The sequence below is a fragment of the Eutrema salsugineum genome, unplaced genomic scaffold, assembly GCF_000478725.1.
Source record: "Eutrema salsugineum unplaced genomic scaffold, Eutsalg1_0 scaffold_5, whole genome shotgun sequence".
Lineage (NCBI taxonomy): Eukaryota > Viridiplantae > Streptophyta > Magnoliopsida > Brassicales > Brassicaceae > Eutrema > Eutrema salsugineum.
The window spans coordinates 1632065-1702228 of NW_006256612.1; the positions used below are offsets into that span (position 1 = coordinate 1632065).

General features: G+C 38.2%; 11 protein-coding genes across 11 annotated transcripts; 4 read left to right on the forward strand and 7 right to left on the reverse strand.

Moving 5' to 3' along the window:
- The first annotated feature begins 3030 nt into the window (after window positions 1-3030).
- Window positions 3031-5021, forward strand: LOC18991712. The gene is made up of 5 exons (XM_006415031.2): window positions 3031-3606; window positions 3685-3815; window positions 3889-3959; window positions 4056-4137; window positions 4720-5021. Exons 1-5 carry the CDS (start codon window positions 3063-3065, stop codon window positions 4738-4740), a joined length of 849 nt encoding a protein of 282 aa, XP_006415094.2. The 5' UTR covers window positions 3031-3062; the 3' UTR covers window positions 4741-5021.
- Window positions 5022-5998: 977 nt separating this feature from the next.
- Window positions 5999-7216, forward strand: LOC18991713 (putative clathrin assembly protein At1g33340). Its single transcript, XM_006415032.2, has one exon. It carries the CDS (start codon window positions 5999-6001, stop codon window positions 7181-7183), a length of 1185 nt encoding a protein of 394 aa, XP_006415095.1. The 3' UTR covers window positions 7184-7216.
- A 588-nt stretch (window positions 7217-7804) lies between these two features.
- LOC18991714 (22.0 kDa heat shock protein) lies at window positions 7805-8371 on the forward strand. The gene has a single exon (XM_006415033.2). The coding sequence runs from the start codon at window positions 7805-7807 to the stop codon at window positions 8369-8371; it is 567 nt and encodes a 188-aa protein (XP_006415096.2).
- Window positions 8372-8557: 186 nt separating this feature from the next.
- Window positions 8558-10795, reverse strand: LOC18991715 (pentatricopeptide repeat-containing protein At1g33350). The gene is given in 2 exon segments (XM_006415034.2): window positions 8558-10366; window positions 10369-10795. Coding segments are annotated over 2 exon segments (1617 nt in total). The 5' UTR covers window positions 10405-10795; the 3' UTR covers window positions 8558-8785.
- An 11-nt stretch (window positions 10796-10806) lies between these two features.
- On the forward strand, window positions 10807-14862 carry LOC18991716 (CLP protease regulatory subunit CLPX3, mitochondrial). Its single transcript, XM_006415035.2, has 15 exons — window positions 10807-11652; window positions 11755-11816; window positions 11938-12020; window positions 12127-12206; window positions 12349-12399; window positions 12486-12560; window positions 12647-12724; window positions 13004-13060; window positions 13170-13240; window positions 13325-13424; window positions 13526-13630; window positions 13790-13852; window positions 13973-14095; window positions 14169-14336; window positions 14575-14862. The coding sequence occupies exons 1-15, from the start codon at window positions 10807-10809 to the stop codon at window positions 14614-14616; spliced, it is 2004 nt and encodes a 667-aa protein (XP_006415098.1). The 3' UTR covers window positions 14617-14862.
- Window positions 14863-16010: 1148 nt separating this feature from the next.
- On the reverse strand, window positions 16011-19257 carry LOC18991717 (leucine--tRNA ligase, cytoplasmic). The gene is given in 3 exon segments (XM_024151971.1): window positions 16011-16819; window positions 16822-17764; window positions 17766-19257. Coding segments are annotated over 3 exon segments (3237 nt in total). The 5' UTR covers window positions 19251-19257.
- Window positions 19258-53867: 34610 nt separating this feature from the next.
- LOC112083905 (putative F-box protein At3g28280) lies at window positions 53868-57611 on the reverse strand. Its single transcript, XM_024152126.1, has 2 exons — window positions 56805-57611; window positions 53868-53981 (listed from the first exon to the last, which is right to left on the reverse strand). The coding sequence occupies exons 1-2, from the start codon at window positions 57609-57611 to the stop codon at window positions 53868-53870; spliced, it is 921 nt and encodes a 306-aa protein (XP_024007894.1).
- Window positions 57612-58097: 486 nt separating this feature from the next.
- Window positions 58098-59544, reverse strand: LOC18991719 (protein ENHANCED DISEASE RESISTANCE 2-like). Its single transcript, XM_006415038.2, has 2 exons — window positions 59463-59544; window positions 58098-59176 (listed from the first exon to the last, which is right to left on the reverse strand). The coding sequence occupies exons 1-2, from the start codon at window positions 59542-59544 to the stop codon at window positions 58098-58100; spliced, it is 1161 nt and encodes a 386-aa protein (XP_006415101.2).
- Window positions 59545-60735: 1191 nt separating this feature from the next.
- On the reverse strand, window positions 60736-61347 carry LOC18991720. Its single transcript, XM_006415039.2, has one exon. It carries the CDS (start codon window positions 61248-61250, stop codon window positions 60984-60986), a length of 267 nt encoding a protein of 88 aa, XP_006415102.1. The 5' UTR covers window positions 61251-61347; the 3' UTR covers window positions 60736-60983.
- A 1566-nt stretch (window positions 61348-62913) lies between these two features.
- Window positions 62914-64143, reverse strand: LOC18991721 (F-box protein At3g28330). Its single transcript, XM_024152127.1, has 2 exons — window positions 63786-64143; window positions 62914-63686 (listed from the first exon to the last, which is right to left on the reverse strand). The coding sequence occupies exons 1-2, from the start codon at window positions 64141-64143 to the stop codon at window positions 62914-62916; spliced, it is 1131 nt and encodes a 376-aa protein (XP_024007895.1).
- Window positions 64144-68245: 4102 nt separating this feature from the next.
- Window positions 68246-68884, reverse strand: LOC112083906. Its single transcript, XM_024152128.1, has one exon. The coding sequence runs from the start codon at window positions 68882-68884 to the stop codon at window positions 68246-68248; it is 639 nt and encodes a 212-aa protein (XP_024007896.1).
- Between the last annotated feature and the right edge of the window lie 1280 nt (window positions 68885-70164).

Genomic DNA, 70164 nt, shown 5'->3' on the forward strand with positions numbered 1-70164 from the left:
ACAAATTGGCTAAGGTTATATTGTTGCTAAGTTTAAAATTTTCAAAAATTTGTCTGAAAATATTTGGAATCCGAGGAAATATATTTGGTGCAAAAAAACAGAATTTTTTTTATAAAAAGGTTATTTTTTTGGCCAGAAAGTATTGTGGCCTTATATACACTATGAACAAAATCTTCAGTTATATGCCACTTTTTTTCCTTAGAATCAAAAACCCTAGATTTTGTTTGGTTGGGATTCTCTCTGCAATTTCAGCTGTTTGATTTTCTCTACCAACAATTTTGCCGGTTGGGTAAGGTCTCCTCCTCTGTGTATCCCTCTCTGTCTGTCTCTTTTTCTACGTCTCTCTCAAGTTCGCCATTTTTTAGATTTTTCTACTGGAGGATTTTCAAGCTTTCACCAATCTCGTTCAAACCTCTATTTCGAAAAAGGGTACTAGTAGTTCTTCGCTTCTAAGCTTCTCTGTAGTTCGCTTTTGTTTAAAATGACTAGTAGTTCTTTGCTTCTCTCTAGCTTGTTGATTTTCGGAATTTATTGTCTGGATTATGTGAAAAATGACTATGCTCTTTGTATATGATAGTTGGTTCTTGGCTTCTCTGTACTTTGTATATTTTTATGTGCTCGTTTGTTTTTGGTTTGTATATGCCTGGTTTGAGTGAAATTTTTGCTTGACCAATATATTTTTAGAGAGTTTGAGCAACCCAAACAAATTCTATTAAGTATTTTTTTTGTTTCCCATTTGAATAAGATTTTGTAAATCTAGAATGGATTGTTGTTTTTTTGTGGTCTTCGGTGACTGGTTTAGATTTTTATTAGTTTAGATGCATGACATTGAAGAATAGAATGATTTTCTGGTCTTTGAGTATTGGATTTTCTTTGTTTATGATCTTTCTTGTTTGTATTTGAAAAAATGCAGGTTAATATGCAAAGTCGCCTTTTCCAACAGCAGCCTGCAAGACCTCTCCGAGGTGCTGGACGAAGGACAACGACCTCTTATGGTGATGCTGGTCCTTCTGCACCTCCAGCTGTGCCATTTGCACCACCGGCTGCGCCTGTTGCACCAGCTGTGCCTCCTGTTGCACATGTTGTGTCTCCTGTTGCACCTGGTGCACCTCACCCACGACCCCGACCCCGACCCCGACGCTACCCATAAGTCAGCATTGCAGAGTTGTTAGCTTCACCATCCCGGGTGCAGATGCCTCTTATACATCCAGAGAAAGAAAACAATGGAGTAAGTTTTAATTGTTTAGTTTTCAAAAAATGGCTTTTGTTAATACTACCATGTTGTTATATTCTATTTGTTTTCTGAAATGAAGGTTTAAGATCGATAAGTGTCTAACTGATGATTGCACATCGATCTACACTTCTGAATGGAAGGGAGCATGGCACAATTTTAACATGGTCTCAGAGGAGATGAAAAGAACGTGTGGGAAAACTTTGTGGTAAAAGTTTTGTTTTATTTTTGTTATGCTTTTTACGTTTAACACTCTTTTGTCTATTGACTTGTATTATATATTTTTTCATCAGTCACCGTCTACAAACTGTCAAGCTACAAACTGTCAAGCGCAAGTCCCTCTTGCAAACAGTCTGATGAATTTGGCAGACATGGAACCTCAGTCTTTTGATGGGTATTTTGAAAATGATCTCAACCATTAGCCATCTTAGTCCTTTGAAGTTGCAATGGTTATATATTTTGATTATAGTTATTAGCGACAATATGTAGGTTGATGGAATGCTCTTTTTTGTAAATCACTAATGGTGATGTAGGTTTTAACTAATGATATTTTTGTAAGGTAGCCTGATGTAGGCTTGAAACTGATGTAGACTTTTGTATTAAAAATGTTTCGGTTAATCTAATTACAAGAATTTCAGTTATTAATTGTATTCAAATTTAATTTCTACATTTCAGCAATTAGTTTTTGTTAATTATAAATTATAGCAAAATTAGTAAATAAATATTAAATCAAATTTATTAAGTTACCACAGATTCAACGTGGTTAGATTGTGGCAGTTTTTAATGTGTGGCAAAAGAAACTAGGAAAAAAATCATGGCTATGTCATGGCAAGTTGTTAGGAAATATTAGTAGCTAATCCGTAGCAAATATTTAAAATCTGTTCAAAACGAGATCGTGACAAATAGTCACGGTCTAAAGCCACAAAATTTTTATTTGCAAAATGTCCAGGGATAGTTTTCTAGCTTTTTCGTGGCAATGTTGCTAAGGTGTGGCTACGATTATAACCAGTGGCTATGTTGTCGCATCATGCCAAGAATGGCCACATTTTGGACAATAGCAACGATTAAATACCAACAAAAATGATCTGGCCGTTTGCGGCGATTTGTAGAATACCACGTATATTGCCTTATTGCCATGATATTTTCCCTGGCTATTCAACAGATTTCTTCAATCTTAAGATGCAAAAAACAAAACAAGATAAAATCCTATTTCGTAATAACAAGGTCCAAAATCATGAAACTTGGGATTTCAAAAACAATTGTAAACCATAAAAACAACATATACGCAACACCAGCAATAATCACTCATGGCTTGAATTGTATGTAGCTTTTTTACGTTTTGAAAACATGATTCCGCCCGGGACATATCATTCACAATAATAAGCACAAAAAGCAAAAAGTGAAAATTTACAAACTATTTGCCAATTCACACACATGTTATAAAATTTATAACTAGTTTATACAAAATTATATACATTCCCAAAAGGGTTACAAGAATGTAAAATTAGGGTTTCAAAGCAAGCGGAAAAAGGGCAAAGAAAGTGAAAGTCCCTATAGAAAAACCAGCGTAATAAGAGAGAGATGATCTTACCGTTTGGATGCGACGGCTGAGAGAGATACCATCAAAGGTTTGACCGTTCGTCATAGCTTCCGAAGAGATACGAGAGAAAAAGAACAGTGTATGGTATCTAAAAATGTCTCCCTCTCTTTCTTATTTATTACGTTACATGGTAGTTATGTACTTATGGTGATCACTGGCAGTTACCTAAATGGACCAAGTTCGCTATATAGTTTATAATGGGCCGGGGCCAGGCTCACTAGATAATTCATAATGGGCCGGGCCGAGACTACGAGACATCATCTCTCTCCTCGAAACCAATCCCGTCGCGGTGGTTGTTCTGCCACGGCGATCATGGCCGTAGCCGCTCTCTTTAGGTTCCCCCTTCTCCTCCGTCGCAGCCTCCCGTCTCCGTCGTCTCCGTCTTATGTAACTTACTATCGCCGTACTGTTCTATCCGATGGATTCAGCTACCGATTACGGTCGTTTCTCCGCTATTCATCCTCCGACGGCGGCGGCGGCGGCGGTGGAAGTAGCGGTAACGATTTAGGCGGCGCGAACGATACCGGAATCGTTGTTTCGGAAGTTCAGATCCCCAATTACTTGAAGTTTAGCGATGAAGAGCTGATGAAGCAATGCAAATTCGAGACCTTTAGAGTCTCAGGGCCTGGAGGACAGCACCGGAACAAGCGAGACTCCGCCGTTAGACTTAAACATCTCCCCACCGGAATCGTCGCTCAGGCCGTCGAGGACCGTTCACAGCACAAGAACCGGGCTTCTGCTCTTAACCGGCTTCGCACGCTTCTCGCCATCAAAGGTCTCAAATTTTCCTTGTTGATTTCATTCTCTCTTCTTTACTGTTAAATTCTCTCAACTTGCTTTGCTTCTTTTCCAGTGAGGAACAAAGTGGACATTGACGCATATTCTCCTCCTCCAGAGCTTCTTCAGATTTTACCTCCCAAGTCAACCATCAGAACTTCTTCTTCTGGTTCACAGATTGGTCCCAACAATGCTAAATTTGTACCTGTATGAGTCTCTCTTGCTCGATTTAGCTCTTTACTCTCATCTTTCCTTTTACTCACGAGTACATCTTTTACAGGGGATGCAAGCTTTGCTTGACGTTATTTCTGCTTGTGACGGTTCCATCGCTGATTCTGCCAAATTGCTGGGGTTACTTTACTTAATTCCTTTTCGAACCTGTTATTCACTGATGCATTGTCTCTTGTTTATAACTTTTGAGTCATCTTTATGTCTGATTTTTTTCAGTTTGAGCACTGGTGGCTTATCTCGTTTGATACTCTCCCATGATGGTCTTCGTATGGCAGTCAATAGCATGAGGGCAGCCAAGGTACTGTTTACTCTTTATACCAAAAGCCAAATACTTTGGTATCAGGATTATGCCAATAAGCTAGTCATATAGCGCAAAGTGTTTCTCTGTTTTCATTTGAAAGGTCCTGCTTTTTAATTCCTTAGACTTTTATCTTGGGTTGAAGCAACCTGCACTTTATTTCTATGGTTCTGCCTATTGGAAACATGTCTGTGTGTAGATGTGCATGCAAATCATGCTTGTCTTCCTTCTCTGCTAAGTGTTTCTCTGTTTTCATTGAAAGGTCCTGTTTTTTAATTTCTATTAGATTTTTATCTTGGGATGAAGCAATCTGAAACTATGTTGCTATGGTTCTGCCTCTTGGAAACAAGTCTGTGTGTAGATGTGCATGAAATGCATGCTCGTCTTGCTTTCTCTGCCATCTCCCTCCTTTCTTCTACAGTTACTTAGCTATTCACAGTCGGTGGTTGCAGCATTGTTTATAGGTTTTGTTTTAGTAGCTGTTGCATATAGTCTGGTAAGACATCACTGTTATTCGAACTTTTAACATGCTAAATAGTTTCTAAAGTGAAGAACCGTTTTTTTTTTTTTCTGAGTTTTCAGGGAATGAAGCCTCTCAAATAGTTGGGATGTATCGCCATGTGAAAAACGGTGCTTGGGCCTTTGGACGTGTTGTATTGGGGTTAGCTACTGCGGCTCAGTGACTACCATTGTATGCACCTTATTTTGTATAAAAAAACAAAAGTGAAATTTTGCTTTCATTCTAACAATTGTTCTTCTAACATCACACCAAAATTAGTCACGTATTTGAGGTGATATGCGTATTTGAGGTAATATACTACTACAGGCTGTTCAAATTATTTACGGTAATTTTTCATCCCCTTTTGTTGTGAATGTGTTGGAAGCTAATACAGTTGGAACCACTTTGGATTAAGATTTCTTCCTTTTTTGTTTCGTTTTCTTGTTTTATAATCAATCTTGTTGATGGTGTAAGTGGAAGTGGCAATTTGGTATGAAAATTACTTTTTCGTAGAGCAATGTAGTAGAGCTGGCTCTCGTGGATCAAAACCACTAGGGCTTAGTATCCATCAGTTTCTATGTTAGCTACAGTGAGTGCACTTACACGTCTATTGCACGCTAAACATTTTGGTCAATGGAGCAAATGAAAAAAAAACGGTCACTGCCTGGAGGAATGTTCTCAGGTATATTGGACATTAAAAACAGCAAAAGAGTTTGAATCAGATTCTTGTAGAATGAGGTTCTCTTCTTCCCCACACAGGAAAAAGAAATAACTTTTTTTTATGGAGTTGACTCTTGAGAATAATTTGTTTATTCATTTTTATCCAGAAAATTCCAAGAGTTGAGAGCCTCGTGGGTGCATTCTGACTCACTCCTAATATATTTTAAACATGGATCTGAATTGTGTGCTTGAGATAGGTAGAGTACTTGACTTCTCACGTTGTGAACAGAGACTAATCACTTTCCCTTTTTATCTCTGGTATGAATCTTAAGATTCTAACAATGGACAAATTTCTGCAATTCTTATAGTGAATGATCAGCTTTGGTAAACAATCTCATGTTAATGCCTTAGTCATTCTGCTCTCAAAAGAGAAAGCAGATATGTTTTGTGGATGTTCTATTTTAGTCATAAAGCTCTCACAGCATCTCTCTAAAGTGACTTTGACTTTCGTTAGGCCTAACGCCCTGTTTAAATAATATTTGCAAGGATAATTCCTTACTTTTAAGTTGAAAGAAAAAGATCTGATTCCTCACCACTATTTCTTAGGAGTTTTTATTTCTTTTATTGGCAACTTTCTCCTCTTGCACATTGTGTTTATAAGACTTCCAACATCCAATAGTTTCATTTAGTCTGTAGATATCAATGAGGCTTGATTTATCTGCAAAGCTTTGGCGAGTTCTTGGCCAGGCCAAGGATCATGCATCTATTGGCAGAGCTATTGTACAAAACTACAATGAAAAAGGCCTTTTTGACATTGAAGTGGCAGTGGTTCGAGCCACTAGCCATGATGATTGTCCTGTTGATGACAAAACCATGCACGAGATACTCTTCCTTGTCTCCAATACTCCAGGATCAATTCCTTTTCTTGCTGAACAAATCTCACGCCGTCTAGCCAAGACAAGAGACTGCTTAGTCGCTGGTAAAACTCTGTTACTCATCCACCGTCTCTTGCGTGGTAGCAGTCGCTGCATCGAGCAGCAACTGCATATCGCACACACCTCTGGTCATCTCCAACTAGGTTGCTGCTGGTTCATGACGAGCCATGATCATCCATCCTTCATATTTCTGCAAAACTATGTAGGTTATCTTGAAGAGAGAGTTGGATGGATCATCAACCAAGCTGGTAAGCTCGAACCCGTAATGTCAGGTGGTACAAAGTTCAGCCGTTACAAAGAGAAATCCATGGATCTTGTGTTCCACATCTTACCAAAGTGCCAAGAGTTTATTGCAAAGGTGTTGAAGTGTTCACCTTTTGATGCCTGGCCTATCGATAACCTGGTCCAAGCAGCTACAGGCAACATCTTGAAAGAGAGTTTCCAAGTCTACATGACGTATTCTGATGGGATAGCTGCGCTGGTTAACATGCTCTTTGATCTTTCAAGACCCGCAAGAGATTTAGCTTGTGAGATGTTGAGAAAAGCTTCTCAACAGATTCAGGATCTGCACGTCTTGTATGAAAAGTGTAGAGGGTTCACTGGGATGAAGAGCTTGGATTACCCATCTGTGCAAGCCATTACCATGGATCATATAGTAGCATTAGAGGAATGCTCAAGCTATAATACCCCTGCAGGTTCTGTGCTGAAGAGCAGTGGAAGCAGAAGAGGTTTCTCTGTCTCAACCAACCTAAGAGATCCAGTCACCTGCGGTGAAGGAAAACAAGACAAGAATAGCGCCGGTTTCTCATCTACAAGTCCTTTCTCATTTCCAGTGGAGACCAAGATCAGCATGGTCTGGGTTGTTTTTGACAATAAAGATGGTGAAGCATCAGACAACTCAACAGAGAAGCATATGAATGTTGATCATTCATCTCTGATTCATTTTACATAACACTATTGTTATCAATTTTAATAATACCAATGAATACACACGGCTTCTACCGGATTTATACGATATATTTAGTGCATTTAAGAATTGGCTTTAGTTATAGGCAGTGATTTTGCATATTTACAGTGTCACAAGTTTTAAAAGAGCATTTGAAACAAATGGATACAAAATACTTCAACCCTTGTATTGATATCAATTTTTTTTTTTTTTTGCTCTTGAGTATTGTTTGGACCACACACAATGCAGAAACTTGAATCATGGGCCTATTCTTTTGTATTGGGTCTTCTACAAAATAATTACCATGCATTTAGGACATCAATAGATTGTGATGATGTGTCTGGAACATTACAGAAGACCCTTCAAAGTAGCTTATCTGAAACAAAAACCTAGAACATTCTCAATTTCTCTGTCAAGACTTTAGTAAAAATAGAAAACATATGAAACGCAAGAATGTTCAAGAAACTGTATACATTCTTCACTCCATAAATCGCGTCTATATATTCACCACAGACTTACATCTTAACCCTCATAGAGAAGAGAATTAAACAAAACAGGTCATTACTAGAAGTAATCAAGAGTAAAAACCATTACCCCTTCTGCAAGAAAGGCGAGCACTAACCAAATATGAAGCAAAACTCTCTTGCTATGTTAGGTCTTTTCTTACTAACACTTCTCCTCGGAAACATCAAAACAACTGAAGGGTCCTTCGATACTCCAGCCGGCGGTCTACTATCTGATCTCTGGAGAGATCGGTTTCCGGATCCTTTCAGAGTTTTGGAGCAAATCCCATTAGGTCTCGAGAGAGATCAGAGCTTGGCTCTGTCTCCAGCGAGAGTGGACTGGAAAGAAATTCCAGAAGAGCATGTGATCAGGCTCGATGTACCCGGGATGAAGAAGGATGAGGTGAAGATAGAAGTGGAGGAAAATCGAGTTTTGCGAATAAGTGGCGAGAGGAAAAGAGAGGAAGAGAAAGAAGGAGATCATTGGCATAGAGTGGAGAGATCTCATGGCAAGTTCTGGAGACAATTTAGGATGCCTGATAATGTGGATTTGGACACTGTCAAGGCCAAGCTTGAGAACGGTGTGCTCACCATCACAATCAAAAAGCTTTCCGCAGACAAAGTCAAGGGTCCAAGAGTTGTTGACATTGCGTTCCAAGAAGATCAAACTGGCAAACTCAGTTCTGCTTGAATCCAGATTCGAGTTTGATGTCTTGTAAAATCTCTGTAACTATTTCTAAATGCAATAAATCCTATAACAAGCGTAAAGAGCGTAAAATAATAGTTTCTCTTTGCTGGAATCACATGATGACAAGTCAGAGGAATCCCAAAGCTTACTTTCTTAACAAGCAACAAAATGTTTGCTTTTAACTCAGGCAAGAACTCTTCTTTGACTACAACGAAAGAGTACATAACACTACAGTACCAGCTTTTGGGTATAAGAAACAAAGTGTCACCTGTGGAGAGATTAACGAAATTACGGTTTCCACAACTCTTTGAAGCCATTTCCAGTGTAAATCAACAACTGTGCAAGAAACTCGCTACTAAAAAGCAGAGTCACAGCTATGTCAAGTCAATATGGAAAATCTAGGACCTCCCCACAGTGTCAGAGAGAGATCAAATTGTCAAGTACTATATATATCTCCTCAATCTTAGGATGCGTTTTGTCAAGAGAATAGAACTGATGGACCTCGCTATCGATCTCAATCCAACTACATCCTGGTGTTTTATAAGCATTTTGGTGTTTAATCATCTTCCTAGCTCTGCGTGCCTCTTCCCAATTACCCATCTCCCCATATAAATTTGCCATCATAGCGACGTAACCTCCATTGTTAGGATTCAAAGCAACCAGATTCTTAACAGCAACTTCAGCCAAATCTAGATGACCATATTTCTTACAAGCATTGAGCAACGAACCCCAAATCGCCTCATCTGCTTTCATCTTCATCCTGGCCATAACTTCCAATGCTTCATCAAAACGACCTGCCCTGCCTAGAAGATCTATTAGGCAGCCATAGTGCTCAATCCTCGGCTCAATACAGAATCTGTTTGTCATGAGGTCGAAATAAAGACGGCCTTTTGATACCAAACCCCCATGTGTACACGCATTGAGAAGACCGATAAAGGTAATGTGATCCGGTTTGATATTCAACTTCATCATATCCTCAAACACTGCTATGGCTTCTTCGCTTCTACCATGTAGAGCAAAGCAATTGATCATCGAATTCCAAGCTGTTAAGCTTTTCTTGTTCGTCATCTTAAAAACAGAGCTTGCTTCCTCCAAGTTGCCACATTTACCATACAAGTCGACCAAAGAATTCGAAACAAACACATCAGAAGAAAGAGCACGACGGTATGCAAATGCGTGAATCCCTTTGCCCAGCTGAAGCGTACCAGTTTGAGCACAAGCGGATAAGACACAAACTAAAGTCACCTCGTTAGGAAGAACACGAGGCTCATTGATGATCATCCTCCTAAACAGAGAAATCGCTTCGACGAAAAGACCGTTCTGTGTACAAGCAGCAAGAATCGCGTTCCAGGAGGGAACATCACGCTCAGGCATTTCTTCAAACAGAACAATAGCATTGGAGATATCACCGGACCTCGCGTACCCAGAAAGCAGAGCAGTCCAGGAGACAACGTTTCTCTCAGACATTTCATCGAACAGTTGTCTGGCAAGAGTGATGTGAGAAACAGAGGAGGCGTATGAGTGAAGGAGAGCAGTTTGCACGACGACGTAGAGACCAAACCCGGACTTGAACAAGTGGGAATGCACCAAAAGAGTGGAGAAAGCAGAAGAGAGATGTGGCGTTGATTTGAGGACGAGTGGGTAGATGAAGTGATTAGGACGAGGAAAAGACCGGTTTACCATTAACCGGAAGAAGGAGAAAGCAGAGGAAGCATGGAGAGGGAGAGAGGAAGAGTAAGCAGTCAAAACAGCGGCGTAAAGATGCGTATTGGGGTAAGAGAATCGATCAAAGATAAAGCGAGCGTAGGAGAGATTACAGAGACGAAGAGTGCAGAAGCGGAGGAGCTTGAAACAGAGGAAAGGCGAGTGACTTAGACCAGCGACGATGAGAAAGGACTGAACTTGCTTCAAATGATTCAAATGTGTCGACTTTGAAATCGCTTCGGAGACGAATTGACCGGTTTCAGCTAATTCCTCCGCCATGCGTGACGGCGCGTGGTGGGTAGTCTCAGTCATTGGGTTACACGTGTCCCCATGTGCTCTTTCACCAAACGTGATGAGAGAGAGAGAGAGAAGAGAGAGATGGATAATGTGTGTGCTTCGTCTTTTTTCTCTCCGAGTCTATCGTTTTCTTTCACTTTGCGTTTTTCTCGTCTCTCTTCTTCTCCAAATTGACGGATTTAAGGTTCCCCACTCGATCTGATCTCTAACCTAACGCTCTTTCATTAATTCTCAAGAATCGCAAATTTGACAGAGACATAAACGTATATATATATAGAGACACACAACATCATCGAAGCTGATGCAGACATATCTCTTTGGTTCGGATCTCGAGTTTCTTCTCTTGTCTATGTCTGGCTTTTTTTGTCCTGCTTCTGTATCTGTTTGATTTTGTTATACACACACCCACAAAATTGTATTCTGTTTTCAATCATCAAATGTCTGGAATTTGGAGATGGAGGAATCTAAAGTCCTTAGCTTTCCATGCTCGTTCCGTTTCACCTGTTCCCTCTCATCTCTATTCACTGGAATTGGGATCGTCTCTGCATCGCCGCCGTCTTCAGGAACGATTCAAATCGGAGCAAGGCGGTGTTGGTGGCGGAGGAGGAGGAGGAGGAGATGATTTTCCGGTCCCCGTCACTCGCCGGAAACTAAGAGCTGAGCCTAATTGCCCTCGTTGCTCAAAACAAATGGATCTTCTCTTCTCCAATCGTCAATTCCCTTCTTCTAATCTTCTCCACCGTCCAAATGATTCCGATTCCGATCCCGCCGGAGACAAAACCAATTTCCAGTCCGTTAATTTCTGTCCGACTTGCAAAACAGCTTACGGATTCAACCCTCACGGCGTGTCTCCTCTTCAGGGCACATTCATCGAGATCGGTCGTGTTCAATCCCCAACCACCACCACCACCAATACTTCCAGATCATCCACCAGGAGACATTCAAAGGACACGAATCAAGGATTCGGCTGCAGCAACAATCTCGGCTCCGGTTACAGAAACAAGCTCAGATCTTCCTTCTGGGATACGCTCAGATCTTACGGCGCTGAGCCACCTGAGGATTGGTCTCCACCGCCTCCTCCTCCTCCTTTGAACGATTCTCCTCCGAATAACATCGCTCCAGCCTCTAACGGCGCCGTCAAAATGGAAACTTCTCCGTTACCCGATGCAGCTAACGACGTTAAACAATGGGGCGGAGCTAGCTTGGGCAGAGACTTTCCTACTCCAAAGGAGATTTGCCAATGGCTTGACAAGTTCGTCATTGGCCAATGCCGCGCCAAAAAGGTTTTGCCTTTTTCACTTTGCATTTTTAGTTCTCATTTCTGATCATGTCCTGCCATCAGTTTTTTACTTTAAGACATTGTTTGGTCTTGGCTTTGATCGTAGGTGCTCTCTGTCGCTGTGTATAACCATTACAAGAGAATATATCATACCTCTATGAAGAAAGGGTTGGTTCTCTCTCATCCATTTTTTATTCTCCTGGCTTAGTCTCATCCTTGTACATGATCGATCACCTTATGATATAAGGCTTGTGTTGGAAGTTGACATTGTGGACGTTTTGAATACTAGGTCAGCAGCACAACCAATTGATGATGACGATAACGTAGAATTAGATAAGAGCAATGTTCTTTTGATGGGGCCTACTGGCTCTGGTATGAGTTTTGTGTGTTTCTGATCATATATAGTATTAGTTACTGCCCATTCTCACTCTCGCTGCTGATTCTGACATGGTTTATTCATTCGGTTCTTGAACAATAGGGAAGACATTACTCGCAAAGACTTTAGCTCGGCTTGTAAATGTTCCTTTTGTCATTGCTGATGCAACTACACTGACTCAGGTAAGATTGTGGTTTCCTATATTCTCATAAGTTCATGATTCTCAGCACTTCAACCATTGAGTTAGAGATCTTTCCATGGCTACTTTGAATTCAGATGAAAATTTATGCTCTTTGACCCAGCTTTTGTTTGGTATCTTTACAGGCTGGCTATGTTGGTGATGATGTTGAATCAATCCTTCATAAGCTACTAACGGTACCACTTCTTATTTAGTCACGAATAACATTCCGAGCACACTTTCCGTCTTACTTCGTTTCAGAAGACTCCCTTATGACTTGTAGGTCGCTAAGTTCAACGTACAAGCAGCACAGCAGGGAATAGTCTACATCGACGAAGTTGATAAGATAACGAAGAAGGTCAGTATCCAAGACAATGGTAACTCCTGAACTCGATCAGAACAAGATAATTGGGCTTTATGCTTCCTGGATTCTGCCTTCTGCAGGCTGAGAGTTTAAACATTAGCCGGGATGTTTCTGGGGAAGGTGTTCAACAGGCACTTTTGAAATTACTGGAAGGCAGTGTAAGTTGATTGCTTTCTTACCCTTTTGATGCATCTACTGGAATCATTGTTCACTAGACATTAGGAATTTGCTTAGCGAGTTATAGTGTAGTCTCTTGAAGTGATCCTCATTGAAAGGTCTTTGTAATATACCAAATTGATATGACATTTGATGTATGCGACTATCAACATCACATATAGACATCTGTGTTACTTCTGAGGCTCTTTCCCGAAGAGAATGGTTCTGGATTCATGCTTTGCTTCTGTATTGATCGTTGGATCTTCTTCCTTTTGTTCCAGATCGTAAATGTTCCAGGGAAGGGAGCAAGGAAGCATCCACGGGGTGACCATATACAGGTTTCGAGCTAGAACTTTACCATTGGCCTATAATCGTTTAGTTTAATGACGCATCTATAGGAATTGTTTAATCATATTATTCCATTGCTTGATGTTCAATGATGTACAGATTGACACAAAAGATATCCTCTTTATCTGTGGAGGAGCATTTGTTGACCTTGAGAAGACCATTGTGGATAGGTAGTTCACTATGCTTCCTTTTGTTGTAATATACCAATGATTCTGTTTTGACTTTGATCATCATTATCTCTAATGTTTTGCCAGACGACAAGATTCATCAATTGGTTTTGGAGCTCCTGTCCGTGCCAATATGGCTACCAGTGGAGTAACCAGTGGTGCAATAACTTCATCTTTACTAGAATCGGTAAATACTAAAATAGATTCTCTTAAGTCTCTGTTTCCTTATGTATGCACTTCTCATTCCTTGAAAGAGAACTTAGTTTTGAAATGGCGGCTCCATTTCAGGTCGAGGGTGCCGATCTGACAGCATATGGCCTTATACCTGAGTTTGTAGGACGCTTTCCCATATTAGTTAGCTTGTCAGCTTTAACAGAGGACCAGCTTATTCGGGTAATTGAACTTTTGTCATAGCTTGTATCTAATCATGTTGCTGCTTTATGGCACCTACTGAATTAAAAGCGAGAGTAGTGCTTGCCATCAACAAGACCTTGATTTTACCCTTCTCATGTGTAAGGGTAGCTAATATTGCCTATGCTTTTTGCCCTGCAGGTGCTTGTAGAACCCAAAAATGCACTTGGGAAACAGTACAAGAAACTATTTAGCATGAACAATGTAAGCTCCCATGAAATAGTAATACACTTGCCAAGACTTAAATCTAAAAAGTATTCATATTTAAGTGTAAACTTGGACTTTTGGTTCATAAACCTGCATAATCCTGTTGCAAAATTTCAGGTAAAGCTGCATTTTACTGAGAAAGCGCTCGGGATGATTTCGAAGTTAGCTATGGTGAAGAATACAGGTGCAAGGGGACTAAGAGCCTTACTTGAAAGCATTCTTACCGAAGCCATGTTTGAGGTATTTCAGCTACCGCAAAGATTGTTTAGCTTGTTCAGCTACTACTTTACTAACTCTTTATTTTGTTATTCAGATTCCAGATGCTAAGAAAGGAGAGGAAAGAATTGATGCCGTTATTGTAGATGAGGAATCAACAGGCCCAGAAGCTTCTCGTGGATGCACAGCAAAAATACTTAGAGGAGACGGTGCTTTTGAGCGCTACCTCAACGAGAACAAGTCGAAAGATGGTACAGAATCAACGGTATGACTGTAAAGATAATTTATTGGCTGCTCCTTGAGTCAAAATAGACTCATTATGATTCTCTGTGATAACATTAGTCTCACTCATGGACACTCTTTTTCTGAGAGTCTGTTGAATAAGAGCAAGTAGTTATGTGTCTTACCAACACAAGTCTCTCATCTGTTTCTTTACTAGTTGCTAATTGTATCTTCACTTTGGCTATGATTATGATCTCTGACACCTGATGGGTGTTTTGCAGGTTGACGAAAGAATAGGTTCAGCAAGAGCAATGAGCTTGTAAAGAGAATGAGGAGACGAACGGTTTTTTTCTTTTAACATGTGGAGTTTCTTGATTTTTTGTAAAGAACAGCATTCATAAAGGTGCAAGAGGGATTTATTCACTTTGTACAATAAAATTGTTAGCTTACAGATTCGAAAGTTGAATTTGTTACATAGAAGAAAGAAGAATAGGAGTGTATCTCACTGTGTAAACACAACATTTGTAACTCTTTGCTTCAAATAACAAAAGTGTTTTTTTTTATTAAAAGTTTGTTACAGTTCATGTTATTCTCTATTGTCTCATTTTCACCTCTGCGTGGAACTAAGAAGAGCTTATTCATATCTACAAGATCCTGAATATCTAACAGAGCACTCTGTTTCATCAACCAATTTAACTGATGAAAAAAACTTTTAACGAAGCAGGACAATGTGTAAGAGAAGGCACGTAAAGGTGGGATTAACATTAGCAGAATCCCTACGATACAATAAACTCACGAGTTATTTTAAGCCTTTTCGATCTTAATCTTTTCTTTACCTTATCTATTATTCTTTGTATCAAAACATGAGATTCGTCAACTGATATATCATATTTCAATGTTCTTTCGTGTGAAAATGCTGCCGACTTTTTAGAGGAAAGTACTCGTATGCACTATCAGAGAGTGAACTTGTATGTCATTGAGATGTAGTACATGGGTTTATATACACGGGTGCATGATTACATTTCATAATCAAAGGGATTGCAGACATGAATGTTGGAGTATTTAAATGGTGAGTGATATGGGTTTCTTTAACGACACATGATTGACAATTTTGAGCCATAGGTGCTGAAATAATTATCGGGAGTGATGACTAGATATTGTATGACCATAACCTACTAAATGTAATCAACGGCCTTCAGAAGGTCAAAAGTTTTAGATGAAACATGGAATCAACGGCTTAAATCGAGCTAAAAGTTCCAACGTTTTAAAAGAATTTTAAAGAAGAAAGACACAATAACATGTGCTAAGGAAACTCATCATCGTCTTTTGATTTTTGAACAGAAACAAACTTGGATCCGTTTACAAAAACCAGACTCTCTTACTGCATCAAGCCAAGTTACTGTAAATAAACATCGACAGACGCGGCCTGTAAATCTCCAGCAGTATTAAAAAACTTAGAAAGCTGATCAGGAGCCGAGAAAAAGCAATACGAATACAAACTGTACCAAGAAAATTGTATTATTGATAAGAAAGAACAGACGAGACGATGATGATTTGTAGTTGAAACATGTCCCACGCTTTTCTTTCGAACTACCTGTGATGCAGGGAGAACTTCTTAGGTCAGAGGGCAGACAATTGTGCCAGAGCGGTAAGTAGTATCCATGACGGTTGTAATAAAAAACAGATATAATGAAGATTTATCATATTTAACTAGCTTTTACCTGTTAACAAAGATGGCGGTTGGACAGCCCGGAGATGGAGGATTCTGCTTAAGGAGCGAAGCATGTTGACCAGCTTTAGCAACATCATTAGGGTCACTTGCAGAATATATTTCAACCTCTTCAAGACCAAGTTGCCGCTTGATTAAGTCCATTTTACTCTTAAGGACTTCCATCTCTCCAAAAGGCAACCTCTAATTTAAAGCCTGAGTGCCAAGAGTTATTGCCTCGTCCATCTTGAATTCAAGGAAAGGCATGCAGAGCTCCTGAATTTGCTTCAAGTTTTTTGTTGGTCCATCCCTCTGCATTCTCTCCCTTAGTTCTGCGAGTATCTCAGCATCAGGGGCAAAAGAACGCGTTTGTTGGTCAAATTTGCTTTGCAGAATCTCGAGGCAGTGAGCTCTCCATCCATCAAATTGCTCATTCACATATACAAGGCCTTTCAGCTTCTCCTCTGCCACTGCGGTTACTTCCGCACCTTTCTTAGCAGTCTTCTTGGAACCTAGAAGCTTTCTCATTAAGACGGTATTATCTTGCAAATATTTGTTAGCACCCTTGAGAACCAAATCTGGCTCATTTGATGTTGGCCAGCCTGCTGTTACGACAGAGCCTTCTTTCTTCAGAAGCTTCCTCCAAACATATTCTGCAAACTGGGGACAGATTGGAGCAATAAGGCGTGTTTGCACATCTATAAATCTCAGTACCAAATTATGGTTCATGCTGCCACTGCCGCAAGAGTGCCTATACTCATTTCGAGCAGCTTGCAAGTCGTAAAATCCATGCTTAAGTGCCTCTCTAAACAAACAATTTTGTAGGCCTTTTCGGTAAATCTGATAGCAACGTCCATAGCATTTTCAAACACTTTATCAGCATATGTAGATGGAGGGCCCGTTCTCAAAGAGGATTCAGCAGCCAGAACTTCTTCCATCCATGTGAGCTCTTTTGTCAGACGCAAAATTGCAGCATCTGCGGTTTTAAATACAAAATTAGCATCGTCAACGCCATCACCAGCATCAGCCAAAGAAAACCTTGTAGCAGTGGCAGAGAATTCTTCAATAGCCTGTCGCAGGGTTCTGAAATTGCCAGTTGACTTTGACATTTTTTCAGAATTCAGCATAATATGACCATTACACCTGATTCCACGTGGCCATTTACTACGATTCGCCATAAGTGCAGTGTGGTTGTAGATGAAAAATGTCAAATGATTCTGAATAAGATCCTTTCCTGAAACTCGAAGATCTAGCGGGTACCAGTAGTCAAATTCCTGCTTCATCTTACTTAAAACATCCGACGGAATGTCAGATGATTTTGGGTACTGACCATCACAGAAGAGATACTCCCAAACTTCATCATTCATCTGCTGAGGGCGAATCAGAGACTTGCTGCCTTTATACATGTCTCCATCGTGAAAGATATGGGCAACTGTATAATAGGCCATATAAAGAGAAGAATCAGATAAGGATTCCACAAGGAACTGTTCGTCCCAGGGAATACGAGTTCCAAGACCAAAAGACCGTGAGCAAGCCCACTGATTGAGCCAGCTCAAAGTGTGCTCAAAGCCATGCCTTGTCTCTTTAGAATAGAGATTCATGTTTGATAAGCAATCCTCAGCCATTTTCCGCCATTCTGATTCGCCGTACGTTATGTACCACTGATCTGTAAGAGCCACAACACATTCATCACCAGATCTTGACATCACCGGCCTCTCGGGTTCACTGTATATAATTGCCTCACGAGAATCTATAAGCTTTCCCCTTGATAATGGGCTTGACTTCTTGAACTTTCCTACCAACAAACTCTCCAATAAGCATGGTTCCTTCGGTGAATCCTTTCAGGTAAGTCAACCTCTTTGCCTCTGCAAGCTTTTCCTTATCATTTTGACTTATGATTTTCAGATCCAAGCAGACCTTTTCGGCAGCCTTATCCCCAAACTCCGGAATGTTGATAATTGGTACAATCTCAGAGGGTACCCACTCATCTTTCACACCATACTTTGCTCGAAGTGCAGGTTTTGCATTTAGATCATGTAAAGCCATGTAATCATCCGGGGCATCACTAGGCACGCTGGTGACAATGCCAGTACCTTTGTTGGTCAGAATGGTTAACATGGGCAGAGCATAGATGATCTCGTTCACTGCCAGAGGAGACCTCAAAGGGAGTCCAATCAGATCATACCCGGTCAACTCAACCAAGCATGAAGGCTTCTGAGGGGTCTTCGAGAAGTTCTGGTAAGCAAGATTGAGTGCGGCTCTCTCAGTAAGGATAAAGACATCACCAGATTCATTGATTTCATAAGCTCCATATTTCCCATCAGGCAAAACCCATGCGTTTGTTTGTCCATACATGGTCTCAGGCCTCAAAGTAGCTGCAGCCAAAAATACTCTCCTTCCTTCCAAAGGACCCAGTTTCAGAGGATATGGCTTCAGTACTTCCATTTTTATAAGAGTGTACTCTTGAGGCTGAACACCTTCACCGGTAGCACGGTCGTGATCAGCACAAGGTTGGCCATCTAAAGGTGAGAAAATCGTGTACCTCCGGTCTTTGACAATCTTTCCCATAGATTTCAGCTTCCTCATCTGCCACCTCACGAAGGCATCGAAAAAGGGATTAATATCAGTGGTCACGAATGACCGTCTCCAATCACAACCCAATCCATATGCCCTGAGATCTTCAACAGCCAATGGGGGAAAGTAGTAAAACCATTCGTACGGATCTTGGAACTTTGCTATCTCACTGTCAGTGAGTCCAAAGCTGCGCATAATCTCCCACTGATAAACCTGTCCACCAGATTTCGCAGCCACCTTTGACTTCCGTCCCCTGAACTAATCAGGTAACGCTGGTGCCTCCTCCTCGGCTTGCGAAGCTTGTGTGGTGTTGTCTTCGGCAGTGAACACAGGCGGGTTTCCAAACCGCTGGATCTCACGAGACAGCTTATCCGCAGAAGCTTTAATTGGCATACCAGTGCAGTGGAAGCCAAATGGAAGAAGAACATTAGCACCTCTCAGTCTATGATAAGCAGAAGCAAAATCAACCTTGGAGAGTGAGAAGGCATGCCCAATATGTAGATAACCATTCATATACGGGAAAGGGAAGGTTGAGAAGAACTTTTCTCCTGGTTTTGGAAGATCCTTACGAGATTCAGCCCTGAATACCTCCTCATCTTCCCACCATTTACGAGCCGCCACCTCAATCTCCAGAAGACGATCTCTCCTCGCGTGGCTTTTCGTTTCAGATGCCATTGCGTGAAAGTGCCTGCCAAAAAAAATCACTTAAAATCAAACAAAGAAACACAATGTGCCTGACTCGATTTATATTACCAACCATATTTTTCAACCGATTTCACTCAATTTCTAAAAGAGAGAGAAAAATTAGGGCGTAGATTTTTCTTCCCCAAATCGATTTGAAGATTTTCTAAGGGTAACAATGATATCAATCTTAGAGTAGTTAGCACGTGTTACGAAAAACTAACATAACGACCGTGAAACTTGAAGAGGAAAAATGAAACTTTAAAAAGTTTGGATATTTTTATAGATTAAAAAATAGCCTGTGTGGATTTCTGGCAATACAAAAGGTTTGCGTGGGTTTCTAGCAAAATTAAATAGTTGGGGTATTTTTTAGCATTTTTTCCTACAAAAAATTAACGTTGTTTATTGATTACATTATGTCCGTTAACGGCCGTGATATCAGAAGGGAGCAAATGGAATTTTAAAAAACTTATTTATTTTTATACATCAAAAAAAAAAATTTGTGTGGGTTTCTAGCAACGCTAAAAGTTCGTGTGTGATTCTTCCAAAAATTAAATAAATGAGGTATTTTTTGGTATTTTTCCCCAGAAAAAAATAATCGAAAATCACCTTAATATATATATATATATATGTATATTTTTTAAGGAATTTTCAGTTATTTTGTGTGGGTAAGTCTCCTGCAAAACAGAAAAACGGTAAAGGGCCCGAAAAACATGGTGGGGATGTGTTTTCTGAAGGCACTCCGACACTCAAATCAGAAAACAACTAAAAAAAAAACCACAAAGAGAAAGTCGGAGAGCGGACAGATATCTGAAAATTATGATGATGGATGGTGGACCGAAAGTCTCTGAGAAATGTGAGACTTACTCGGGCCTTGAAGTGAAGTGGGCTTTTTGAGTGGAAAGAGAATAAAGAAGAAAAGTTTAGGGAGTGAACTCCATGGTTTAAGAACCGTCGTAGAGGAGAGCAAAAGTGAAAGTGAGATGACCGGAAATATGGTTGGAAGTCTGGAGAACGCCTCAGCTCAAGAACCACAAGTATCTAGAGAGATATCGTGAGACTTGAGATTGCTGAAATAGTGAACCCCTTTCCTATTGGAAAAGATAAAGTATTTATAGGGAATTACCTGATCTAAGCTAATATATCGGGTTGGCCCATTACTCATGGATCGGGTGGGTCGGCCCACAACCCAACTTGACTGAGTCCAAATCTTGCGATTGTGTCATGCTCAGAGGGTCTCACCAGCTTTTCTTCGCGTATTTTGCCTGTAACGAGACCATCTCTTGGCGCGTCTCTTTCATTTTCAGTGTACGAGTTGAGTCGGCGGCTCAGACGCGGTATGCCTCTTCGCTGAACCTCTGCATTCCCCTTGGCTCCTATGAATGACACCTAACACGCATAAAAAAAATACATTAAATGTCATTCACGTAGCTTGTAAAAAGATGGGTAATCAGATCAGACAATGGCATATTCCTATTATTGTATGGAGGGAAATTTGAATAGTGGTATTTTTCTTTGTTGTTTTCTGATTTAAGCATCAGAGAGCCTTCAGAAAACACATCTCCATCGTATTTTACAAGTCTTCATGCAGCTATATATTCTATAGGAGACTTGCCTCCATAAGAAGCCTAAAAATCCCCTTAACAAATATGATGCAAAAACTCCACTGTCAGGGATGAACGAGGTAGTGGACCTAGCAGAGGATTTTGAAAAACTAGGGATTGGTTACACGGTGCACAGGGATAAGGATCTAACGCCCTTAGAAGAATTTGTGGAGTTTGTAGCTGCCAGCCAGAATTTGGAGCGGCCAGGCCCCACCGTCGGACCAGGCACCGAAGATGCCCTCCGATAAACCACTTGAACCTTAATTTCTTGTTTAGCGTTTATTGTTATTTAAATTACAGCTAGTTTTCCTTTTGGTAAAGTCTATGGCCAAAAGATACTTTGTATCCCGGAGGTTCAGATTTACCCGGAAAAGTTAGAATTGGGAGTTTAATAAATGTTTTCTATGTTTGTTTTGGAGTGTGAAGGGAATACGAAAGGACATGTACAAGAGGGTGAATATGGAGGAAATGAACGGAAACAAGGAAGGCTGTTGTAATAGATAAGGAGGTGCGCAAAACAGTATAGAACTAAGACCGCATTTGGTGACTACGACACACCTGATTTTGGTGAGTCTTATGATTCTCTCTCAACGAACCAAAAATCTCTAAGGGATTGGTCATGAAATCACACTGACCAGGTGGAACGTCATCCTGAGTGGGGAACAGTTTATTGGACCAGGCCCTGTGTATCCATGTTACGAGTCCACGGCTCCAGGTCACTTTGTCCATGGCAGGTGACTCAGGCATTGCGTCCTTCGTGGCCCTTGGTCCCAAGTTAATTTATCCATGGTGTCTGACTTATGCAACGCGTCCTTCATTCGGGCTTCTGTTCCCAGGTCATACTGTCCACGACGGATGATTCAGGCATTGTGTTTTTCATCGAAAAAGTGTCTCGCGCCTCAGGTCAAAAGGTTGACTTAGACAACGAGTTCTTCATCGAAAAAGCATTACGCGCTTCAGGCATATTGAGGGGGAAAAGCGTTTGTTCTCAACAAAGATTAACTTCCACATCACAGGCTAAATTTGCTAACCCGCAAAGTAGGTGGCAAATTGTTGGGGATAAATTTGATCTTTTCTACATAGATGAATTGCGTGCTTGCACATAGCGTCCATGGCTTCGAATCCTTTCTACATGGTACATACCCTCTGTGCCAAATTAGGACGCGTATTGGGCCTAAACATATAGCAGCAGGCCTCAAATCTATTCGGATATGGGAGATCTGGCACGATAAGCCACATGTTCTTGATTTCGTCGTATTTAACAGCGCAAACCACACTGTTAGGAACAAGAAAGTCGAAAACTAAGTGGTTAGGAGGAGGAAATGTCACATTCTCTACATCCTAGACCTAAGCTCGATAATCCAGAAAGGTCGGGATGTAAAGAAGTGTGATCCGTACAGATACTCAAAGAGCGAAGTCATTCAACCACGACAGTCTGGTCCCAGTATCGAGGGATCCAGACCAAGTATGAATAATCCAATAAAGCGGGAATACTATTCAAATTTCCTCCATTTGACAATAGGAATATACTTAGTTTGATTAGATTGCACATACCATTACAAACCCACGAGATTAGCATTTAATGATTTTTTCTTACACGTGCCAGGTGGGGCTGGAATTATTATTCGGTATCCAAGATTCGATCCGGGATCCACTCCGATCCACTCCAAAAAATCTGAATATCCGAGAGGATCGGATCCGAATAGTAAAATTCAGTATCTGTCAAAACTGGATCCGGATCTGGATAGTTAAATTATAAGGTCTGGATATCCGTATCTGAATCTCTAATCATTAAATATATTAAAAATTATATTTGATTGATAATTTTGTAATATATTAAGATTTTTTATATATAAAACTAAATAAAATTAAATTAAAATATATGTTTCTAATAAAAATATAATTCTATACAAAATATTAAATAAAAATTAATTTTATTATTATTTTAATATTTAATAATTTTTTATTCGGATCTGGATATCCATGAATACCTTAATATTTAGGCGAATATCTGAAGTTCGGATATCCGGACATCCCGGATAAGGATAAGGATAATTAAAACTCTTCACATGAACCAAAGAGAAAAGCAGAGGTTGAGCAAGAGCTATACCGCGTCTGAACCGCTGACCTAACTCGTACACTGAGAACAAACGAGATGTGCCAAGGGACAGTCTCACAGTGGATAGAACATGCCAAAGAAAGTTGGTGAGGCCATCAGAAATGTGATGAAAGCACAAGATTCGAGCCCGTCAAGTCGGATTGTGGGCCAATCCGCCCGATCTACTATTCATGGACCGACTTGGTATACTAACCCGTGTCAGCTAACATTCTATAAATAGTTTACTCTTTGCCACAATAAAGGGGCTCACATTTTTACCCATCTCAAATCTCACGATATTTCTCTAGATACATGTGGTTCTTGAGCTCAGGCATACTACACTTTTCCGACCATATTTACAGTCATCTATTTTCTCTCCACAGTGGTCCCTAGATCGTGGAGCACTTCCACCCCTAAACTTTTTTTTCCTCTCTTTTCCACCTCAAGAAACTCATCACCACTCAAAGCCCGAGGAGATTCCCTCCTTCCTCAGGAACTCTCGGTCCACTTTCTTCCATCTGTTTCTCAATCTCTTTCCGCTTTCCGATTGGCCATTTAGTGGTCTTTTTCTTGGTTGTTATCTAACTTGAGCATTGGAGACCTTTTGGAAAACACATCCCCATTGTGTTTTCTGCGCTGTGTTTTCCGGGCTTTCATGCAGCTATATGTTTTGCAGGAGACTTACCTCCACAAGAGGACTAAAAATCCCCTAAATAAATATGATTTAAAAATTTTAGTTGGTTTGGGTATATTCACTTATAAGTATCTAACCAAATAATACGTTTTTGAAATTTACATATAAAAATTCAAAACAAACCGTTAAAACCTCATAATTTACATAAAAATTAGTAGATTAACATTATAATATTTGTCATATATTATTAAAACACTAACATATTATTAAAATATAAATCTTAATAAATATAAATGTTTGTATAAAAGTTTTATCAACAAAATATTCACAAATAGCATATGCAGAATATCCACGATGCTACACGTGAATGCAAAATCTAGTATACAAAATATTTAAAGCATATGGTGGTGGTGAGAGCTTAAGTCAGTAAAGTATGGATAATCATTATCCATTTTCTAACAACCATAATGTTTGTGGGAACTAGATTTTGCACAATTAGGCCCGATCCACGAAGCCTAAATAAAAATATGATTTAATAAAATTTTATTTAAATATTCAAATATTCGGAGTTAGGTTAGAATAATATTTGGCCCAGAATACAGGATTTAGCCCAACAAGCTACTCGCGGACCAGATAAGTGTCACTACGCACGTGCAACCTGACGAGCTCCGAACTCCGAGATATCCGGTCAAAGTCAAAGATATTTTACACACAGTTCGGAGTCGTTACGAAGATCACAGAAACGGTGTTACACGAAGTGGCCCGAGATATGCGGCGGCAGTTCGAATCTCGAAGAGGAGTATAGAAGAAGCTCGAGACATACCAAGAAAGACACTTCTGATCCCAGAAAAAACCCTAGAAATTCAGTTATCTTTTGTACTTTACTCTTCGAGAAATCCCATATTCATCTCTAATAAATTTAATACAAATCTAATTTCTTCAATACTTTTCAATATTCGATTGATTCAAAGATAAATCTGGCCCATCGTATTAAATCTTCTCCCTAAACCTATATACAAATTTCGAGTGTGGAATTTAGCAACCACATTGTTGTTGGACTTAATGTCTCCCGTTTTTAAATTCAGCCCAGTAGATCTTTTTTGGCCCAGTTGAAATAGGGTTGGTTCATTAAACCTAAGTGCTTGGATATAAATTACACTTTGTCTCCCTGTTCCTCTTTTTTTTTTTTTTTTTTTTCTTCAGTGGCTGGCTTCTTTTCAGTAGCCGAACTTCTTACCCTTTTTGTGTGCTGTACTCAATTCAGTGAGTTCGTATCATCGTTATCTTTGGATCGAGATCGGAGTCTTCTAAAATAAAGGAAAGAGCGGAACTGAGCTTGATTCGTATGAGAAGAAGGGGAGTCTAGGGGGTCGATTCACGGTGCGAACAGAGGAACAGAGGCGCGCTTGAATTGTAAGTAGTGGGCTGGTAGAGAAGAGAACATGGTGCACTTGGCAAGAGTAAAAAGGACAAGGCGAGCTAGATTTCAAGGGGCGACCTCAGAATAAGAAGACGCGCTCAGTGGGGTGAATCAGAGGCGGCGACACCGTCGAACACCTTTGCTAAGGTGAGTGCGGTACTCAATCAAGCGAGTTTCCTTTATTGAATTCAACTATCGACGCCGTTAAATCAAGAACCTGTTTTTCACTCTTGTTTGCTCTCTCTAGTTGAAAGGTAACTCTACTTTCTCTCTCTAAGTTATTTTTTTTTATTTGTTAGACAGAGTGATGTGATCCTGGTATGGATCTGCCCTTGATCGACACTCTAATGACTGGAACTTGATGAATTAGGCTTTGAAACAATCAGAGATTGTTCAAGGACTTGGGAAACGATAGGACACACACAAGAGTCGCGGAACACTCTTGATACGCCTACTTGAATCTTCTAAGTGATATAACACACACAAAGTCGATTCAAGGTGTTTGAAGGATATGACACACCAACAAACGTGATCTTAATCTTTACAGAAAGAGTTTGAGGATAAAAGATAAGATGATTTGATACAAAGGAGTTCAAGCGAATATAAAGAAGAAAGAAAGAAGAGATGAGTCTCACAAACATTAACTCAATCTCGGAAATAAACAAAGAACAAGCTGTCAAGTTTGAATTCGATTTTAGACGCTCCTCTTGATGAAACAGCTTGGGCTTAGGCTTTGTGGACTTAGGCGAAATAGAGATCCATTCTTGCCTCATTAAAAACCTATCTCAAGAAAACCCAATGGGACAAAACTTGAGATAAGGAAAAAGAGTACAAGCCTGGATCTCAAGCCCACTTAGCCATCTTGGACTTGGATCACAATCAGGGTGCTTGTGATCGGCTCTTTTCCCTCCTGAATCGAGTGAAGGCCTTTGATGATAGCTCCAATGATTTGCTTGAGCTTCTTAGTCCTTGATCGAGTCATTGGACCACTTGGAACGCTTAAATGATCTTCTTGATCAGCTACAAGCTCTTGTTCCTCAGCTACTTGCTCTTCATCTTCTAGTTCCATCTCCAAGTCTTTGTTGTTGCTTTCCAGAATCACATCATCCCCCTCTTCTTGAAAAAGATTTGACCTCAAATCTGGATCATCTGCACAAAAAGGAGCTAAGTCAGCAACATTAAAGCTATGACTAATATTACTAACCTCGGAGATCTAGTTGATAAGCATTGTTATGAATCCTCTTGATGATCTTGAACGGTCCATCAACCCTTGGCATAAGTTTTGATCTCCTTTCGGCTGGGAACCTTTCTTTCCTTAGGTGAACCCAGACTTGGTCACCAACTTCAAAGATCATCTCTCGTCGTTTCTTGTTAGCTTGTTCCGCATAGAGCTTAGTCTTTTCCTCTATATTTTTTCTTGGCTTTCTCATGGATCTGCTTCAATAGCTCGGCCTTCTTTTGCCCATCAATACTAGCTCTTTCACTCAAAGGAATGGGGGTTAGATCCAAAGGAGTTATAGGATTAAAGCCACAGACAATCTCAAATGGTGAAAATTTAGAAGCAGTGTGCATCGCATGATTATATGCGAATTCAACCTGAGGCAAACATTCTTCCCATGACTTAAGATTTTTCTTAACTAATGCACGTAGTAAAGTAGACAGAGTTCTATTTACTACTTCAGTTTGTCCATCAGTTTGCGGATGACATGTAGTAGAGAACAGATGCTTAGTTCCTAGCTTAGACCATAATTTTTTCCAAAAATAACTAAGAAACTTAGTGTCACGATCAGAGACAATGGTCCTAGGCATGCCATGCAAACGAACTACTTCCTTGAAGAACAGATTGGCTACATGAGATGCATCATCGGTTTTATTTCATGCAATGAAATGAGCCATCTTTGAGAATCTATCCACAACAACGAATATGGAATCCTTTCCTGTTCTAGTCCTAGGCAAGCCAAGTAAAAAATCCATAGAGATATCAACCCAGGAGTGAGAAGGAATAGGCAATGGAGAGTACAAACTGTGGGGCTTAACCTTAGACTTAGCCTGTTTACAAGTTGCACATCTCACGCAGATTCTCTCGACATTCCTCTTCATATGAGGCCAGTAAAAGTGATCTTGCATCACTTTCAAAGTCTTGGTAATACCAAAATGACCCATTAGACCTCCTCTGTGTGCTTCCCTGACTAAAAGATCTCGAATAGAACAGTTAGGAATGCATAGACAATTATCATAAAAGAGGAAACCATCTTGCCTGAAGTAATGATCTTTAGCAAACTTTTCACATGATTGGTATTTCTCTCTAAAGTCAGAATCTGATGCGTACATATGTTTGAGCTGTTCAAATCCTATGAGCTTAGCATCAAGAGTAGAGATCAAGGCATACCTTCGAGACAATGCATCGGCAACTACATTGTCTTTACCTTGTTTGTACTTGATCACATAGGGAAATGTTTCTATGAATTCTACCCACCTTGCGTGACTCTTGTTGAGCTTTTGCTGCCCTTTTAGATGCTTAAGAGACTCATGATCCGTGTGTATGACGAACTCCTTGGGCCAAAGATAGTGTTGCCATGTTTGCAAGGCTCGGACTAGGGCATAGAGTTCTTTGTCATATGTAGGGTAGTTAAGTGTGGCGCCTCCAAGTTTCTCACTGAAGAAGGCTATAGGCTTCCGATCCTGCATCAAAACAGCACCAATACCTATTCCAGAGGCATCACATTCGATTTCAAATGTTTTAAGGAAATCAGGTAAAATTAAGAGAGGAGCATTAGTAAGTTTATCCTTTAAGGCTTGGAATGCATCTTCTTGCGCTTGTTCCCACTTGAATCCAACTTCTTTTTTGATTATCTCAGTAAGTGGAGCAGCAATGGTGCTAAAGTCCTTCACAAACCTTCTATAAAACCCGGCTAAGCCATGGAAACTTCTTACTTCACTCACGATCTTAGGACTCGGCCATTCCTTTATTGCTTTCACCTTCTCTTCATCGACCTTGATTCCATCTGCGCTTACAACAAAGCCTAAAAATACCAAGTTATCTGTGCAGAATGTGCATTTCTTAAGATTGGCATACAATTTTTCCTTCCTAAGCACATCTAAGACAGATTTCAAATGCAAGACATGATCGCTTAGACTCTTACTATAGACCAATATGTCATCAAAGTAAACGATCACAAATACACCTATAAACGCCCTAAGAACATGATTCATCAATCTCATAAAGGTGCTAGGTGCGTTTGTCAAGCCAAAAGGCATGACTAACCACTCGTATAGGCCATGCTTGGTCTTAAAAGCAGTTTTCCACTCATCTCCCTCTTTCATCCTAATTTGATGATATCCACTCTTAAGATCAATTTTAGAGAAGATGCTAGACCCATGCAACTCATCTAACATATCGTCTAACCTAGGAATTGGATGCCTATACTTAACCGTTATATTGTTAATTGCTCGGCAATCAACACACATGCGCCAGCTACCATCCTTTTTAGGCACAAGTAACACGGGCACAGCACAAGGGCTCATGCTCTCTCTGATGTGGCCTTTCTCCATGAGCTCGTTCACTTGTCTTTGTGGCTCCTTAGTTTCTACCGGGTTGGTTCTGTAGGCAGGTCGATTGGGTAATGAAGCTCCAGTAATGAAATCTATTTGATGTTCAATGCCTCTAATTGGTGGCAACTCCTTGGGATTATCCTCCGGAAACACGTCCTTATAAGCCTGCAATAGATCATCCATTTCACTCGGTAGCACCGGTGTAATGTTAGTGAGACTAGCAAGAGATTCTTTAAAGACAAATAGTAAAACCGGTTGCTTGGATATCAAGGCTCTTCCTACATCACCAGCTTTTAAGAAAAAGTTCGATGATTTGTTCACGAGTTTCTCCTTTTGTTTGAGTTGGAGCTGATCTTGATACACTTCTTGAGGTGTTAGAGGCACCAGAGTTGTTTTTCTGCCATTGAAAACAAACGAATGCTTATTAGTGAAACCATCGTGTATTACTCGTCTATCGGATTGCCATGGTCGGCCTAAAAGGATATGTCCAGCCTCCATAGGTAGCACGTCACAAAGGATCTCATCTTGGTATCGTCCGATGGTTATAGGGACTGAGACTTGGCTATTCACTTTAAGTTCTCCATTCTCGTTTAACCATTGAAGCTTGTATGGCCTCGGATGCTTCTTAACGCTTAAACCTAGCTTCTTAACCATAGCCTCACTTGCGATGTTAGTACAACTACCCCCATCGATGATAAGACTACATACTTTCCCTTGAACAAGGCATCGAGTGTGGAATAGGTTCTCTCTTTGTTCTTGCTCTTCTGATTTTGACTGAACACTTAGAGATCTTCGGGCAACTAGTAGGGAACCCTGAGCCGGCATCTCCTCATACTCGGTCATAAGTTCATGTTCTAGACTTTCTTCCTCAGACTCGATCTCTCCATCATCTTTGAGAATCATGACTCTTTTATTAGAGCACTCATTGGCGTAATGACCTCGACCTTGGCACTTGAAACATTTCACATCTCTAGATTGGCTTGTGGAGGCTTCGGTTTTGCCTTTGCCTTCTTGTTGATTCACGAACGGCTTGTTCTCAGGTTTTGGCACCGCGATTTGCTTCCCATCTCTCTGATAAGGATTGATCTTTTCTTCCTTTACGTAACTTGGCCTAGAAGTTGTAGATACGGCTCCATAGTTTGGTTTTGTCACAGGTTTCCTCTTAAGCTGTTGCTCGATAAGGATGGCCTTATGTAACATTTCCTCAATCTCCACGTAATGCTGCATCTCAAGCCGGTCCTGTATTTCTCGGTTTAAACCCCCTAGAAATCTTGACATTGTGGCCTCTCTATCTTCGGTAATATCAGCTCTCAACATAAGGGTTTCCATTTCTTGATAGTATTCTTCCACTGATCGGTTGCCTTGAGCCAATCTTCTGATCCTCTGATGCAATTCTCTATGATAATGGCTCGGCACAAACCTCTTCCTCATGATAGTTTTCATTTCTTGCCAACTCTCAACAGGATATTCTCCATTGCGTCTTCTAGAAGTAACCAATTGATCCCACCAGCTTAAGGCGTAGTCGTAGAACTCGGTGGCCGCGACCCTTACTCGGTTAATCTCGGTGTAATGTTGACAGTTAAAGACCAATTCGATCTTCTTTTCCCACTCTAAGTAAGCGTCCGGATCATTTTTCCCATGAAACGAGGGAATTCGCAACTTAATTCCTCCTAGTCCATCTTGGAGAGGTATAGAATCGTCTCGGGCTCGTCTTTGGCATTGGTGATGGCTCCTAGAAGAGCTGCTGTCTCGGCTGTAGTACGATTCAGCCACTTCATCTCTTGGTGGTCTAAGTTTTTCTCTGGTTCTCTCAGGTGAATGCACATGATTCCTTCTCCTTGTTTCTCGATCAGTTTTCGCATCGGATTGGTGTTGCATCTCTTGCCTAAACACTTCGAATTGAGCAGCCATTAACTCTTTCATTTTTGCGGTCATGGCCTCCATAAGAAGCTTGTTGTCTCGTTGTTGGTTGGACTCTTCTTCTTCAGTCATGGTTTTCCTGAAAAAATTCACAAGTAAAGTCACTAGCGATCGGTTCTTCTTACGGAATCTCGATAGTCACTTTAGGCGTCTATAACTCAGATCAATGAGAGAATTTTAAAAGACGATCTCAAACGGATGCAAGTATGAAGTTGATCGGTCAGTTTATAGTAAGACTAGTATGATCTAGATGTCTTGTGATGCAAACAATCAAGTTCTCAACAGATCTAGCACAAGTGATCATATACAGATTAAAACTCGAAAAGAACTTAGATTTGAATTGGTACAACCTGATACACGACGATCCAGTGATTAGAATGGTGCTCTGATACCACTTGATGTGATCCTGGTATGGAGCTGCCCTTGATCGACACTCTAATGACTGGAACTTGATGAATTAGGCTTTGAAACAATCGGAGATTGTTCAAGGACTTGGGAAACGATAGGACACACACAAGAGTCGCGGAACACTCTTGATACGCCTACTTGAATCTTCTAAGTGATATAACACACACAAAGTCGATTCAAGGTGTTTGAAGGATATGACACACCAACAAACGTGATCTTAATCTTTAAAGAAAGAGTTTGAGAATAAAAGATAAGATGATTTGATACAAAGGAGTTCAAGCGAATATAAAGAAGAAAGAAAGAAGAGATGAGTCTTACAAACATTAACTCAATCTCGGAAATAAACAAAGAACAAGCTGTCAAGTTTGAATTCGATTTTTGACGCTCCTCTTGATGAAACAGCTTGGACTTAGGCTTTGTGGACTTAGGCGAAATAGAGATCTATTCTTGCCTCATTAAAAACCTATCTCAATAAAACCCAATGGGACAAAACTTGAGATAGGGAAAAAGAGTACAAGCCTGGATCTCAAGCCCACTTAGCCATCTTGGACCTTGATCACAATCAGGGTGCTTGTGATCGGCTCTTTTCCCTCCTGAATTGAGTCAAGGTCTTTGATCATAGCTCCAATGATTTGCTTGAGCTTCTTAGTCCTTGATCGAGTCATTGGACCACTTGGAACGCTTAAAAGATCTTCTTGATCAGCTACAAGCTCTTGTTCCTCAGCTACTTGCTCTTTATCTTCTAGTTCCATCTCCAAGTCTTTGTTGTTTCTTTCCACAATCATATCACAGAGCTGAGTTCAGAAACATGAATTCGGAAAGTGGTTCATCTGGTGAGGGGAGCTCGGTTTCCGGAAGTAGTTTGGGCTCTGAGATTGAGGCCGACTATGATGGAAGTTCGGACCATACTTCCAGATCTTGTGATTATCGCGACATTGCTTCCACCTGTGCGAGTCACCCAGAGGTTCTTGATCCTGAAGCGGAGGAGTTCGGTGAGATGACCAGACCTCGCAAGAATAAAAGAAGGGTAAATGAGTGTGAAGAGAAGTTTCTCCAAACTCGTCACCATCGAATCTACCTTGTATGAAGCCAGAGCAGCGGATGTACTCTATTACCTTGAACTGGCGGAGGAAGGGCGGCCCTAGGATGCTCCTGAAGGTCATATTTGCGTCTGCGAACCGCACTTCACTGAATGTGGTTTATAGCTTCGGCTGCCGTACTTCTTGCTAGCATGTTGCGAGCGTCGTAGTGTTGCTCTTTCCCAACTTAACTGGGCTTCCGTTTGCAACATGGCCGGACTACTCATTCCTGCGACCAAAAGTGGAGTTGACATGAGATTGAATTTTTTCGAGCATCTGACATCAGTGAATATTGATGCGCGACGGCCTGGTTATATTTTGCCAACATGTGAGTATGTTTCGATATTTTTTCTGGTAGCAAGACAAGCAACTTGAAAAAGTGGTAGCAATGCTACTTCTTTCTGGAGATTAATGTGTTATCGGTCGGCAACTTTAGTGGGAATATTTATACTGAGTGGAATGAAAATATTGGTAGATACGCGTTAGTCTTCAACTCTATTGAGTTTGTCTCTTTCAATTTTTTCTGATCTGTTTTTGTTTGCTGTTTTTTTTTTTTAGCAGGCCGCCATATTGACAGTAAAGACAACTTGAAAAAATATTTGTTGGATCTGAATCGACTTAAAGCTGTAAAAAATTGTTCGTGGCCGGAACACATTTGCCAGAAGAGGATCAGGAGGTGCTTTGCGCGTATTCACCCAGGTTAGTATTACATTTATTTTTTAATTTGATCGTTCCTTGTTCCATACGTGTACGATTTTATAAGCTTTTCTTTTGTTTGCTTGCACATCTTATTCAGAGCCAGTTTCGCAGAAGAAGACCGGTAAAGAGATGGGAAAGCTTGTCTTGACAAATTTCCTGGATTTCTCAGCTGAGCTCGAAAAGGATCTTACGCCATCTTCAAGCAACGCAAGACAAGCTGAATCCAACATGCCGAATCAACCGGAGGTTGAAAACGAAGCAGCTAGGGGCGATGTTTGTGTAGGACGGATTGAAGGTGAGATTGAAGTCGGGAAATCAGCCGCAGAGTCCACGCAGAAGGCGGCTCGAGATTCGGCATGCCAACAGAGGGGTGCAGCTAGGGAAAGCAATGTCGGGAAACATAAGCCAGCTGAGAAGGAGGTTGTAGCTGCACTATGAGCTTTGGAGAAGAATAAATCTAATAGTGCTCATGATTCGAACCTATACGAGAGTTTGTTCAAACCTCCTAAAAAGGATGGAGATTCTTCCGTTAAGAACCCGGTTCTGCCTTCTTCAGCGCCTGCATCTAAGGACCGCAGATCAAAAAAAAGATATGGTGGTCCGCAAGTTGATTTTAATCGTCAGGCAAAGAAGGTGCAAACCAATCGCGACACTGTTGATCACAGGTGGTCTTATGAATATCCGAAGAAGGACGTGCCATTTGTGAATGATAAAGTGTCTTGCGCTGATCTTTTCTCGGAGATCCAAACTTCTTACATCGATCAGCCTCCTTTTGATGATGCAGTGGATGATGATCTATTCCAAGACATCGCCAGCTTTGCTACGCTGGAATGTGTTCTTATTCTTGTTACTTTGGTTATTTTTTATTGTAACTTCTATTCCATTATCGTTTTATCATTATTATTGTTGTCATAATAATTTTTTTTTAGGGTGCTGCGATGACTAACCAGTTGCTGGAAAGGTTATGCCACCGAGTTGACAGACAAATAACAGAAAAAGATGAGTTGAAAATGCAGAGCTCGGCTGTTAAGGACTTGAAGAAGGAACTAGTAGAAGTTCGGAGATCTCTTACGGAGATGACCGAGAGAAACGCCACGTCGGAAGCCGAAAGAGATGAGTTGTTAGCCCAGAAGAAAATACTTGAGAAAAATTATGAGAATTTGAAGACTGAAAGCACAGCGACATTGAAGAAATAGCAAAATCAACTGAGGGACAGTCAGATGAGAAGGTTCACGAAGCGAGGGTCGAAACATCGCAGATTTTTAGGGACAAGTTTCAGAAGCTGAAAGCCTATATTGCTGATCAGGAAAGGACTCGGGAAACCCTCCTGATGCTTTTTCTAGCTGAGGTTAGTAGTTCATTATTTACACAAGAAGGAGAATATTATTCTTTTCCTTTTTAGTGTTTTTTTTCAAAGAAAGCATTAGTTTGTTATCTTTGTTACTGCATGAAACGTTACGTTTGAGAGGGTGTGCCTATTCCCCCCCCCCCCAAGAAGATTTCGCAGCTGGAATCTGAGGTGGCTACATGGACTTCAAAGGCGGAAGCATTTGACGTTGACATGTTAGAGGATGGTGATCTGGATGTGCCAGAGTTCGGTATGTATGGGATGAACGTTGGTCTCGTCACTCGGACTATTGCTGCTGGTCTGAGGTGTTCTTCATCTTCTCAAGGGACCTAAGATCTTGGAGTTTGATTTCTGACTCATACCAAATCACTTCTTTAACTTAGTTTCGTTTAGGGAATTCATCTCCCCCTTTTTTTGGTGAAAATGTTATGGGTATCTTTTGTGTTTAAGAACATGTATTCGCTTCTTCATTTTTTGTTTCCTTGATGGAAATCTCGTAGATTCCATTTACTTTCGAAGACATAATTGATCCCTTTTGCTTATGTTTTTGGCATCGAAAAATGAATGGCTGCCGGTGGTTAGTTGAGTACTGCTTTATAATTGGATCTAGTTCATTGAGCGAAATGTCGACTTTTTCACGTTTAGATTTTTCATCTAATTGGATCTGTCGTATTACCAAATTTTTTGGTGCATCAAGCGCATGTTCGGTTAATTTGATGGTAGGTGCGACACTGGGTTCGGCTTATTGTAGCACCCCGATCTAGATTTTCTACTAGAAAGACACGCCAAACTATTCACGGTCGATGGATTACCTGTCTGGTCATACCCGCGGTCGATGGAATCCCATTTTACTAGCAATTTTCCTTTACGAGGTTCATTTTGCCTACCAAATACACGATAACAAGAGGTGTTACAAATCGAGTGGAGATTACAGTGCAACGGCCTACGAAGAGAGGAACAGGGGACACAAGGCGGAGCTCCCTTCCTCGGCGCTGGGCCTACAAATCGTGTGAGAAGCTTGTTCACTTGGATTCCCTTCCTTTCCTGGAGAGACTGATGAAATCATTTTGTTTGTATAAACATTGAAGATATTGAGGGAAATGTTCTCCTTATTGTCTAATGGAAAGTACTCGTATGCACTATAAGAGTGTGAACTTGTATGTCATTGAGATGTAGTACATGGGTTTATATACACGGGTGCATGATTACATAGCATACTCAAAGGGATTGCAGACATGAATGTTGGAGCATTAATAGGGGTATGATATGATTAATAATCGTTTGAATGATATTAGTTTCTTTAACACACTCCCTCAAGATGGAGGGGCTCTTGTAACTCCAATCTTGAAACATATTTGTTGGAAAGCAGTACGAGGAAGCAGCCAACTGGCCTTTTGTTGAGAGCAGTGCAACACGAAGAATGCCTGATTTTACTTGTTGATAGCTTTGATGGTTGTCAAAGCTTGAGAAAACAGTGATACGTCAACAATAAGACAAGAGATTTTTGTTGGCAATTGAGATTGTGTATTTTTGGATTTTCCATTAGCTTAAATAGATAAAGATTACAAGAAGCAAATGGTGGAGCCGTGGCTCCAGCAAACAAGGAAATAATGGGAAATGGATAAGATGGTTTCCTCAACACAAGGAAGACACAGTCTCCTCTTATTTTGCAACTGAACTCTGAAAAGAAATACTGAAATAATTAAAAATACCCCATGAATGAACTCATCAAAAGTATCTCCGGTTTGGTACGTTTCTCCGGTTTGATACGCTGCATCTTGGTTCTTCAATCCCATCATTACTCCCCCGTCCAAATGAAGCTTGTCCTCAAGCTTCAGTGTCTACCGGAGTTGAACGCAATCCCCCATGTAAGGTTTTTATTCTCAATAAACCACTATAGCATGTCAGTCTGATTAATAAAAACATAAGCGGAAACGTACCTTTTGGATCCATGGTTTATTCTCTGAAATTTGAGAATGATTCTTCCACAACAGACTATGAATAGTTTGAGGTCTCTGTCGATGTGATGCAGAGAGCTTTTGGATTTCTTGTTAAGATTCTCATGGGGACCATAACCTCTCTATTTATATAGAGAAATAATTTTTAATTTGGCCCATCATCAAATTAGAAATTACTGAATGTATCCTCACAATAATTTTTCATAACACTTATGCCCCTTAGTTTTTTATTTAATACCAAAATGACCACATAAATTTTGACTACTTTAAATAATGACCTTAACACACGTATGATCCCAAATAATTCTTATAATCTCCCACTGGATCATATATGTATCCAAAAATGTGATATAATTTATGAACTCAAAAATATCATTATATGTCAGACCATAAATAATCCCGTCCATTAACTATAGCAACATAAGATCATAGCGGTTTTCGTTATAACAATCATAATTAAATCTTACACGGTCACTGAAATCAATATAGTTAAATGACATAGATCAATTATGAAAAAGGTGGCATGAAAATCACATGAAAAAGTGATCAATACATGTCGATTTTCAATTGGTCCTACTTTATTGAGATCCTTTAACTCTATTGCACAAAATGTAAATCGAAAAATACTTTATTTCTGATCAGAAAAATGTGCATAAACACAACTAAAACATAGAACCAAAAATCAAATGACAAACTTCCGTTAAACCTTAAATGATCATCAAACACTGAAACATCCATTCAAGTACTATGCTAATGAAAAACCTTCGGTGGAATATCTTTTGTAAGAGGATCACCTATTATGGAGTTTGTTCTAAGTGTTCTATAGAAATCTCTCCACTTTGTACTCTCTGCTGAAAAACAATGAACTTAATTTCAATAAACTTGGACTTTGTTGCACTCTTATTTTTATTGGAGTACAAAACAGCTAATTTATTGTGACAATATATCTTTAATGGTCTTTCAATTCCTTAAGGAATTCGCAGCCTCGTGACAAAATTCTTCAGCCAAAGTCCCTGATTGGATGCCTCAAAAACTGCTACAAATTCTACTACCATCGTGGAAGAAGCTACGAGTGATTGTTTCGCACTACACCATGCAATAGCCCATCAGCTAACAGAAACACATAGCCTGAAGTGGATTTTTTACTATCTTGACATACAGCAAAATCAGAATCAGAATATCCTATGATCTCCAAATGATCTGATCTCTGATATTTGAGCATACAGTCTTTTGTTCTTTGCAGGCACCTCATGACCCTTTTGGCTGCTTTCCAATGGTTCAAACCTGGATTACTTAAATATCTGCCCAAAACTCCAACAATGTACGCTAAATCTGGACGCATACAAACTTGAGCATACATTAAACTTCATACAGCCGACGCATAAGGAATCTTTTGCATCTCCTGAATTTCCAGTTTTGCTTTAGGGCACTGACTAAGACATTAAACTTGCTTTTGTCTCCTTTTGCGACTGGGGTATCACTTGGTTTGCAATCCTGCATACCAAATTTCTTGAGTACTTTATCGATATAGCTATTTTGTGGTAATCTTATAATACCTCGAGTTCTATCTCGATGAATATGGATCCCTAATACAAAAGATGCTTCACCAAGATCTTTAATCTCAAAATTGACCTTAAGAAATTTCTAGATCTAATGCAATATGTCTATATCGTTGGTGGCCAATAGTATATCATCAACATACAACACCAGAAAAATACACTTACTCCCATTGAACTTTTGATACACACAATCTTCGACCAAATTCACTTCAAAACCAAAAGAAGTGATTACCTCATGAAACTTATAGTACCATTGACGAGAAGCTTATTTTAGCCCATAAATGGATTTCTTTAATTTGTAAATCATTTTCTTTGAGACATTTTGACATAGGAGGCGAACGAGCTCACTCATGACTTCCACTTTTAAATCCGCTCCGATGCGCTCTAGATTGTTTTCGTCAATATTGACTTGGACGACAAGCTCGCGTTTTGGCAGTTCTTGAGGTAGGAAATCGACTTGTATTGTAGGTTTGACTGCTAAGCATGCTTTCGTCGTGATTCGTAACTTGTGCTCGACCGCAAAGCAGAGTCTCACCATCTCCTGACAGCCCCTCATTATTTTTATCCCGAACGCTGTTAGGAATTTGAGACATTGATGGTAGGCTGATAGGACTGTCTTCATCGAGTGCAACCAAGGTGTTCCCAGGATCACATTATAAATGGCGGGCTTGTCAATGACAATGAATTTGACAAGTCTGGTTGTTTGATTTCCTGGAGGCTGGTGGTGTGTTGCCTCTACTTTGATTACACCGGTCCCTTTTGGTGGAGTCATCGTTTACATGTTGATCTGTCAGGGCGGTGCCGTAATCGTTCGACAGGTGATGTTTGACAGCCCGTGTTTCCGCGCTGGTCATTGCTCTGGGATTGATTTGCTCCGACGATCTCACCTTTGTGATATTTTGCGTGTGCGGGAGGTCTACCGAAATGCTCTGTGGGTCGAGAATTCTCTTCGATCTGGAGGCCCCATCTTCATCGACTCGGACAGCGAGAGTGAAGTCAAAGAAGACCCTTTCGAGGATTCTGCTAGCGAGTAGGAAAATGGTTTTCTTAGGAGTAGAATTACTATTCTTTATTCTATTTATTATTCTATTTGATTTATTGGTTGCCTAGGATTTCCTTACTTAGCAGTTATCTATGATCTATGCTGGTGTTTCTTTTAACTATATTTATTTTTGAAACAGTATGTTCTACTCCTCTTTCAAATTTAATAAAGAAATGGTTTTGATTTTTATTAGAAAGTGTTCATTTCTGTGTCATTCTTTAAAAATCCTTCTTCTTCCCTGTTCTTGCAATCATCCCATGATCTTAAAATCCGAGCCTTTATCTTCTTTTGGCGCCATGAGTCTTATGACCCCATCTCTAATTCTTTCCTCTTCTTCTTCGACCAAGTTCCCTCTTGTCTCTAGTGCTTTTTATTTCCCTTGGTCTTGAATTCTTCGAATTTCTTTCTAGGAACTTCTCTCTCCGGATTCAGGGACAAATCCTGTTAAAAGGGGAGAAGATTGTAACAACCCGACCTCCTAATATCAGTTGTTACCAGCTCTTAACCTGGTCTAATTCAACTAAACAATCTCTCTTTAAATTAAACCCATCCTAATCTCTTTTTATTTCTCTGCAGGCCCATTAAGCCCAGCCCTTCTAAACTAGCCCAAATATAAATACCTAATATTTACCCTAATCCCTCATTAAGCCTCCTAAACCTAAATTAGAGAAAACCCTAACCATTTTTTCTTCCTCTTCCTCATTCCCTGCGCCGAGCCTCCCTCCTCCTCTCTGCTTCCTCTCTTCTCATCTTTGATCTAATTCCGTCTCTCTCATCTCCTTCTTCTCTTTCTCTTGCTGCGGCCACCATCCTCCTCCTCTCCCTCTCAGCCGATGCTCTTCCACCAAGCCGAGATGTCTGCATTTCCTTCACCATCTTCCTTCGAGTTTGGGACCAGCGATGAGGGCTCACCTCTTCGTTCTCCATCTCCTATGCCTTCTCCTCCTTCTGTCTCTCAGCCCTCAGTGCCAAGGTGAGGACCTATGGCTTCATCCTCTCTTTCATCTGCATACTTTTCTTTTAATTAGTCTTTTCTTAAATCAGAATAGATTTGTGTGTTAGGGTAGCTAGATCTGATTAGGACCTGGATCCATGTTGCCTGTGTGTTGATGATTGCTGGTTGATGGTGGAATATTAAACAACGAATTTGAATATGGATCTGGGAGTTATGAAACCCTAAAATATGGTTTTGTGAGATATAACTTGTTTAATGTTATTTTTGTGTACGAAACTGGACAACAATGAATGTGCATTTTTAAACTGGAAGGACCCTAATTAAAAAGAATGAGTTGATTGTTTGGGTGGATAATGTGTATTGAGTAGAACTTGCTAGGTTCTTGGCTCCTGGATTTGAGGGTCAGTGTTGTTTGTTGGCTGGGCTGATGTCTGTGTGACCATACAGCAGCCATCGTTGGCAGTGGATAGAGCAATCGACCAAGGTGATTTAACAGTCTGTCTGCGTAACCGCTGGAACAGCCTGTGTGACTGGGTGGAATGGACCTGACTAATGGGCCGGTAGTAGACTAGTCATTAGTTGGGACTGTTCTGGTTTTGCCTTTTCGGGGAGGCATGGGGTCTGAGGGCCTGCACACTAGAACTGATTTTGACCAGGGTCTGCTGCTTTGTAGTTGCATGTAGGGTTACCCCTATTTGGCTGTGTGATTGATTGTTAGAAACGACTTGAGTGTTTTTACTTTTTGCTGTGTGGGCTTGTTTTAGAACTAGACTTTTTAAAGAACATCTTATGCTTGTTAGATGATGTTGTGGCCTCCTCAAGGTCCATTCTCGCTGAGTAATCCAAAATTACTCACCCTCCTTCTTTTTATTTTTATTTCAGGTATAGTAGATCATCTAAGTTTATGTTGTTGATTGTTACCTGGACGTTTTCGTGGCGATCCTGTGTGCTCACCAATCGGACCAAACCAGGCATCTTACCGGACGTGGTTTGATGGTCAACCTAACATACGCAATTTCCCCGCCTCTTAGAAGCCCATGATAAGGATGTTACAATCTCTGTCTTCATTATTGAGGACAATATTCATGACATCCTCATTCCGTGATCTCGTGTATCCATTACTGTGATTTAGTTCATCAATCATGGTTTCAGTGGTGATACCTCTTGTTGCCGCAGGTCTAGAAGGATCTGTTGGTAGCCAGTTGTCATGAAAGATTCTTGTTAAATTACCGTCTCCAATTATGTGCCGATGAAAGTTAATGAGAATCAATGGTTCTAATATATAAGAAGAGAGAAACAGACAAAAACTGTCTCGTTAGCAAAGAAAAAAAAACAGACAAAACTGCCGCAAATCTGCAAGTAAAACCAGATGCCTTAAGCCACTGGTTTTGTCGGGTTTTGGTGTCAATGACCTTATGAAATGACCTTTTTACTCCGCTAAAACTACTTGTTATCTGAGTGGTCGGGACAAAATTGGATAAAGGGCAAGATTGGGTTTTTTGAATATTCTAGGATTGCCACGGCTTAAGCTTCGGCACAACTGGTGTTGGAGACAAATTTGGACCACGAGTTCCACCCACCATCTTTAAGACTTCAACTGGTTTATTTCTTTTTAATGAAACTAGATTTTGCGTCCACGCTACGCGTCGATATTTTGTTGATAAAAATTATATGCAATCAATTATATTTATTAAGATATAAATTTTATATATTAATGTTTTAATAATATATTTAAAATATTATGATGTTAATCTAATAATTATTATGTAAATTATGAGGTCGTAACAGTAATGTTTTTTTATAATATGTTATATTTTAAAAACGTATTATTTAGTCAAAACTTATAAGTTAAGATACCCAAACCAACTAAAAATTTTACATATTAATCAAATGCTACTTTTTCAACATAGTATTGATAAGATAATCAAATATTATACATTCATTTCTTTAATTCAAGAAGATTTTTTTTTCAATTTCACGATGTATTATTTAAAAATAATTAAAACAATAATATTTAATATTTAATATTTAATATTTAATATTTTTCTTCTCTTGTTTAATCAATACAAATTTTTATTTTGATATATTCATTAAAAAACCAACTAAGAAATAAAATGTTTGCTTTAAGATTAATAAAACCTTTAAATTTGAAACCAAAACATTTATTGAATATAAAATGAATAAACTCACACAAAATTTGTGAATTAAATATATTTTAGTCAATTGGTTGTGTAAACTTTTAAATAATTTTTCAATGATTATACGTCATCTCTTCTAATGAGAATGAAATTTATTTTCATCATGTCCATTTTTATTCTTGTTATATATGTTTTTTCAATGAATATATCATATTTATTTTTTTGAATGATTTTTGTATGATTATATTCAGTTTCATCATATTCATTCTTACTTCTTATAATTATAATTAAGTAGGCAAAACCAGTATAATTTAATACATACAAATTTGTTTTTTAAAAAATAAACAAATTGAACAATTCAAAACTAAGAACTTCTACATTAATCTATTATAATTCCAAGTCGAATATACAAAATGTAATTTTTTGATCATTTTCACATAATATATAACATGAATTATGTGGATATATTTTTGCATATGTGAAAAAATTAGATAAATATAAATCATAATTATTAGTTATTTAAATTTCTACGAGAAAATCCTTAAAATAAAATAACTTAAACTTGTATAAGTAGCATATATTTTTTATAGATAATAGATTAAATTTGTAACTTAAACAGTGATAATAGAGATTTAAAGATCATGTTGGTTTTTTTGTTGTTAATAGAGATTTTTTATTTTTTGAATTTATCTTCTTAACCATGATATTAGAAGTAAGAAACATTTTTTTTTTAATTTACAGTTTTGATATATATGAATAAAATTAAATTTTTAATACTGTTGTTGATGCCTTGAAAATAATAGAGCTTTTACTGTTATTAATAATAGAATAATTTTAATTAATAATTTTTTCTATATTTTTTGTATTAACAATGTAATTTTACATTGATGTGGACTAATAAAATTATTCTTTGAAAAAATCTTATGTAGATGTCCTTAGAGGCATATAGCTTCAATTTTTGTTTTTCTATATATTTTTTTTGTTAACAATATAATTTTAAAATTTGGTTTTTTTAATTTGAAATATTAATGTGTACTAATAGAATTGAACTTTTAAATCATATGTGGATATTCTTAGAGACATAAAGCTTTAATTTTTATTAGTAATATATTTTGAAATCAAAGCTCGAAGGTCCATTGCAGCAAGTGATTTTGGTCACTTTCCTTGTTTTGATGCTAACCGAATGTATTCGGATTCTGTTTGGTCAGCTATTTGTTACCTTTGTGGTTCAGATTGGGTTATTAAAACTCCATCAAATGCCATGTTATTTCAAAAATCTTCCTCTGATACCTTAGTCTCCTTCGTCTTAACGATGAAACTTTTTTCTCAATATTTAGTCTTCGTTTATCAAAAGTGTCGAGTATCAATCACTTGACATGTTTCTCGGATTGCTTGGAGTTTATCATTCTTCTCAAATTCGGTGGCCAAACTTTACAGATTTTATGGTCTCTTTTTCAATATCAAAGTGGCATGTAGTGGCTTTGTTTATATCCCCTTTCATTATATTCTTTGTAATTTAGCTAATAGTTAAACATATAGTTTAGTCAAGTTAGCGCTTTTACGTTGTAATGTCTCATTCTTTAGTGAAACCTAGCTCTATTTATTTATTTTTTTTTATTTAAAATGGTTGCACACACAGAAAAGAAAAAAACTTATAATTTATTATAGTTATGTGATAAAAATTTGGATGCTAATGTAAGAGTCTCAAAATATGTGTGTAGACATCTAATTTAAATTTAAAATTTTCTATTTCAATATTATTTATTTTAGTTTTTGTTATTAATATAAATTTTATATATAATTACTTTATCTTTAGTAATATTTAAAAACAATAATAGAATTTGAAAACTTTGTAATTTTCAATGTTGAGGTGTACCAATAAAAACTTTATACAAAATTTTTTTTATTAAATCATATTAAAATTTGTAAACTTTTTTAATTTCCTTATTCAACAATAATATTAGTATTTTTAATTTTTCTTAATTTGTAATTTTTATATGGACAAATAAAATTACTTTTTTAAATCCTATGTGTACACCCTAAAAAATATTTAGCTTTAATTTTTATTAGTATAAGATTATTTTTTTCTTTTCTTTCTTTTCTTTCTCAACCTCAACTTTTCACTGATCTTTATATACGGTAAATGTTAATTATTATATTCAACACGCATCTTTAAACCCTGCACACAATAAAATAGATCTTATACCATCTCCATTAGTGAACCCCATATTAGGGTTCTTAAGATTTTTTTGTTTTGTTTTGAGTTAGTAATAGTTAAGAACTTCTTCTATTATTCTCCTTCATTAGTGAACTCCATTTAGGTTCTTATCTTAAATAATTTAGAGAAAATTGAATAAATAAAAAAAATTAATACGCCCAATCACCGTCCTCCAGGTATCTTAAGAGACTGTCTCTTGTGATCCAAGGATCGATCCTTAGCTTATTTGGGGTTTTTTATTTATTTTTAAATCAAATTGCCTATGATTCTGGGCCAAAAATACCTAAGACTCGGTCTGGGCATATAAACGGTACCGAAATACCCGGATCAGAACCGACCCAAAATCACCGGTTCAGTTCGGTTTTGGTTCTCCATAAAATATCTATTGGATCTTGGTTTAATGATCCACGGATACCGGTTCGGTTTTTGGTAATACCTGAGAACCGAAATATCCGAACCGAATAACTGAAATTATTTGAAGAGATTTTGATTTTGTTGAACAAACCGAATAGAACCAATTTATTGACTAAACCGAGTACATTTTGAATTTGAATCAGAGTTGACCCAATAAAAAGTGTTCTGCGACATATAATAAATGTTATACAATAAAGTTTTCACAAAAATAGACATACACATTATATAGCCTCTAAAGTTAGTCATTTTTTCTCCCAAACAAGCCCTAATTTCTCTAAGTCTATTTTCTCGTTAAAGCAAGTTAGTTTAGAGAGTCTTAGACCATGTTTATCAAAGAAACTTGGGTTTCTCTTAATAAAAAAGTCCAGTTTAATCCAAAAAGCAGATTTTTAACCGAGGATCGATCCCTATATAGGGATTGGAAGGAGCGATCCTTCGGGATGACGTGGCATCCTGTTATTGGCTAAAGGTAAAATTGGGTCTTCGATGGTTTTCTTCTCCAATCTTTTTTTTTTCTTCTTCTTCTCTGATCGCCTTCTTCTCTGATCGCCGCTCAATTCCAGGACTTCTCTAATAATCTCTCGCACCCATCGACGCTTGCCCACCCAGGAGTCGTCGGATCTCCCAATCCATTATAAACGGTGCCCACCTGAACCGACGACGTGTGATTTGAGTGAGGAGGAGATGAAGGCGGAGCGAACGTAGGCGGCAACCTCGGATTTGGTCTCTCTCTTTCTCTGCTGCTTCTGTGTTTGACTAAGAGTAATGGTTTTCTAGAGTGGCTTTGGTCTTCTGCAATTATTGATCTTCGCATGGGTTTCTCCATTAAAGCTCATTTTACACAAATTTCATAAACAAAATTCTTAACTAAAATTTAGTATTAAAATATTCTTCAAGAAACCCAAGCTTGTTTCTCTGATAAACATGCTCTTAACACTTTCAAAACTGGGATAAAAAAACTCTCCAGCCGTCGCTTGTCGCCGGCTCCAGTGTCTGCAACATCACGAAATCAATCAGAGGTTAGACTTAGTTCATTTCCATTACAGATGCCATCTATCTCTGACTCTAAGTACAAAAAATCAATTTGGGGATTTAGGGTTCTTAAAAAATTCAAAATCGATTTGGGGATTTTAGTTTTTAGTTGCTTAGATGTGAAATTGAGTTCATATCTTCAATGTTTTCTTTGTTTCTATTTCGAATTTCTCTTGATTTCAGGTTTCATTTACGAAATAGATTTGGGGATTTAGGGTTTCAAAAAAAAAAATTAAAATCGATTTAGGGATTTTGGTTTTTAGTTGCTTAGATGTGAAATTAAGTTCATATCTTCTATATTTTCTTTGTGTTTATAGTTCGAATTTCTTTTGATTTGGGGGTTTAATTTAAAAATCAAAATCAATTTTGGGATTTTGGTTATTGAGTTTCAGGGTTTCGAATTTGTCTAGAATTAGATATTTTGTTAATTTCTCCATACTGTTTTTGTTGTATTCGATTACTTTATTTGGTGTGTAGCTAAGTTTTTCTTATTTTCTCTTTCCCAACACAGTTTTCTTTTTTTTTGTGCATCGGTTTTGTTACTTGTGCACTAGTGCTTTGGGATATCGACATGTGTGATATGAATTGTTTATATGTGTTGTTTATCACTTCATTAGTCACACGATGTTGACATGGGATTAGAAACTCATGTGTTGTACGTGCTTGTAAACTAGTGCTTATATATGTGATATGAATTCTTTTGGATTTGTTACTTTGTTTATATATGTGAAATGTAATTGATGTCTTGTTTTTACAGATGGCTTCTAATCAAAATCCTCCAAACATGGAAGAATACGAAGATGTTGATATGGATGAGCAGCTAGAGGAAACAGAAGATGAAGTTGAGACTCCCACTCCAAAAAAGGGAAACGTAAAGCTACTGCACCTATGAAGGGAAAGAAAAGAACAAGGTCGTTGGTATGGAACCACTTCACAAGATCAAAGACTAACTATGACAAGTGCAACTGTTATTACTGTCACAAGTCCATGGGTTGTGCATCATCATCTGGGACTTCAAATCTGAAGAAGCATCTCCAATTCTGTAAGCAGCATATTGCCTGGGTTGCAACAAAAAAAGAAGGTCAACAACAGCTAGATGTGGACGGTGATGAAGGTGTTGTGCTGTGTAAGGTTTCTGAAGCTGTGTTCAGAGAAGCTTGCAATGAGATGTTAGTTTTAGGTGAGGTACCTTTGTCTTTCATAGAGAGTTTGGCGTGGAGGTGGTTCTGCAGTAGGGTTAAGCTATACAAGCCTCACTCTAGGAGAACAGCAACTCGGGATATTTTTCAGATGTTTGTGAAGAGGAAAGCTGAAATGAAAAAGGTTCTTGGCGCCAACAAGCAGAGAATTTCTTGACCACAGATATATGGACAGCTCCCACAACCAATGCTAGTTACATGGTCATTACTAGGATTCAAGCACATTTGTGATCACAAGGGAGCTACAATCGCTGCTGTACTTCTAGAGTGTTAGCTGAGTGGGACATCAAGAAGATCTTTACTATTACAGTGGATAATGCTACAGCAAACTCATCAGCTATGAGGAGGTTTAAGGAGAAATTCAGCCAAGTAGCAAATGGTTCATTAGTGCTCAACGGTGAGTTTTTGCATATAAGGTGTGCCACTCATATTCTGAATCTCGTGGTTAAGGAAGGACTGCATGAGATCGACAAGAATATTGCTGCCATTCGGAATGGAGTATAATTTGTGAGGTCTTCTACACCGAGATTGATGTCATTTGAGCTTCGGGTGACACAGGGAAAATGACAAGAGGGAGTTTGTCTTTAGATTGCAAGACCAGGTGGAATTCAACATATCTGATGTTGAATAGGGCAATGGATTTCCAGTTGGCATTTGACAAAATGCAGGCTGAAGATAAGCTGTATAATGATTACTTCAAAGAAAGAGTGGATGGAACAAAAAGGATTGGCCCACCTCTTGAAGAAGATTAGCTGGCAGTTGACAGGTTACTTAACTTCCTTGTCATTTTTTACAACTCTACACTTGTCCTCTCTGCTACTAATTCACCTCGTTCACATAAATGTTACAATGAAATAGTAACAATTGAACGTAACCTGATATCATTGAGTCTAGATGCTGATGATGATCTGAGAAAGAAAGCGGATTCTATGCTTTCCAAGTTAGGTAAATATTGGGATCCATTTGGTTTTGAAACCGAAATGAATAGGATGCTATAGTAGCTAGTGTCTTTGACCCGAGGAACAAGATGAAATTTGCTAAGTTGTGTTTTGAGAAGCTGTATGGAGTAGATAGCTTGATTCCAAATCAGATGTATGATTCAATCATGGGATATTCTGAAACAGTTGTTTGAGGAGTATAGTGTTTGGTTTGGTGGTTCCGTGAACCGGTCAAATACTGCATCTAGTAGTGGTACTTCTTCTCAGTCACAAGCGAGTGGATCAGAAACTTAGGCTGATACTGGAGCTCAAGACTTAGGCAGAACTAGAAACCGTAGGCTAAACTTGGTTGGTCGTGCTCGTTATGAAAGGATGGACGTAGTGTACAAAGAACTGGTACAAGAATCAGTATTTCAGGAAGTAACCACCGAGCTTGAGTTATATTTGGCAGAAAATGTGGAGAATCCACATATTTTTGTAGGATCTGAGTATGATGTTCTCTCTTGGTGGAAGGTTAATAACCAAAAGTTTACAGTTCTATCACAAGTTGCTAAGGATATACTAGCAATGCAAGTTTCATCAGTTGCCTCAGAGTCTGCTTTTAGTACCAGCGGTCGCATTTTGGATCCATTCAGGAGTTGCTTGACACATTACACTATTGAAGTGTTGATGTGTACTGAGCAGTGGTTGAAGTCTGAGATAAGGATGGATAGTAGAGGAACTATAACCATCGAGCAACTACTTGATGAGATTGAAGACCAAGATGATCTTCAGAGAGGTTAGTTACTTTTGTCCTTGTCAAATTCCAGTTTAATTTTCTAAGTTATACACTACTATGATCATATTTTTTTCACTTTACAGAATTTGGAGAAATGAATCTGCATGAGTAAGGACTCAATGAAGAGCTAAGGGTCGTTATTGAGGTAAGAGACATCATTTTTTGCAATTTCATGTGTGCTAAAGTTGTATTTGGTAATGAGATATCTTGACTAATGTTGTACTCGTTTTTTGTTACAGTTTCTCAAGACAAGATGGTGTTGCATTTTTCATGTTTCACAAGTTACAACATTGGCGACTACTAGCTTATCTCTTTAAACTTGTTTTATTTTGGCATCTCTTTTAGACTCTAATCTGATGTTTCTGCACCTTATTTGTTTTTGTACTCGATGCTTGTTGTTTTTTTTTTGGTATTTGATGTTTTTGCACGTTGATGCCTTTTGGTACTTGATGGATGATGCTTGTTGAACATTTGAAACTCTTTTTAAAATTTCGGATCTTTTAAATTTTTGGGTACTTTTCATAACTTTATGTACTTTTTAAGTTATTTCGGGTATAATTTAGAGATTTCGGGTATCAGGATCCGAACCGGATCCGAACCAAATAAGAACCGAATTATTTCGGGTATTTTTTGGTTCTTAGGTCATCAGATTCGAACCGATCCGGAACCAAGAGGAACCGAACCGGAACCGAACTGAATCAATTTTGGTACCATTTTGGATCCTGATTGTCAAGAACCGAAATACCCAGAACCGATTGGATCCGATCCGGAACCGATCCGAATACCCAAAAGCCCAGGCTGACCTAAGACCATTTGTAATGGAGGTTTTAAAGGGGTTCAAGGCTGGGGTTCATGGATTTCTGACAATAAAAATAAATGAATAAAACTCATTTTTCTTAAAGACAGGTCTTAAATTAGAGCTTTTAGAGTTGATTTTAAGAGAGGTTCACGAGTGAGGTGGTATAATATGATTGGTTGGGCTTTGGTAAAAACTTTTTTCTCTACTTTCTCTCTTTTTTTCTCTCTTCTTTTACTCTCTTTTTCGACTTTTTCTCTTTTTCTACTTTCTCTTTCTTCTTAAAATTTGTATTAATAAAAAATTTGACATGAACCTCTGATGGAGTTCACCATTACTCATGCCCTAAAACCATGTACATCAAAGGTTCATAAGAATTTAATATTATAATTTTTGGATTTAAAAAAAGTGAAGAAATTGTGCTCATTTTGGGGTTCACCAAGAATAAATTTTTTTTTTTTAAATTCGAAATTATTTTATTTTACTAATAAATTTAAACACATATTTATTATAAAAAAAAATACAATTCATTATATGAAATTAAAATTAAAAACATACAACATATAGATTTTAGAAATTGTAAAACCTTTAGTTCTACTATTGAGAAGTACCAAATTTATTCCAAATATTCTCTATTAAATCTGCTTTCAATCGTTCGTGTATCCGTCTATCACAGACTTGATTTCGAACCTCCATTATATTTCTGATATTTGTAGGAATATCTGTATAATACGTTATATCGACTTGCGAATTTCTGCTTCCTTCTCCTTATTCGAAATCTGATATATCATACTGAGTGTAGCTATTTTGTTCGTTTTCTACTATCATATTGTGCAATATGATAGATGCTCACATAATCTTGTCAATTTTTTTTATCCAAAAAAATAGCTGGATTTTTGATAATTGCAAATTGAGATTGCGGAACTCCAAAAGCATGCTCGACATCTTTTCGGACGGATTCTTGACATGTAGCAAATAATGTTGCTTTGGAACTTTGAGGAAGTTGAATAGATTGTATAAAAGTTGCTCATTTGGGATAAATACCGTCTGTGAGGTAGTACGGCAAACGATACTCGTTACCGTTGACCCAGTATCTCACTTTTGGAGCTCGACCTTGTAATAAGTCATCAAAAACTGGTGAACGATCAAGAACATTAATATCATTTAATGTACCTGGAGGTCCAAAAAACGCATGCTATATCTAAAAATCTTGTGATGCTACTGCCTCTAAGACGATTGTCGGTTTTCCAGAACCACGTGAATATTGCCCTTTCCAAGCGGTAAGACAATTCGTCCACTCCCAATACATACAATCGATGCTTCCTATCATACCGGGAAATCCCCGTATCTCTCTAATATCGAGTAGTCGTTGAAGATCTTCTGGTGTGGGTCTTCTGAGGTACTCATCTCCGAGCAAGTGTATTATGCCTTCAGTGAAATTTTCCAAGCATAACAGTGTCGTACTTGCACCGAGCCGGAGATATTCATCAACCGCGTCAGCCGCTGAACCATATGCCATCATACGAATTGCAGTTGTACACTTTTGTAGTCCGGATAGACCAAACCTTCTGGCAGAATTTCTTCTTTGTTCAAAATATGGAACTTCATTGGAGAGGCGGTCAACAATACGCATGAACAAGTCCTTGTTCATTCTAAAACGGCATAAAAATAGATTTGGCGGGTGGTTGCATCATCACTGAAGTATTTGTTCTATAACCGGTTGTGGCCTTGTTCCCGCTCTCTTTCAATGTATGCTCATTTCTTCTTCTTTTTTTCTGCATGCCGATTAAGAACTGCATCGAACATAGTATCAAATTTTTGAACGAAACTTTCATCAAATTAATCATCAAATGATTCAGCCAATCCATCACTTGAAGATACTGCCATAATGTTTGTGTAAACAGATAAAGAGTTTGGTATAAAGTGATATTATTAGGATTTGATAAAGGGATTATGATTTTAGAAATGAGGAAACTAGTGGAGATAGATACTTGGTTTATAAAACAAGATGTGGTATTCGATATTGGGAAACAAAATGTGGTAGAATGAACTTAAGAAATTATGAATGGAGATACAAATGTTTGATCATTTCACACAACACATTTATACACCGCTGAAACTAAAAATATGTGGCTTACAAACACGTTAGAGAACATATGGTATACATTACACTAGAAAAAATTTGTGGTTTACTAGACTATAAAGCAAAAAAAATAGACCCTTCATTTTGTTTGCATCTGATCACAGACTTGTCTGCCAAATTTTAGTGGCCAAGTGCATCTGATCACGCACTTACTGCAAAAACATAAAGAAACATCACTAAATGACAATGACAAAATCAGACTATAAATCATAGACATTAAAAGGAACAAGTAAGAGAACCTGGACATATGGTGTTTTATCTTGCAAAATTACTATATTGCATTCTTGAAAATGGACTCAACATTAAGCAATCTACTAAAAACAAAAGAAAAACACAAAGTTAATACATTAAGCTACTAAGTCATCATCAAACAAAAGAAAAACACAAAGTTGACTACATAACACATCACAACAACATATCACTAATTAACTTGTTTTTAAGTGCCATTTCATTCTCAGAAAGTAGCTCAGTCTTAGCTAAAAGGCTCTCAAGAATCCTTTTGTTAGTAATCTTTTCTTTCATTTCTAAATCTTTTTGTTTGATTTCCCACATACTTTGCAACTCCTTCAGCTCCATTCCTTCGGCTTTCACTCCGGCTGACCTTTTAGCATTCGCCTTCGAAGCCTTCACACCAGGCGGCCGAGCCTCTAACACATCATCGGCTACGCTTGCAGGAATCGAGCTTGAGGACTGAGCCGAGTCTACAACCTTCCTTTTTTAGCCTTTTCACCATCCTTCACAGAAGACCTCGAGCACCATTTTTGGTCATGCCTGAGCTCTCTCCAGTCATGCTCGAGGCCGAACTTGATGAGATAGTTATTGAAGAAGATGTCATGGGCTGCCTTCATTATGTCGTTTCCATTCTGACCGCTTCTCTTCTCCTTCTGTGCAGCCTTGTACAAACCCACGAATTTTGCAGACCTGGTCATTGATCTTTCCCCAGCGTTGCTTACACTGAGAGGCTTCTCTTCTTGGTAGTCCTTCTATTTGAGGGCTTGCGTTGTAATATGCCTGAATCCGCTTCTAAAAGGCATCAGCTCTTTGTTCATTGCCGACTATAGGGTCATTGCTTGTATTGAGCCATGCACTTATCAACACCAAATCTTCCTTCGGAGTCCACTGCCTTCTCACTTTACGGTCATCACTTGGATCATCAGATCCTTGTGTACTAAACATAGGAATGTCTGATGATCCTAGTTCTATACATGGCAAGTAACTGTCATTAACTAGCTGACTAGTTAATAGATTGACAAAGCCTTCAGACTGAGTAAATGAGTTATGAGAATCCATAGGAAGTAGTAGTGTTTTGTGGTTGGTTATGTTTCAGATTGAAAGAATTATAGAGACGGAAAACATGGAAGAAAGTAGAAGAAGATAGTTAAAGAGGATGAAATGAGTGGAATAAAGTAGAACAAGATAGTTAAAAATGATGAAACGAGTTGAATAAAGTATAAGAAGCTAGTTAAAAACAATGGAACGAGTGGAAGAAAGTAGAAGAAGCTAGTTAAAGACGATAGAACAAGTGGAAGGAAGTAGAAGAAGATAGTTAAAGAACAAGTGTTTGGAAGGAGACGGTTGAGTGTAGTTAAAGAAGAAGATGTTTTTTAAGAAGAATATGGTTGAGTGTCTTTTAAGAAGAGTATGGTTGTTTTAGTGTTTTCGAATTAGTGGATGAGTGATTTAGTATTTTACTTTAGTGTTTTTTAAGATGAATATGGTTGATTGTTTTTAAGTGTTTTAATAATAACACCTAACTAGCAGTTATCACACCACCTAATCCTAACAATTCATATCAAGCATTGATCAAATGTCATAAACCTAACAAAAGCAACCTAGATATTTACCACAAGCATTTAACACAAAGAATTTCTAACTGTTTACTAACATTTTCCTGCTAACTCTAAACCCTAACCGAAAAGTTTCAAGAGGACGGATCTGTAATCGTTGAGACATAACTACTCGGTGGAGCTTTCAGAAGCATGTATCCGTAGTTCCACCATATTACCTCACAAAAAAAAGAATGAAAACGGATCATTAAAACTACTAATACTATGACCGTATATAATATAACTTAGACGGTAGATAATAGCATCAAATGAAATAGAAATTTCCACAACCATAAGTACCATCCATTGCATAACTTAGACGGTAGATAATATTACAAGACTTGAAATCATGAGCTTAAAAAAGAGTACTAAAATTGTACTTATGTCTTACTACATAACTTCAAAATGGATGCAACCCATTTCTAATACTTTAACGCATATGCAATGGCTGCAATAACACAAATAAAAATCAACATCGTAAAACCGTCACTTTGGTTAGCAATGTGGTCCTTCAATCTTGTAACTTCACCTTGAAGCCGTGTTAGCTCTTCACAAACTTCTCCTATGGTTGGATTAGATGTGTTATTTCTATGCCGGTCAACACTGAGGATCAGCTCCTTCTGCTCTTTAAGCTTTAACTCGAGGATGGAGAACTGCTCGGTTACCGCATCATCCCACCACTGCCACATGTGCTCACCATTGGCCTACAAACATTAAACAGTTTCAGCAAGCTGTTTATAAACATAGCTAAACCAAACAAACAAAGGAAGACATAATAAAGAAAGAGAACTAACCTCTTTGAACCTATCAGGACAAGCATTATACTTGCGATCAGCTGTGTTTGATTCAAGCTTCATATTACGACCACAGAAGCTTCAGGTATTCCATAAGTAGCATCCGAATATGCCCAGCCCATGTCTATCTCTAGACCTTCAGATGATGTATCACTGTAGCTTATAGGCATTCTCTGTACAAAAAAAAAATTCATCAAACTAAGCCAACCAAAACATTGATCATTAAAATGCCAACATAAACAATCTAAGCAATGACGCTTATAGCAACATAAAATACATAAACAATCTAAGCAACATAAACAATCATTCATACATCTTAGCATACGCTAAGACATTATCACTACCGATCATGGATATAGCAAAGAGAAATCATATCATCTCCGATAATGGTTATGACAAGATAAATCATATCATAATCTCTGTCATATCAGACAGGAAAGACAACATAATAATCAATAGAATTAATTACATAAACATACCGAGTAATACATCATCAACAACCTAAACACGTAATCATCTTCGATAATGAATTTTAACATACGGTTGTAAATGAATGTAATAAACCTCAATTTCAACCCCACAAAAAACCCCCAAATTTTCCCCCAAATTGGAAAACCCTAATTTGATCGAACAAATTTCCACTCATAAATTCGAACAACTGAACTCGTATTCAATATAGGGTAACAACAAACAGACAGATACTTCTAATCGATCGTATATCTCTAATTAAAACACCAGGAAAGAACCCTCAAATTTTTCCCCAAATTCGAAAACCCTAATTTCCCCTAAAACTTTACAAGTTTACCAAATTAGAAAGGCAGAAGGCTTACCTTGATGATTGGAATGGATACTCGATGCTCGGATTAGAACTCCACCGGTAAATTTCACGGAAGCTCCGATCGATTTAATATTGTCATGGAAGAGAAAGAGAGAAGAGAGTCGGGATGAGATGAAAATGCCCAAGGAAAAAAAAAATTTGTCCCACAAAATTAACACACGATTTTCAGCCAATCACACGCTTCCACGTGGTGAAGAGCCGGTCTCTTTAGGCTCTTCGGGAAGAGCCGGTTCGTCGAAAATGAGCTTTTTTCCTTTTAAAAGAAAAATCATTTTTGCCTATGAAACTAGGCCATAAACCCCATCTAAACCTCTGATGGACATGCTCTAAGAAACTCTGATGGAGATGCTCTTAGGTCCACTAACGATTCATCAAGTTATATAAAAAAAATTTTTTGGATCATTAGGAGGTTCTGGGCCAAATCCCGTAATCACCACAAGCCCAAAACCACAACATGTAATATTAGTTTCGTCACCACAGCATATAAAATTAGTTTTGTCCCAAAAGTCACTTGAACCAACGACTTTTAGGCTTTGCCTGAGATCTTTACCAATTGAGCTATTGGCTCTTGGTCAAGCAATCAAAAATTATCAATAGCAAAAGATATTTCCAAAAAGAGACATCAGAATATGAAGTATAGAATGTTTCTCTCTAATGATTGAGGGAATTCTATTTTGCCTATAGTCTTTACATTTTAGCATTATTAGTTAAAAGCATTAAATCTTATATAAAAAATATCACAAACAGCATTACATAAGTAAGAGAGAAATCTTTGAAAAGTTGTCCAAACTCTAGCAAAATCCTCCAAGTATTCTACATCTGGGAAAGTTATAACCTTGCATTGATCAGACTCTGTGCCAGTAACGTAGAAATCATGGGAAACAAGAGCGTCTTTATAGTCAGAGGTCGAGCTGAGCCAATGCAGGTTTCTACTCAAGCTAAAAAGATTGAGTTTTAAAAACTCCACAAAAATGGAGAGCTTAAAATTTGATAAAATAAATAAGATAATAATTTTTTAAAACATATATATATATATATGGTTCTAATAATATCATAATAATAATTATTTATACTTATGCATATATAATTAATATATTTCAGTAAAACATATATATTGGTAGAAGCCGAAGCTAAAGCATTTCTTATTGCTATGAAACAATTTTGGAGTATGGGTATACAAAGGTATACTTCGAAGGAGATTACAAATGCTTATAGACATTTCGATATTGAAAATGTGGGCTCGAACATTTACCATTAGAAGAAGAAATGAACGAAATGGATTTTTTTTTTTTCTTTTTTAACGAAATGTAATTTTCAATATACATGCAAAGAGAACAAACAATTCCGGTGGATTCTTTAGCAAAGCCTGGGCCTCCAAATTTTTTTTAATCTAAATTGTATCCACCATGGTGGTTAGTGAATTCCGTTTTTACGGATTGTATAAATTAATTCTTTCAGATATATAATAAAATGTTACTTTGACGGGAAAAAACAGACTTTTAAGCCAACTACAAATAATGAAGCAAATTACCAATACCTAAAAACCACAACCACTTTCCCCCACTCTTAATTGGACCAAAATACTCAAAACAAACCAAACACCATCATTCGTTAAAAAAGCAAAAAAAAAAAAACAAACAAACAAACAAACAAACACTCTCCTATAATTAATTAAGGAAAAACAATCAGAAGAAAGTCAAGTCAATCCTCTCACAATGCTCAGGACGGCGAGGAAGGAATTCGATACAGCCAGCCAGGGAGAGCAAACGTGAACATATAAATTTCTTCCTTCAGGACCGAACTTGCCTTATTAATACTCAGAGTGAGACCTTCGATGGTACGTTCCAAGTTTTTATGAAGACCAAACTTTCCTTCGTTGTACAAGTTAGTAGATACCAAACCTCTTTTATGGTCTTTTCTCTGCAGGTACAGCGTTTCACCATCAAAAGGGTTCATCGCCAGCGGAAAAATGTTATCGAAATAACAAGCGGAAGATATTTGAGATACGTGTTCCCATTCCCCACTCTTTAGCCTCCATACTTTTAGCTTATCCTCTTTGTTTTTTTCTGAAAATGTTCATATGCATGAGATATCCTTGAGAAGTTGTCCACATTCTTTTGAAGTTCTTCGAATGTTCTTCATCAGGGTTAATTATAACCATGCATCGATCAGACTCCGTTCCAGTAGCGTAGAAATCATGGGATACAACAGCGACTTTATAGTCTGAGGTCAAGCCATACCAGTGTAGGTTTCCGCTCAAGCTAACAGGATGGAACCAATCAACATAGCACAAAGGGCCATAAGAATTAAGAGTTTTAAAACTCCACAAGCATGTCTCAGATGAATATATCAGTAACCTTAAGAAACCTCCTTCAGATTTACTTCTATCCATTAGGACAACTTTGTAACGTAAAAGGTCACCATTTTCAATCCATGTGACGAGTCCAGAAGGTCTGGAAAATCTAGCTCTCAAGTGAAAAGGGCCACGAGGCACAGGAGGGATTTTGACATATTGCCGTGAAATCGGATTAGCCACGTAGTAGGAGGCTTGATCATCACCGGATACAGATTTTGAACTGATCAGAATAAATCCAACGTCGGTGTAAGCCAAGACTTTAACATTTTGTGTTTCCTTCGTAGTCATGCCGTTTATGAAAGAGGAAACGTAAGAGTCAAGGGATCTTGGAAGCCCCCAAACCTTGCATCCGTAATGAGCCATGACTTCTTTAGGTTTGTTTCTGAACCCCGCTTTGTCTGGCCACATGACCGACCACGAAGAGTGCGAGTTCTGATGGTGAGAGAAGAAAAGCTCGCGAAGAAACTGAGATTCCGCGATTGATTTCCATTGCTTGCATACCAATTTGAAAGTGGCGATGCACTTCAGAGGTAATCTCGCTAGTATAAGTGTCCATAGATCTTCCGTTAAGGAATAGGTCATCAAATTCATCTTCTTCATCATCTTCATCTTCTCCTTCATCTTCTTCATCTTCTGCTTCTTCTTCTTCCCTGTCTCCATTAGAATGAGGGAGAGGGGCGCAGCTGTTAGGGTTTAGATCGGATTAGGGTTTACTCTATTTCAAAGTTTGACCCTCGGTTATTAATATTTATACTAGGTTTTCCTTATACTGGCACTAAGCTGCTAAAGTTATTTTGGAATTATTTTTTTTTTTTTGGTTTTTTTTTGGTTTTTTTTTGGTTTTTTTTTTTTTTAAAGGAATAAACCAATAGTAGAATCCAAAAGCACAGAATCTAAGTATTGAGGTCAACAAACCAAGTTGGAAAATCAATAAATAAAAGTGATATGTATATACAAAGAACTTGGGCAGTATCACCACCTAGATATAAAAAATCGAGTTGCAGAAGCAACTAACCAATAAACCTACTGTGTCTTTGACATTCAATAGATTTCAAAGAATACTTTATCTGAATTTTTGTGATCTTTATTTGGACTCTATGGAATAAGTGAAACTGATTTGCAAGCGTCTAGATGGTTTAACCGACAAGTTCCAAGAAGATATTCCGGGAGCTCCTCTTCGGTATTCGCCTGTACCAAGAATGCCATTTCAATCACGAGTTTGTTGAGGTAACCAAGAACAAGACTCACAACTCCTCTTGCAACAGTTGATGAGCCAATATCAACGCCCAGCTCAATATAGTTCTTTCCCCTGAAGTAATTGATCTCCAGGGCCTGACCAATAAGGCACGCTTTCTTTCCCACACTCTGCTTAACTATCCAAGATCCCTTGGATATGTAAGGAATGAGCTTGAACCGTGAATTCCTATATGCGTCATCACCATTAACAAAGCTAACTAGCAAAGGATGCTCTTCAATGGGTGTGCTCATCATGTAATAAAGCACAAGGCTGTACGTTGTTGATCCTGGAACCTGTATATTCACGATGAAAAAGAACTCTGGTCCACCTTTTGCTGCATATTTCTGAACGATGCCTCCAGGACGGGACCCCAAATCATCCTCCCGCTTATCAGATTTTAGCCAGTCTGCAGCTACCATTTCCATCAGTGTACCCTTTGCCTTGACCTTCTTCTGGTCTGAAAGATAAGTCTTTCCTCGGATGAGAAAAGTAGAGGGATCGGTCGTTGTCCAACTACAAGGCAAAGCACAAGTAGGATCAGTTGGAAGAGTGGTTCCATAGCAGCAAGGCGTGCTACTCTCTTCCCTCGCCTTCTCATGCAGGTCAACATAGCCCCTCTTTTGAACTGCAAGATCGTGTAATTTTTTCACTAAGCTCGTAGCGCTATTTAGTTTTGGCTGGCGGGATTCCTGAGAGTATGTATCCGAATCATAATCTGAGGTCCAGCTTTCATCCAACGGGTCATTATCTGACGGTTCTGGAACGTCGAAAAACTCATCCACTCCATCGTTCAAGTCTACAAGGCTAGACCGCTCTGAGGGAAATTTGTCTCTCTCGTCATTAGCAGTCTCCTTGAACATTTCGCTTTCTCTCAGAGAAGAATCACCAAACACACCATCTTCGTTTTGATTCAGTAGTGCACTTCTTGACGACTCCCCTCTATTTTTATTGGTTTAATATATTGTTTAATATAATAACATTATTATTTAGTCTTTAAAAAAAAAATTAATATCATAAACAGATAGACCATAAAATACGTACTAAGTTTGTCAATACTAAATTTACGACACGCTTCTTTGTGGTCTTTTGACAATAGTCTCTTCAGAAATAGGATGCTTCTTTGTTTTTCTAAATTATTGTCACCATTCCCAAGTTTCGTAGCATTGTTTATAGATCCAAAAGTAGGAAGCAGCTTTTACCTTCCGCTTTGATCTTCTACTCACTTCCAACTTGGGTATCTTGCTTCTCAGGCGACGATTTTCCAGTTATGGAAACAGAGGAATAATGTTCTCCAAAACCAGACATCTCTCACCACCCTTTTTGTCTTCAAAGGAATTGACCGAGAAGTTAGAAATATTATCTCGGCAAGGAGGCATAGGAAACGGTTTAAAATTTGATGTGCTTGTGGATTAGATTATCTGTTAGCATCTGTCTGTTCTCACTTGTAGTGCTCCCTTGTTTTTTATTTCTTTTTTGCCAAGGTAGTACAAATTTTAGATTTGCTTTTTGTAAAATCTATCTTTCATTTTTAATGATATTTACAGTTGTAGCAAAAAAAACAAAAAAAAAACTTTGGTATCTTTACTTCTTGTATATGCTGTATAAAAAAAATGTGTTTAACATAATACAATAGTAGTATCAACGGTTCTGTTCATTTGGCTTTCTTGTTACTTGTGTCTACACTTTGGCTATGATGATGATCACTCAAACCTGATGGGTGTTTTGCAGATTGACGAGAGAATAGGCTCAGCAAGAGCAATGAGCTTGTAAAGAGAATGATGAGAAGAACGGTTTTTTTTTTTTTCTTTTAACATGTGGAGTTTCTTGATTATTTGTAGAGAACATTATTCATAAAAGTGCAAGAGGGATTTATCCACTTTGTACATTAAAAATTGTTAGCTTACAGATTTGAAAGTTGAATTTGTTACATAGAAGAAAGAAGAATAGGAGTGTATCTCACTGTGTAAACGCAACATTTGTAACTCTCAGCTTCAAATAACAAGTCTTTTTTTTTTTTTTGGTTACAGTTCATGTTATTCTCAATTCTCTCATTCTCAACTCTTGCGTGGAAGTTGGAACTAAGAAGAGCTTATTCATCATATCTACAAGATCCTGAATATGTACACTCTTGGTTTCATGGCATGCTTGTAAACATTCTTCTTCAGTATGTTCACAAACATGCCTCCAAACTGAAAACAGAGCACCTCTGTTTCATCGACTAATTTAGCTGCTGAAAATGTGTAAGAGAAAGCTAGTAAAGATGAGATTAATATAATCACTACGATGCAGTAGTCTCATGAGTAAATTTAAGCCATCGATCTCAATATTCTTTTATTTTTTTACCTTATCTAGTAGTCTTTGGATCAAAACAAGAGATTCATGAACTGATACTGATATATCATAAAATCAAATGTTCTTTTGTAAACTGAATCAGAGGACTTTTTAGTCACATGTTTTGATTAGTTACCGTAACTAGAATGGCTATGAATCAGTTCCATAATCTCGAATTGATTTGAGTTTAATCAATTGATTAAATAGCCATTTAAGGGCTTAAGCACAATGTTACATACAATTATATACACAAGTACATTCACCATCCTACTTTTTGCCTCTCTCTACTCTTTGACTCTTGACCTCAATCGAGCCATATGCAGACTTCCAAATTCATGGCGACCAATAAAGTTTCCAAATTTCTCCGATTCGGCGACCTGATTTGGAATTTGCTGCGGAAAATCCATGGAAACCTAATTTGGACCCCAACAACTCAAGTACATGACCGTACGGAGCGATTCCTCAGCCTGCTTCGCCTTATCGGAGGAGACGCCGGATGCTGCGGCGGAAGAGGAGGAGGAGAGCTTCTTGGTCTGAGAAATGGGTCTAACGTTATTCCGGAGATGATGATTAATCGACCGGAGAACGTAGTTCCACCGGCAAACGCCTAATTGGTCTTTCAGTGTCTCAACGACACCGATGCTCGCCGCCACAGCCCATGCCTTGCTCGTAGAACTCATCTCAAAATTAATACTCTTTTTAATTGCTTTGTTTGATTTCTTTTTTGGATTTAGATTGGAAAGTTAGTGAATTTGCCGATGAAAGTGAATGAAAATCGACGGGTTTATTATATAAGAACAAGAAACAGACAAAAGTGTCGCAAAGCTGCAAGTAAAACCAGATGCCTCAAGCCGTTAGTTTTCTCGGTTTCGGTGTCTATAACCTTGGGAAATGACCTTTTTGCCCATCTCAGACTAACTTGCTATTTGACAGTTAGGGACAGATTGGATAAGGGGCAAAATTGGGTTTTCGTATATCCTGGATTGCATGGTTTTAAGCTTTTGCGCAACTGGTTTTGGAGTTTGGACACGAGTTCTGCCAACCACCTTGTCCTTTTCAACTATTTTTTTAAAGGAAATTGTCTTTTTTTCTTTCTCGACATCAACTTTTCAAGAATCCAGCTCTTTGGTATAACAAATGTATATTATTAGATTGGACACACATCTTTAATCATCCTGGCACATGATAAATACAGCGCTTAGGTCTTGATTACGGGCGTGGTGGACTTGATTAAAAAAATTATAGTACATCTTAATGGTGATGGAGACACAACTGCGGTTCTTAAGGATAATTAGATCTGAACTTTCTATACCCAGCCCGGTTCAACAAAATGGCTCCGGACAAGAAAAAAATGTGGTCCTGAGAAAAAAATAGAACCCTCTAATTTATTAATCTAAAACTGATTTAATGGTCAACAAAAAAGTAAATTAAGCGGATCCTAAACAGTCGTCTAGCCTACCCTAGTCTCTAAGCCGGCCTATCTATACTATACCAAAACCATTAGACCAGCAACATACGGGAGTGATAGATGAGGATGACCTTTTAAGTTGAGGAGTTAATTACTACCAACCAATAATAGACGCTTTTGGAACATAGAGAAGAAACTTGATGCATTACTTAAGGAAGAAGACGTGATGTTAGTTATACTTCACCTCAAACTTCAAAACCAGTTCGCATTGTTTGTAATCATGAAATATCGGATGAAATATTCGGTTAAAATTAAGTGGATATCAACAACAATGTTAGAAGTCGAAGCTAAAGCACTTCTTATGGCTATGCAACAATCGTGGAACATGGGTATACAAAAGGTATACTTCGAAGGAGATTGCAAGATGCTTATAGCCCACTTTAAATGGAAAATCTACAATTTTCCATATTGAAAATGTGTTCGGACATTCACCATTGGAAGAAGAAATTTAAGAAATTTATTTTTCATTATATAAAGAGAACAAGAACAAACAACATTCTCGCGGATTCTTTAGCAAAGCATGTGCCTCCATATACTATTTTTTTTTTTTAAGTCGAATTCCGTTCTTAGGGATTGTATAAATTTTAAGCATGTGCCTCCATATACTAATAACCATTTGACGAAAAAAGAACAGAGCTTAGGTCCACTAAAAATAATGAAGCAATCAATATTACCAATACCTAAAAAACACAACTACTTTCCCCCTCTTAATTAGACCAAAATACTCAAAACAAGTCAACCCCATTCAAAAATTGAAACAAAACCAAACACCATCATTCGATCAAAAGGGGGAAAAAAAAAAAAACCAAACACCATCCGAGAATAATTAAAGGAAAAACAATCAAAAGCAAGTGGAGTCAGTCCTCTCACCGTGCTCAGGACGGCGAGGAAGGGATTCGATAAAGCCAACGCGGGAGAACAAACGTGCAAAGCTCTGAATCATAGATACTTCTTTCCATTATCGAACTTGCCATTGTAAAACTCAAAGTGAGACCGTCGCTGGTACGTTCCAACTTGTTATGAAGTCCAAGCTTGCCTTTGTTGTATAAGTTAGTAGATACCAAACGTTTACGCTTCTGACGTTTATGATTCTCGCTCGACAGGTACAATGTTTCACCATCAAAACGGTTCATCGCCAGCGGAAAAATGTCATTGAAATCGGGCTTAAAACAAACCGAAGATATCTGAGATACGTGTTCCCATTCCCCACTTTTTAGCCTCCATACTTTTAGCTTATCCTCTTCCAATATGTTCATAAGCATGAGAAATCCTTGAGAACTTGTCCAAACTCCTCCTTTGTAATCATCCTTAAAATTTTCTACATCAGGGTTAATTGTAACCCTGCATCGATCAGACTCCGTGCCAGTAGCGTAGAAATCATGGGATACAATAGCGTATTTCTTGTCTGCGGTCGTGCCGGCCCAGTGTAGGTTTCCGCTCATGCTAACAGATTGTTGCCAATAAACAAGGCTCAAAGGGAGAGAAGAACGGAGAGTTTTAAAACTCCACTTGCATGTCTCAGATGAATATATCAGTAAACTTAAGACACCTTTTCCACATTTACTTGAATCCATCAGGACAACCTTGTAACCTAAAAGTTCACCGTTTTCAATCCTTGTGACGAGTCCTGTGGGATTGAAATAATAAACTTTTCGATGAACAGGCAGAGGAGGGATTTCGACATATTTCCTTGATATGGGATTAGCCACGTAGTAGGTGGGATTATAATTCACCGGTTCTTTCGAACTGATCAGAATCAATCCGACTTCCGTGTAAGCCAAGACTCTAACCTCTTGTGTTTTCGTCGTTGTCATGCTGTTTATGAAAGAGGAGACGTAAGAGCCAAGGGACCGTGGAAGCCCCCAAACGTCGCATCCGTAGTGAGCAACGACTTCTTCAGGTGCGTTTTTGTTCCGTCCGTCTCTCCACATGACCGACCACGAAGAGTGCGAGTTTTGATGGTGAGAGAGGAAATGCTTACGAAGAAACTGAGATTCAGCGATTGATTTCCAGTGCTTGCATACCAATTTGCTAGTGGCTATGCTCTTTAGCGGTAGTCTCGATAGTATAAGTGTCCATAGATCTTCCGTTAAGGAAATCGTCATCATATTCATCTTCTTGTTCTTCTTCATCATCTTCTTCTTCATCTTCTGCTTCTTCTTCCCTGTTTCCATTAGAATGAGGGAGGAGGGCGCGGCGTTTAGGGTTTAAGTTGGATTAGGGTTTACTCTATTTCAAAGTTTGACCCTCGGTTATTTATATTTATACTAGGTTTGGGAACAAAATAGCTACTATGTTATATAGCTGCGCTACGCCGCCAAGTTTTTTTGGAATTATTATTAATTTTACTTTTATATTGTAATTTTATTATTTAGTCTTTGCAAGAAAAATAATTTTTTGTAGACAAAAAAATATTTTAACGATAGAGAGTGATAGAGCTTAAAATACTGAATTTGTAAATATTCTTTTTGGTCTTTTTCAATCGTCTTATTTGTAGAAATAGGATGCTTCTCCCCATTGTTTTTCTAAAATATTGTCACCATTCCGAAGTTTGGTAGCATTGTTTATAGATCCAGAAGTAGAAAGCGTCTCTTCATTCATCTAATTCCGTTTTGATTTTCTCCTCACTTCCAACTTTTGTATCTTTACTTTGTTTTAACGATGTATATTAACATATTACAATAGAAATGAACATTATGGATGATGAATTTGAAGTGAACATAATCTTTGTTGCTATGTTGGTGACATGTTAAATCATCAAGCGGGTTTTCTCTGACAGTACGAGAACTTGTGGAAGTCTGAATAGAGACTTCAAAGTTGTACTCAGAGATCTTGGCTTGAAAATTCATTGCTTTTCCAAAGACATTTTGGTATTGTTTTATTATTGGGGCTGTCTTCTCCTTCTGTTACCTGTTTTTATTCCATTATTTTAGACGCATTGAATTGTAGTACGTATGTTTATGGAACGTGTCTTAAACTATTTTGCTACCTCTGATGTACTAATATCTTTAGTTGTGGTGTGTTATGTGTAATATAGTTTTCCTATCACCACCACCCAACTACTAATTCCACTATAAACCTGATTATATGTAATAGATTAAAGAATAATATCAAATTATGGTCCGCTCACGATCATCAGATATAGCCACCACGGACTTCCTTAAGAACAATATAATTAAAGACTCAAGATTTGATTCATATGTTACATTTTGAAAAGCAGACAACCTTTCTCTCCATCAGTGTCTATTACAAGCAGCTTCCTATTTTTCCATTGGTTAGAAATGCAACCTCATCATCACTTTACCTTAATGGAAAATCTTGGCTTGCTTGATGAGGTCCTTGTTGGGCTCAGACTCCTTCATGAACTCAAGCAGCATATATATGTGTACCTAACGTTCCTGTAAAACATAATCTCTCTCCACTCCCGCCCGCTGTTCGCCATAGCGTCAAAGCAAACCCTTTTGATGTTCACGTCAGTATGTTCACAAGCATATCTCCAAACTCATCATTACGAAACATAAAACAGTGCACTCTGTTTCATCAACCAATTCAGCTGATGAAACGACTCTCTTTATTTCAATGCTCAAGTAACAGAAGGCATGTAAAGAGGGACTAACATTAACATACATTCCCACAATGCAGTAAAAATCAGTCCAATACGACTATACGAGCCAACGAATAAATCTTGTCTTTTGGATCAAAACATGAGATTCATCAACTAATAGTCTAATACTAATTGGAAAAATCATATTTTAACTATTAAAGTAGAAATTATAGGCACTATTGAGAATTTTATTGACACTATAAATCTTTAAACCAAACAAACTCACATATAAACAATCAAAACAGTTTTTGAATTATGTCGCCAAAAGTTTTAACAGAACATTTAACTCTTCATTAACAAGCGATACATAACTTATAAAATTCTCTTATAAAGTAGTAATGAAGGTTCACAAAAAAAGAGAGGATAAAGCACTAATGGTTTTTGTTATACACTATCTCCTTTATATGAAAGGGATTGAATTCCAAGCTTCTCAGGCAGTACTCCACTTAAGCAAAAATATTCAGAGAAATAATGAGGCAATCACACCATTTGAAAGCTACACATCATCAGAAGTTTGTCACGTGGCATAGATCAAACCTAGATTATTGTACATTCATCTTCTCCCGACTTCTTCAAATTCTTCATTGCTATTTGTAACAACAATTTGTTTCTTCTTCCAAATTTAATGTCGACCTCTTTGTATTCCTTTCACTTTCTAAAGTGCCATTGTTCTTCTTATTTTTTTCACACTAAAGCAACCTCAATGGTGAACTTTTGATGGGGTTCATCTTTAATTTTTTATTTATTTAATTTTAATGATTGAAAAATTTAGAACCCATTAAATTTTTTTCTCCAATGGTAATTCTCTCTTGGGGTTTATTGTTTTGGGGGAAGAGAAAGATTGTTGCAGAAAGAAAAAAACTTTGCCAATAGAAAACTGCCACATAGCCGATGAATCCCATCAAAACTGGGTTCTAAGGGCATCTCCATTGCAGTATCATACGTGGGTCCAGTTTCAATTTTTGGCTCAAAAATAAAGATTTAAAGATCAAATGCAGTCATACGGTATCTTCCCAGTGATACCGATGATCCCGTATCATGAGAGTATGACTGGATATGTGGCAGTGTATGATTCACTTAGGGAAAAAAGTGGGGACAAAATTTTAATCGAATGAACCCCGAATTACGGGTTCAGGGATGGAGATAACTTTTCAAATCAAGTTCTTCACTGTTCCGAAAAAAAAATAATAATAAAACAATTGCTATGATACCCACTTTGGAGATCAGCAATGGAGATGGCCTAAGCTGATCCCCAGTATGGGTATCATAGCAATTGATTTAATATTTTTTTTTCGGAACAGTGAAGAACTTGAATCAAAAAGTGACCTCTATCCCTGAACCCGTAATCGGGATTCATACGAATAAAATAATATGTTTTTTCGATTTATTTTTTTTCGATTTAATTATGAAAATATTTTTAAAACAAACTTACATCTCAAAAATAATATTCAATAACAAATTGAAAAGAGAACAAGTTATAAAATAGAGAGAAAAATTTAATAAAGTATTTTAAAAAAAAGAATATAGCAACAACTAAATCTACAAAATATTAAAGCTATAGGTAAGGATGATGGAACCTATATATATATAATATATTATATGTAAACAAAATCTAAAAATAGCAATTTGAGAAAGTTAAAAATTATTGCTAAATAGTGATTTAAATTAAAAATGTGAAAAATAGATGTAAGAGATTATTAATAGATAGTACAAAAAAGTAAATAGTTTATAATTTTGTAGTATAGCGCAGATTCTTTTCTAGTTGGAATAATACATTGTAAAACAAGTTATATTACATAGGTTTAGAATTTAAATTACAAATTATTCAAATTATGTTTTAAAAACATATAATATACAAGAAGTAGACGTTTAATCATAAGGCGTTTCTGTTCCAAATTTAAGCCATATGTGTTCAACTAAATCAGCCTTCAATCAGTCATGAATTTTTTTGTCACGAACTTCGTTTCGAACGCTGATCATATTGCTAATATTTGTGGACATATAAGTTGAATATGTCATATCGACTTCTGACGTTCTGTTTCCTTCTCCCTGTTGAAATTCTGATACATTATATTGGGTGTCGAATGGTCGTTCGTTTTCAACTATCATATTGTGTAATATGATACATGCCCGCATGATCTTTCCTATTTTTTCCTTATCCCAAATAAGAGCTGGATTTTTAACAATGGCAAACCTGGCTTGTAAGACTCCGAAAGCCCGTTCGACATCTTTTCGTACACCTTCTTGGCATCTCGCAAATGTCTTGTCCTTTTCAGATTGTGGAAGTGGAATTGATTTGTTAAATGTTGCCCAATTTGATAAATTCCGTCGGTTAGGTAATATGCCAGCTTGTACTGGTGTCCGTTGACATAGTATCTGACTTTAGGAGCTTGGCCTTGTAATATGTCATCAAAAACAGGCGAACGGTCAAGAACATTGATATCATTTAAAGTACCTGGAGATCCAAAAAAAGCATGCCAAAACCACAGATTGTGTGATGCTACAGCTTCTAACACAATTGTTGGTTTCCCTGAGCCCCGTGTATATTGCCCTTTCCAAGCTGTTGGACAATTTTTCCATTCCCAGTGCATGCAATCAATACTTCATACCATACCGGGAAACCCCCGGTCCTCCCCAACATCTAGCAGCTTCTTCAGATCTTCTGGTGTGGGTCTTCTAAGGTATTCATCCCCGAACAGAGATATTATTTTTTCGGTGAATTTTTCTAAGCATTTGATTGCCGTACTTTCACCAAGACGAAGGTATTCATCAACTGCGTCAGCCGCACTTCCATACGCCAAAATACGGATTGCTGCCGTACATTTTTGTAATCCAGATAGGCTAAGCCTTCCAACAGCATCTCTCCTTTGCTGAAAATATGGCACTTCATTTGATAGTCGTTCCACATTGTGCATGAAAAATGGCTTGTTCATTCTAAACCGACGCCGAAATATATGGTAAGGATATGTAGCGTTCTCAGCGAAGTAGTCGTTCCATAATTGGGCGTGCTTTTGTTCTCGTTGTCTTTCTATATATGCCCTCTTCTTCTTCATTGGTTTAGAACCGGCTTGTCGCTCAAGTAAAGCGTTGAAAGCGCTGTCAAAATTTTGATCAAACATGTCATCAAACTTTTCATCAAAACTCTCATCAAGACCATCATTGACACCGTCATAAGGATTATATAGACCATCATTGCCACCATCATAAGGATTATAATGAGGATTATTAGAAGAAGAAGCCATAAAACTATGTAAGAGAGAGTTTGGGTTTAGAAAGAAACGAATGAGGGAAGTTTGGGTAGAGGTTTTTATAACAAATGTCGAGTGATAATAATGTTACGACCAAATGCAGTTTCTATATATCGATGTACATGTGGATACAAAACAATTACATAAAGTTGTGGATACAAAAGATCACTAAAAATACATGGCTGTCGAGCCCTTGTACTATATGGTTTACAAGATTTTGTGGACAGAAAACAACTCTCCATAATATATGGCTTAGAGATCACTAGCACCAACTCATAGAGGACCCATATTCCAGCAACTTGCGCCTGACTTGTCACCACAACCTGTACGCCAATAGAAAACAAAATACACATAGGACCCATTTTTCTTAGTAACATATATAGGAGACAGCCATCAAGACATAAACATAACTGATTCACATTAACTACACCAAACAGCCATTAAGACATAGAACATACTAGTTCAGAAATATAAAACATAAAACACTTAGACTAAGACATAGTACAGAAATATAAAACTTAAAACACTAAGACTAAGACAAGAATTCTTTAATGAGTGATTCCCTTAGAGTTTTTTCACCCTCTGATAGTCTATCTCCTTTTGCGAGTAAGTGCTCAAGCATTCTCTGCCTGGAGAGCATCTTTTTGTGTGCTATATCCTGTTGTTTTATTTCTCACATGTTGGTGAAGTCTATCATTTCCTCTTCAACTCCCCGAACAGCCTTTTTACCCTTGGCTTTCTTGGCAGACTTCACACCAGGGGGTCGTGCCTCTGCTGTCTCCTCTCCGTGACAACCAGGTTGAGGGGAATCTGGCTTAGATGAGTTAGCATCTCCTTTTTTCCGTTTTTTTTTATCAGCATCTTTTGCAGCCGAGGATGAGCTCCACTTTTGGTCATGCCTCAGTTCCCTCCAGGCATGCTCAAGGCCATACTTAAACCCGTGATCATTGAGGAAGATCTGATGAGCATTCTTCATCACGTCGTTTTCGTTTTGGCCACTGCTTTGCTCTTTCAATGCTGCTTTCAAGAAGAGATCAGGACAATGTCTTCAGTAGGATGCCACTTCCTCCTTGAAGTCTGATCCTCACTCTGCTGGGTGCTAAACGTTGGAACTTCTGAGGATGCAAGATCTACAGTCGGTGCGAATGACAAAGATATTTCTTCTTGGCTGTTTAGGAGGTTTAAAAAACTGTGGGAGTTACCATATGGGTTCGGTGAATCCATAGGAGGGTAAGAGAAGAAAGCTTGTTGGAAAGTATGAACGGCTTAGACAA

Excerpts from the sequence above, each read along its gene's own strand:
- LOC18991712 (XM_006415031.2), top strand. The coding sequence starts at position 3,063 with ATGGGCCGGGCCGAGACTACGAGACATCATCTCTCTCCTCGAAACCAA. Across the intron at positions 3,960-4,055 it reads GATTCTGCCAAATTGCTGGG|TTTGAGCACTGGTGGCTTAT; the intron begins GTTACTTTACTT and ends GATTTTTTTCAG. Across the intron at positions 4,138-4,719 it reads ATAGCATGAGGGCAGCCAAG|GGAATGAAGCCTCTCAAATA; the intron begins GTACTGTTTACT and ends CTGAGTTTTCAG.
- LOC18991713 (XM_006415032.2), top strand. The coding sequence starts at position 5,999 with ATGAGGCTTGATTTATCTGCAAAGCTTTGGCGAGTTCTTGGCCAGGCC.
- LOC18991714 (XM_006415033.2), top strand. The coding sequence starts at position 7,805 with ATGAAGCAAAACTCTCTTGCTATGTTAGGTCTTTTCTTACTAACACTT.
- LOC18991716 (XM_006415035.2), top strand. The coding sequence starts at position 10,807 with ATGTCTGGAATTTGGAGATGGAGGAATCTAAAGTCCTTAGCTTTCCAT. Across the intron at positions 11,653-11,754 it reads GCCAATGCCGCGCCAAAAAG|GTGCTCTCTGTCGCTGTGTA; the intron begins GTTTTGCCTTTT and ends CTTTGATCGTAG. Across the intron at positions 12,207-12,348 it reads ATGCAACTACACTGACTCAG|GCTGGCTATGTTGGTGATGA; the intron begins GTAAGATTGTGG and ends GTATCTTTACAG.
- LOC112083905 (XM_024152126.1), bottom strand. The coding sequence starts at position 57,611 with ATGAAGATGATGAAGAAGATGAATTTGATGACCTATTCCTTAACGGAA. Across the intron at positions 53,982-56,804 it reads CGGAGTCTGATCGATGCATG|AGAATGCCTATAAGCTACAG; the intron begins GTTATAATTAAC and ends TTTTTTGTACAG.
- LOC18991719 (XM_006415038.2), bottom strand. The coding sequence starts at position 59,544 with ATGTCTGGTTTTGGAGAACATTATTCCTCTGTTTCCATAACTGGAAAA. Across the intron at positions 59,177-59,462 it reads GCAAGATACCCAAGTTGGAA|GGGAGTCGTCAAGAAGTGCA; the intron begins GTGAGTAGAAGA and ends ATAAAAATAGAG.
- LOC18991720 (XM_006415039.2), bottom strand. The coding sequence starts at position 61,250 with ATGAGTTCTACGAGCAAGGCATGGGCTGTGGCGGCGAGCATCGGTGTC.
- LOC18991721 (XM_024152127.1), bottom strand. The coding sequence starts at position 64,143 with ATGACGATTTCCTTAACGGAAGATCTATGGACACTTATACTATCGAGA. Across the intron at positions 63,687-63,785 it reads AGTCGGATTGATTCTGATCA|TTTATTATTTCAATCCCACA; the intron begins GTTCGAAAGAAC and ends TTCATCGAAAAG.
- LOC112083906 (XM_024152128.1), bottom strand. The coding sequence starts at position 68,884 with ATGGCTTCTTCTTCTAATAATCCTCATTATAATCCTTATGATGGTGGC.